Genomic DNA, 70,541 nt, shown 5'->3' with positions numbered 1-70,541 from the left:
TTTGGAGTGGATTGAGCCGAGAGAACCAGAACATCAGAGAAATCAAAAACCTCATTAACCAGAAGATGTTAAGATTGATGACCTTGTATATACCCCACATGCTCCCTTTAATTAATGTATATATTTTGATTTACATTAATGTCTCTGGTCCATTCATCAATAGGCTGCTGGTTTTTGGTTTTTTTCTCACTTGGCAGACTATTCCATAAGTCCATTATATTGATTATTTCATTTTTGTATTGATCCTAAATCAATGCCACGAGGCATAAAATTGATTTGTGAGACTTTTGTTCATTTTTGTTCACTCCTTAGCAATTAGTGGTGCTTTAGATGCTGCCACGAAGATGCATGGGTGAAATAATATAAGACGTATAGACTATTTGTCTCATCTTGATCCACATCATCCTATACATGTCCTCAAGTTGGAGTTGGAAATATCCATACCCAATTTGGAGATCGACCTTATAAAATATGTATCTAAAACTTCATATTTAAGTCATAAAATCAATAATAAAATGTTCAAAATTTGTCACCAATGACATTATATACTGTATAGAAAGAAAGAATTTCTGAAATCATCATTGGAAGTTATTTCTCTACTATTAAAAACGATTGTATATGTTTAAATAAATGAAATAAGTGTAATTCAAACTTCTCTTGAAAGAGGAGTATTTCCTGAAAAAAGAAAATATTAAGGAAGGGGGAAATTATTATTAATTAAAGTGATATTAATAGTTATTTTACAATGATGAAATTTGAACTCTGTTCTTTGATGTTACAATGTCAAACTCTTAGTATTGCGCTAGTATCTCGTGAACAAAAGAGATGAGTCTAAGGGCTTGTTTGGCCTATTTTTTCAGAACTTATGCAAATAACTTATACAATTTTTATATATTATTATAAGTTTGTCAAGGTAGTTTATGATAAAATAGCTTATAAAATTTCAATTTTCACTAGTGTGAACTTATAAAATAGCATAAAACCTAATTTATATTGCATAAGCTATTTGCATAAGCTCTAAAAAAAGCTGGGCCAAGCGGACCCTAATTTACCCAAAACTTCAAATAATATTAAAATAAGTTTGACACGATTTCTTTATTAGACAACATGCAAAGTTGCTTCTAGTAAATAGTTTAGTGATGAATGGTGTTTACAGTATTATATTGTTAACAATTTTAAGCATGCTGAGCCATGAATATGCTGCAATTGAACCCTTGCCATATATGTATTGATCAAAGTGTCACTGCTATTGTTTTTTCATAAAAGGAGCAACATAACTTGCAATATAATATTTTGTCATCCCAAGAGGAAACCTAGCATAGCTCACAGCACAGAGTTGAACACTTGAACTCAAAACTTATATATTGTATATATGAAAGTACAATTGCCTAAATCTGGTGTATATTGAAATGTAGACCAAGATTTTCTTGCCTTTTTTCTATACTGTTAATAATAATCTTACAAACATAATTTCCTAGCCAAGAAGGAAGGAATTTTCAGCATAGACAAATTTGTGTCAATACTGTTACTATGGTATAACCAAAATATCAAAAATACAAGGACAAAAATATACATACATATGGTTATTTAGTATTTACTTGCTTAGGTAAGTGAACTAAATTGGTCGTCACGTCTCCTTTTCTTACTCTTCTGCCTAAGTATCTCCTTGATTTCTCTTTCTCTCTTATCCACAAATTCAAACAACTCTTTGAAGCTTTTTGAAGATCGAAAACTTCTTCTACGCCTATTTGACGGATTTTCCTGGTCAACTTCCTCCTCACTCTCTGGGATGAATTTCATGTATTGACAGAACACTCTAACAAAGAATACAGTCATAGCAATGAGACATGCAATGCCACATATAAGAAAGAGACCCCAGAAGCTACTAAGAGATAGTTCATTTGAATCAACGTCATCAACTTTTGCAGCACAATTTTGTTTTGAAAGCCATTTGTCATGGATCTTTTGCAGGTCACCATTTTCTGAGAGTTGAAGTATGGCAGTTGACATATCGACAGCAAGGGGCGAGTCCCTCTGGAATCCCTGTGATCAAGGGGAGAATAATATATTGTTGTGTAAGACTTTTGTAACAAGCACAATCATAGAAGAGTTACAAAAGAAACAGCTTCAATATGCATAAACTTAGCTCTTAAATCCCTTTCTTTAGAAAAATATTAGACGGAAGTGCGATACCAAAATCATCATAAAACAAAATCATTGTTTAGATAAACATATTCATGTAACTGCTTATGTATAAGCTATTTCTATAAGAAAAGCTAAATAAAGTCAAACTGTTTTTGTACAAACTATAGGCTTATTTCATAAGCTAAGAGCTTATAAAATACACTAAAAACAACTTATGGACATGTCGTAAACTGTTTCCATAAGCTCTCATAAAAAGTCTCAGAAGTGCTTATGTCAGTAGATAAGCTCAAATAACTAATAAGTCAATCCAACCAAGTCCGAAACTCAGCTATCGATGAAATTACAAGCCTGTCTGCAATCAAAATTGTAGCATAACTCTATCTTGAAAAGTATATGAATAAAGTTTAGGAATCAAAACCACGGAGGCGCAAATAAAGATACTTACAAATCCCCAACCACTTTTAGTGAACTCCTGTCCAACAGTTCTGAACTTGCAGTTGGTACTAGACATAAAGATTTCAATATAAGGAAGCTCATCAACAATAGCCACAACTCCTCCGCCTTTTGGTCCACGCGTAAGGGCATCGACATACGCCTTTGGATTTTTCAATGAAACTATCCTAGATGGTTGTATATTGAGTTCATCTATCAGATACCTCCTTGCAAATGACCCGTCTTGAATTCCAATTGGTTGAGTACCTGATATCAAGCTATCAATTCCTTCAATTTGTGAGGATAGTTGCTGCACTGTGAGGATGGATGTTAAGCTTGCCGTGTAGCTTGAATTGATAATCAATACTACAAAAAGCCATATGATTAGCACGAATCGCCCAAGACCGCTCACAGTGTTCTCTCCTGTGCAAAATCATAGCAACAAAGAAAATCAGAAATTTATACCATGTAGCAAAATTTGAAAGTATGTGAATGAGAATCTGTAGAGCACATACTGTGTGAGAAAAACATTGTTGAGAAAGTAAACCTGCAAAAGATTAAACTAATCTCAGAAAGATTAAGCTAAAAGATAAACTAAAATAGGTTTTGAAATGGTTAAAAATACTAACCAAAAGATTGTCATAAGTTGCTTCTTCGGTGGACCTCGGAACTCAGGATTGTGTCTGTGCTCAAGAATCCATACAACAGCTCCGACAAAAAGAAAAAAGGCGCCAGTAACACACCACATTTGAGCAGTGAATGGCTTGAGAAAAGCCCAAGGGCTTGATTTGATTTCTTTGACAGGAACAACAACTACAAGCCCGGACTCCATAAAAGGTTGAGTGAAATCCAAAAGCCTTGTTCTGTTTGGGACAATTGTAACATCTCCAACAGCTGCATCGAAGTTCTGAAGAACGAAAAAAATTAAATCAACACAACTATTTGAAGACAACTTAAACTCCCTTGAAACCAAAAATTTAATTCTAGATACAACATTTAAAAATCCGCCTTGCTTTAGAACCTAGAGGTCTAAATTGAGCTATACATGTCTAATTAACTCCATATTTTGCTGTCGAATATATCCGTTTATCTACAACATGATTTCATATCATCGCCTCATTTTTGTATTAACTCTCCGGTTCCCAGGAGAAGGGAGCCCTGGTAATCTGAAGTTCGGTCAGGAGGTAATTAAGTCTAGTCAAAGATTGTTCTAACTAGAGTTCGAACTAGGGTTCCCCCGAACAATTTGACCTTAACTGAAGTTGATTAACCAATTGAGCCCAACTAATTGGTTATCTATGTTATTGCTTGTTAAAGTCCATGTTAGGTCACATGATCATTGGATCACTAAATGAGGCTGCAAATTAGGTTTAGAAACTTACATTAAGTGCGACCTGATTGACAAGCTCGCTGTAGCTGGGATTTCTATTACCATCTCCATATAATATATATTTTCGCGGAACAGGATAAGGCAACAAGTTTATGGCTGCTTCAAAGACATCAATGCAATAGCCTCTAACTCCAGGTGGATTCTTGTCCTTAGAAACAAACTCCAAGTAGCTTATTCTATGAGGCACTGCTATTCTCAAAGGCATTCCATTGTTGGGAAAAACCCATCCTTTTGGTATAGCTACAGTTTCTCCGGGCCACAAAACACTGAACAGTTTTTGATTGCTTGTTGAAGTGTTAGGTGGTTTCTTGTATAAAATTTCAGGAGCTAAAACTGATAAACCAGAGTAATTAGACCAATAACCGACTCTCCGGGAACCAGAATCTCCGATGTTAAGGATATCATATGATGGTTGAATTAGGTCCTTTCCGTTAGCGAACTGAATCTGACCACTCAAACCAGTGAAGTTCATTCTCAAAAGTGTAGGGAGAAACGACGGGCCACCATCGAAAACACGAAGCGAAGACAAATGCAACATACTTCCTTTTGTGTCAACTAACTTAGGATCAGATGAGAAAGATATGTTTCCACCTTCTTTGAAAAAAGTATCAAGAGCATAAGCCGCTAACCAGACAGAATCATATGCATATAAAGCATAAGAGTTGAAGCTTGAAGTTTTCGTGCCGTTTGCGTTCTTCAACCTAGAGAAAAAACTCTTTTTGAGATTAGTATCAGGAGTGTGATGCCTCAAAGCAATAACACCTTGAAGGAGATTTAATGTGTTAGCATCAACTGGCTCCATTGAATCCAACTTTGAAGGAAGCCAATCTGTTGCAATCCACACATAACCACTAGTCATCATTCCGAGATTCTTTGCAATAGAAAAAATAGCCAAACCATAATCAGGATTAACATGGAGAACAAAGACTCTTGATTCCATTAAGTTAACACTATTTAACAAGTCACTGATATCACTCTTGGTCGCTACAGGAGATAATGCCGCTTTGTAAGATATCTTGCCGCGTTTCTTAGCTAGCGCGTCTCCGAGTACTGAAACACCGTTTCTTCCATTATCATCATCTACAAAAATGGCAATTACTTGCCTCCATCTATAATGATCAACAAGGTCTGCAATAGCATACATCTGAAAATAGTCACTGTGCGTGGTTCGGACGAAATACGGAAACTGCAGAGATGATAGAGTTGGATCTGTTGCCCCAAATGAAAGAAGAGGTATATGGAGTTCATTAGCTACATGAGAGATGATATGAGCTATTCCTGAAGATTGTGGACCGATTGCAGCAACCACTTCATTTTCCATCAACTGCAAAGCTACATCATGAAAAAAAATTAATGAAGCCTGTTCACTTCTTTTTCATAAGATAATAAGTTATTCTATTAGAATAGCAATCTCAGTTCAAAAGAATATAAAAAACGATAAACACAGACAAATAACAGACGATGTTTGGTAACGAAGTTCATCCAATTATGCTTACTCTCCGATTGCGGAGCAGCTGCAGTTCCTTATTAATGAAAAATTAGGATTTACCGGTACAACTGGAATATAAATACTACGGTCCAGATTACAATGTTACTCCTAAGTCATACTCAACATCTTCTCAAAATTATGTCCTATATGAGAGGAAGATTATATACTTAGGGCTTATTTAGATTGACTTATTTTTGAGCTTATATGAAGTAGCTTATGCAAATAAATAGGCTTTTGTGTATTATTATATGCTTGTAATAGTAGTTTATGAAAAAACAGCTTATGAAGATACAATTTTCGTTAGTGAGAACTAATGAATTAACATAAAAGCTTATTTATTTGCATAAGCTATTTTCCATAAGCTCAAAAATAAGTTAATTCAAACATACAGTTTAATACTATAAATGAATAGTGGTTAAAGAGCTTCAGGTAAGGTCAAATCAATCGGGAGTATCCAAGTTCGAACCCTCACAGAAACAATCCTAGCTAGATTTTACCTACCTCCCGCCCGAACCTGGATTACCAGGGGTATTTTCCACTGCGATCCGGAGGGTTAGGACCAACAAAAAAAAAAACAGCAATGCCTGAACTCTAAGTAATGAAAAGCTAGGAACCAAAAATCAAAAGAATAAGGAAGTATATAACTTGCTCTTGATAAATAAAGACATCAAACATTGAAAATATACATATATAATGTATACACATGTATGTGTGTATATTCCACCAAAACTAAAATTGAAATGAAAGTTTTTGGCAAATACCTTCCACTGTTCCAAGAAATCCACTGCAATTTGTATCATGTAAAATAACTTCAAGTTTAACACCAGGAAGAATGCTCTTATTAGCATTAACATCTTCAATTGCAGCCATGATTCCAGGTTTAGCTGATCTTCCAATCACAGAATTAACAGTAAACAATGCTCCAATTTTCAAAACACTAGGTCTAGAAGAAACACTAGAGTTTCCAATGGTTGCTGCCATAACTTCATTTGAAATCCACAAACAGAAAACAAAGATGAAAAAACCCTTTATCCCAAACACCTCCATTTTTCAGTAAAATCTCAAAAATCTGCAATTTTTGCAGCAAAAATTTTCTTCTAGCTTAAACCAACATCAAAACTCAAAACCTGTCATAAAAAACAACCTTTTCAACATCAACACAAAGACACAAACAAAGATAACACCTCATTTTTTTCAAACTTTTTGTAGAAAATGAAAAAACCCTCTTAAATAAATATTAAATCACATAACAAAACAAAAATCATAGAATGAAAATTTGGATTTGAATATTTAGATACCGACATACTTAAATATATATATAAAAAATAAGCCATGAGCAAGAATCAAGACTTTTTATAAATTATGATGATAAGTCATATATGAACCAATCAAGTTAAGATATTACAAAGTGAAGACAAAAGATGAAACAATATAAATAATTAGGTGAGTTAGAGAAGTGAAGACCCACATGTGTATTAAATTCACAATATAAGAAAAAAATAATAAATAAATTGTAAACTAAAAAAGGATAGAGTATCTAAGATTACCTCAAAGCTAAACTTGCAGGTATAAAAAGGTTTCAAGTTGCAAAGATTCTAAAACATTAATTATGAATATGAAAGCTGAAAGCATGTGATTTAAGAAGCAAAGTATATGAATATCATATAGTAGAGAGTTACTTTTCAAGAATGAACAAGTATTGTCTTCCCACGTTATTCTTGCTGGAGATGCTTTCATATTCATGTGTCTTTACTCTATTACATACATGAATGTCACACATATTTATTTTATTTTTTTTATCAAAAAAGGAAGCAATGATTTATATTTATTTTTGTATGTGATGGTGACTGCATGTAGTTAGATAGATATACCGAATGTTTTTATGTGGTAACAATGATTTTATTGTCACGTGTTTAAAAAGGGATATGTTATTCTTTGCAAACTTGTGAGTTTGTTTTGGGAACAAGATTTCATGCCGTTGAAATACACATTTTTGGATTAAGATTTTCTCATCTACATATGTGGTTGAGATTGTTTATAACGACTTTATAACTGCACTAATTTGAACCGTCTGATCTATTGGTTTATTTATGGAAGTCTAAACTCAACCCAAATTGGTTAAACGTGTAGTTAAGACTTAAGAATATAAATTGTTATGGTACATCAAAATAATCTCGCATTGTTTAATAAACGAAATTAAGAATAGTTTATAAACAATATTTACACTCTTCGATTTAACAATACACTTTTATAGAAAGGACAAATTTTGTGAGAATTCACACGAAGTTCAAAGAAGACATTACATTAAAAACACGGTGTTTTGAACTTAAGATCCGAACATAAAAAAAATAATAATAAAGAAAGACACTAAGAACTTGAATAAGTAGATACTTGTTAGTTGCAAGAAAAATCATGGTTAAATTGCACTTTTGATCCATAAATTTTACAAACTTGCAATTTTGTTTTCATACCTTTCATAATAGTACTTTTGACCCGTAACTTTAGCCTCTTTTGTAAAATGGTGGCCTCTACTAATTTTGACCAAGTCAACGCACAGTGGCAAGTGACTCACATGCCACATCAGCATGTCTTGTCATATGGACAATGACTCACATGTCACATGTGCGTTGACATGGTCAAAATCAATACTGGTCATTCTTTTGCAAAATGGTCTAAAGTTAGGTGGCCAAAAATACTATTATAAAAATTAGGAAATCAAAATCGTAGATTTGTAAAAGTTAGAGGTGAAAAGGGTGATTTAGCCAAAAAAATCATTTGACAGGATAATAGTAAATATTGTGTTCATAGGTTGAAAGCGGTTTCAAAGGGATGAGTCAAACTCAAATACTCAACTACTCCCTCCGTTTCATTTTAAATGACCTTTTTTTGACTTTGATTTGTCCCAAAATAAATGACTTATACAACTTTCAAAGCCATTTTTTCCAATTTTACCCTTTATGTGGGCCCCTGTTTATGTGTGGCATACTCAACCAATTTAATCATTACTACTAGTAATGAAAAAGGTAAGGACAGTTTAGTAATTGTACAACTCTCTCTTTTATTTATGCATTTTTCTTAAAGCGTGTGAAATAATCAAACGGGTCATTTAAAATGGGACGGAGGAAGTATATAATACTCTCTGTGTCCCAAAATATAAGTAAAAATTGCTCAACAAAAGTGAATATATTTGATCCAGATTTAATCAAATACATCCAGTTTTTTTGACTTATTTTTACTTATATTTTGGGACAGATGAAGTGTGGTTTGTTGGATGTGGTGGCTCAAAATATACTTGTTACCGTTAGCATTTAATTTGGTGGTTGTTTATCCTATCTTTGCTCGTAGTTGACCAAAGTAATACCAATCAAGTCAATGCTCGTTTCCAACGGACAATATTAGAGCAATAGATATAGGGTCTTGCTAATGAGTGCCCCCGGGATACTCTTTAAGCATTCCATTTAAAGAAACTTTTTATTCAAAAAGTTAAACACTACAATTTCCAATGCGTTGACTTTACGCATTTCGATAAAAATTCTATAAAAAACTTACTATTTAATGGCTTAAAGAGTGCCCCGGGAACACTATTTAGCATTTGCCATAGATATATATAGCCCTTTCACTTTCACCAACCAGGCTTACAGTTACAATAATAAATTTCTGAGTTAAAATTCATTTTTTTTCTGAGTTAAAATTCATTTTAATATCTTAAAACAAATTGCGAGAACAAATTTAATTCTTGAGGAAAATAAAAATAATTTTTAGTCTTTGAAAAAATAATCGAAACAGCTTTGTTTCTGTTTCTTTTATATTTTATTTGATTGATGAAATGAATAAATTGAGTCTCATAGTGTATTTTAGTGACTTTCTTTTTTCTTTTCTTAAGATTTGATATTTTGAGGGTCATCAATCACACTATCTACTAAATATTTAGAGGAGCAAATTTCAAAATTACAAGTCTTCACCTCCAGACTAATATATGTGGATTTTATTTTGTCTAAGTAGTTTAGTGGCTAGAAATTTCACCTTAAAGATGAAAAATGTAATGTTCGGAGTTTGAACTCCCACTTCTGCATAATATATTATATATGATGTTCATATCAACTGAGCTAAACTCACGGAGTGGATTTTAATGACTAAAATATTAATCATGATAATCACGTTTGCCAGCAAAGATTCATATAATTTCCTCAAGATATTGTGATTGTAGGCCAGACATTGACCAATTCTTTTTTCCTTTTCGTAATAATTATAGTAATTGAATGACCGCTGAATTAGTGCCTTTGTTTTTTCCCATAAAACTTCATCTCACAAAAAATGATAATGTCATTATCATTATGTAAAATGCTTTTAAGGAGCTTTCTGGAATGCTAGTAACATTCAATTTCAAATCATAATACTACTATGGTAAACAAAATATATCATAAGGTATGCAGCTGCTGTTTTGTGTTTTTGGAAGAAAGCCATTTGTGCAATTTATCTTTCAACCACATATTGGGGGAAGAAAGGTGAGACCTACAACTTTTTTTGGGTACATAGGTCGGACCTACACTACATTTTAATAATTTGGAGTATTTATCCAACAATCAATTAGAATAAATCACATAATAGTACTACTAGAAAACTCGATTTTAGCGTCCGATTTAGAGACCGATTAAATCCATTAGCGACCGATTTTGTGACCATCTAAAATCAGTCTCAACGACCCTGGTCGCTACTCCCTTGTGACCAATGCAGCGACCGATTTGGTAGCGACCGAATTAGTGACCGATTTGAGAGATGGAAATAGTGACCGAACTTAGAGACTGGCTATAGCGACTGATTTGTGACTGATTTTGGCGACCGATTTAGTGACCGATTTGATACCACTGTTCAACCCTTCGTCGAACCATCGGCTCTGAAAGTGTGGTGTCCAACTCACTTGTGAAGTTGTTCTTGAGCCCAATGTGGATGATCTCCCTGGCCGATCCTCGTGACGACCCAACAGTGGTATCAGAGCCGATGGTTCGGCGAAGGGTTGAACTGGCTCCTTGTATCGAAAGTCTGCTTCCTGACAAAGGTGGTTGGGCGGCGAGTCCTGTGGAGCAGTGTGACTAACGGCGGTACAAGTGTAGGATGAAAAAACTTCTGCTTGAGGGGAAGCATATCCTAGAGTGGATGGACTCACACTTGAGGGAGAGATTGTTGTGGCAAGTGTGAGTGGTTAAGTCTCACATTGCTTAAAAAAGTGGAGGTTGAACACTTTATAAGTGAGATGACCCATAAACCTAACACCTTAAGGTATTGGGTTAAAGTGTGGTGTCCAACTCACTTGTGAAGTTGTTCTTGAGCCCAATGTGGATGATCCCCTTGGCTGCCCCCTCGTGACGACCCAACGGTGTTGTGAATTCGTCTTAAAATCACACCAATAAAGAACTTGATGTGTGGAGCAATAGAACGACAACCAATAATTAAGCGGAATAAACAATAATAATAACCGATAAACAAGATAAAGGAGAAAAAGAACGCGATAGTTTGTTTACACAGTTCGGTCCAATAATGACCTAGTCTAGGGGAGAGAGCAGCCCCTCCGTTTCACTATATCAAATAAGTAACTTTACAAAGAGTTCCAATACAAGAATTAATTCTAATTCTACCCAAAACCCGAATCTCTTCCCGTGGCCAAGAGACTCAATTTGATAAGTGTTTCCCAAGGTGTACCACAAAGATAGTTCGCCCACCCTAGAGTTGTACCAAGAGAAAACTCTTCTTCCTCTCTAAAACCCTAGCCCTTGTGTGGTGACAAACCCTAATCCTTGCCTTTACATCTCTACTCTCTTATTTTTCTATGAATAAAACACTTCCTATTTATAGAAAAATATATGCCAAAAAATTAGTAACAAATCTGTTTTAAAATAAAAACAAATCCAAGTCAGAGTGTCTTCCAAGAAAAAGTTTTTTTTTCCCAAAAAATCTCCAAAACAGAAGATGCAAAAAGATTCAACAAAGATTTTTCTGACTTGTAACTGAGATTTCAAGGCATATCCAATAGAAACGGTGGTAATTAATAATACTCATCACCAACTTGGAGAGACAGTGCTAAAAATACTCAAATAAGAGTGTAGAGTCAAGTGGTTGAGCTCTCTCTACAACGAGACGTTCGAAAGAACCCGAGTTCGATGTCTAGTAAAAACAATTTTTAGTCAAATTTTATTTACCTCGTAGTCGAACTCTGAATTAGCAGAAACTCTTTCCATAGAAACCAAAGGATTAAAAAAAAGAAACTTTTTTGAGCTGCTAAAGATTGAGAGTTGAGACAAATTGTCTAATACAAGTGCAGCTATGACATACAGCTACAGCTTCTGCAATTAATGTATGAAAATAAATTCACCGATGTTTCCATTTATTTGTATGAAGTACACTAAACTTAGCCACACATTCATCAAAATAAATATAATTTACTTACTTAAAAAATATACATAGTTTAATTTATTTTCTTTTATTTTTCTGTGCTTATTTAAATCTTTATAATTGAAGCCACTAAATTTTTAGTTAGAAATTTAAGTAGTATATATGAAATTCTAAGTTCGATTTTCACTGATTACATCGTAAATAAATAAAAAAATCATTTTCATTTGTGTTGTGCTCTATTTGTATTGGTGGATTTGCTGAAACTAAACAGACATGTAGACCCAGTGGTCCAAGATTTGACTAAGATGGATTGCAATATGATCATACATCTATCTTCATTCATTAAAATGGTGTGGGTCATTATCATTTCACCAAGGGACAAATTACAATCAAGTTTTTGTCATTTTTCCACTAAAAGATGGGGACTCCTAAATGTATGGTTGTTAGTGAGCATTCTTATTTCTTTTTAATCAGATAAGAATAAAATATTTTCTACTGTTGTTGTTACGGGAGTTAAAATTAATTTTCAGTCACCGAAGAAGTTACTGAATTGAGTCGCAGGTCGGTATACTTTCTTTAAGACGTTTCGTGGCACAGCTCAAAATACACATTCGTGAATGGTACTACGATACCACTCGAATTTATACTACGATATCAATCTAGGAATTAGTGGTACAACGATACCATCCGTATTGATACCATGATATCAATCAATAAAGGCCCTGAGGTCATTCTAATATGGTACTAAAATCATTGTCATATTGTCATATGGTACCTAAGACCATTCAATTCAAAGGGATTATGGTGTTATGATCATTCTCAAACTAAGTTAATTTTTGAAGGGATTATGGAACCCTTGACACTTTGGTCCCCTTAAACTAAATTAATTTTTGAAGCAACTGTGACTCTTGATCACCCTTAAAACAAATTAATATACTAATACTAATATTAGTATCTCACAGCACATTAAGAACAAAACCTAATATAAATTTTCATAATTCGAATAACCAAATAAAGAAATCAAGCGATGTGTCTAGTTTATGACAATGGTAATCTCAATAACATGTGAGTAATAGCCAAAATCCTCATACCTGAAACATGCTTTGAAATCTATTAATCAAGTCAATAGCCAAAAGTGCCAAACCTTGTTGTTTTGCAGATGCCATATGATTCTCTAATAACTTAAATTTATAGGTCACACATCAGGCAGGGATCACAAATCTGAGGATCGCTCTTAGGATGAGAAAACCTCTAACTATGTTATATTTTTCAGCAGCTATAGTGTAGTGTTCTTATTTATTAGGTTTTTTCTCAAAAGGCTCAACATTTATTGAGTTTCTTCTATTAAATAGTAACTTTCAATGTGTATCAGAATGTGCTAATAATATGTAGAGTCTATCTTTTAACTTATATATTTTTTAAAATAGAAATACTAATATGCTCTACTACCCGATGAGACTCAAAAATTTTATTTCAATAATGTGCTCAATGTTCCAGCATCTACTCACTTCACCCTTCTCACTGAGTGCTGTTAATATTAGGAGTGAAATAAAAATTTTGATTTATAAATCAACAAAATTAAATTGATGTGTTTTACAAACTAAATAAATTTGACTTCAACCAAACCGAAATTAAATTCATGTACGTGTTTTTTGACTTTTTAAGCAAGTGTTCACGAATTCAGTAATTCTTCCTTATGAAAAAATTAAGTTGAAATGAGAGTCCACTTTGTTTGTCTCTCAAGTCTTTCAACAAAAAGTTTTTTTTTTTTTTTTAACTAATTTCAACAAAAAGTTATCATTAAACGGTCATAAAAACTTAGTACATATATCATAATTAAATTATTTTTTTTTAAAAAAACAATTACTTAGGACGGATGTCACTTTTAAGTTCAAATAAACTATTAAAACATTCTAAAATGATTCCAAAAATACTTTAACATATTGAAATTAAATTTATGATTCTAAAATTCACTTTTCTTTTTTTTTTTATTTCATTAAATACAATCAAACATGTAATCCAAGATTTTCAATTTCATAAAATTGTCTAATATATATGGCTTGATGGACTAAATGTTTGGAATTCTTTGAACTTCTTTTTGGGGGTGATATTCATTAACTATAATTTCACATGTTACATTCGATTATAGTAATGTAGCAAACCATTTTAACATGAGGACATTACAAGATGAATATTTGTGCTTCTAAAAATAGTATATACATGATTATCATTATTGTCACTATAAAAATTCTCAGGTGGGGGGGTTATGAGGATTGTCACATTGAGTAAACATTTTCTTGATAGCTTCTTCCTTTTTATCGATGAAGTTAAAGAAGTTAACAACAACCCGGGAACAATGACTTTTCGATTGTTCCGAGGATGGCGCGACAATGTCCTTTTGTCTTTGTTTGAAGCCAACATATTGGCTAATCATTCGCAGCAGAAACAAAACAAGTGCGACGACAGAGATGACAGCGCACGAGAGATATAGACCCCAAAAGCTGATCAGATGAAGTTGGTCTGGTTTAGGGTTGCTTTTCCTTTCGCCGGGACAACCCATCTTGCAAAACCATCTCTCGTGTATCTTTTGAAGCTCTCCACTCTCGGCTAGTTTCAATATTGCAGTTGACATGTCAAGTGCAAGAGGCGAGTCTCTTTGAAAAGCCTGATATATCATTGTTGCAGAATAAGTCAGGAAATGCCACAAATAATGTATATGTCATTGAAGCATATTAAGCCCTTTTTTAATCATGTGCATAATTACTTCGAAGAACTAGTTAGAAAGCACTTACGAATCCCCAACTGCTTCTGGTAAATGGCTGACCGATAATACCGAATTCAGTTTCTTTTGACAGAAACAATTCAACATACGGAAGCTCATCGACGATAGCTGCTACACCACCACCAGACGGACCATTCCGAAGTGCTACCGCATATTCCTCAGGGGAGCCTAAGGAAACAAGTCTTGATTTTGATACATAAAGATTATCTGTCAGATAGCTGTAAGCAAACGACCCTACTTGGTATCCAATAGGCCAGTTACTTGCAATCAAGCTATCGATTCCTGTGATCGGCGATGAAAGTTGTTCCACTGTGAGAATTGACGTCAAGCTTGCTGTATAGCTAGCTGTTATCACCATCAGTAGGAAAAGCCATACTATCAACACCATTTTAGAAAGCGAGCTTACGGTATTATCTGATTTCAAAACAATGCGAGAGTTTGTTAGATTGATGCATAAGAAACAAATTTAGCATAGTTAAATAGGATTATATGTACATAATGTAAGTAAAAGATGCCAGTTGACTAGAGGTCTGTTTGGATTGACTTATTTGAGCTTATCTACTGATATAAGCACTTGTGAAACAGTTTGGAAGAGTTTATGGAAACAGCATATGATATGTTCATAAGCGGTTTTCAACTTATTTCCAGAATTCTCCAGGATAGCTTATGAAAATTGTTTGACTTTATTGTATCTTATGTTTTAGAAATAGCCTATACATAAGCACTTAGGGCCCGTTTGGATTTGGCTTATTTTTGAGCTTATGAAAATAGCTTATACAAATAAATAAACTTTTATGTTAATTCATAAGTTTTCACTAACAAAAATTGTATCTTTATAAGTTGTTTTCTCATAAACTACCTTGAAAAACTTATAATAATACATAAAAGCTTATTTATTTACTTAAGTTGTTTCGCATAAGCTCAAATATAAGTCAATCCAAACAGGCCTACAAGTGTTCAATTAAACTGTTTATCCAAATAGGAGCGGCAATGTTGCATTGACTACTGTAAATGAAGCATCTATGTAGATATTGAAAATGTACTAATTCAAGTACAAATATATGATAAAAATCTAAAAGAAAGGAAAAAAGGCAACAAAAGAAATTACAAGAGCTTGGAGCTTTTTCTTACTATTTGTCTTAAAAAGTGTTGAGAGACTGAACCTGAAAATCCAAATAAAATGCATTGGAGTTAGAATCTTAAACACGAGATAATCAAATAAATTATATTATATAGGAAAATTGTAAGAATTTACGAAAAAAAGCTTACATAAATATTGTGACAACTTGTCTCTTAGGAGGACCACGGAATTCATCGTTGACTCGGTGTTCAAGAATCCATATAACAACTCCAATCATGAGAAATGATGCACCAATGATACACCACATATCTGCTGAGAATGGTTTGAGGAATACCCAGGCATTTGATTTTGAACTGTTGATAGGAGCCACTATAACAAGGCTAGATGATGCAAAAGGTTGAGAAAAGTCCGCAATCTTTGTTCGGTTCGTCACAATCGCAATGTCTCCAACAACTGCATCATATACCTGTGTACCAAACTTTCAGAAAATCATTGTTGTTTAACACATAAAAGCATGATTGCACAAACGATTAATATCTAATAAATCATTGATTAGCGAATTTTGTGACTACTTTTTTTCATGGTGAGTTTTCACTTACATTTTGGTCAATCTTTTTGACGAGTGCATCATAATTTGGATTTGCTTTACCATTCCCAACAGGCTTGAATACAAAAGGAATTTCATATGGAATAAATTCCAAGGCTTTCATGAAGATATCGATACAATACCCTTGAATCTTATGACTATCTTGCAGTTCAGTTACAAATTCAACGAAACTCGCTCTCCTCGGCACTCCAATTCTCAGTGGCTTTGCATTATCCGCAATCACCCAGCCGCGCGGTCTTTCTGTTTTCCCACCTAGCCAAGTAATATTTTCAAGCTTCTGATCTACGGATACCCTTGGATGTTTCTTCTTCGCAAGAACTTCGGGGGGAACAACTGAAAATCCTGAATGATTAGACCAATAACCAACCCTCTTAATTTTCATCTGATTGATATTGATAACATCATAACCACTACTAATGACATTTCTGTCGGAACTAAACTGAATTTGACCACTCACGCCGCTAAAATTTGATAGTGATAATATGTTAACAAAATCAGATCCATTGGCAAAGATTTTGAGCTTCTCAAGCTGAATACCGATTCCTTCTGTATGAGGTACCATATTGTTGTCACGAAGCGAAAAGGTAATATTGTCATGCACTTTCAGAAATTTATCAATTGAATGTGCAACTGCCCAAACTGTATCATAAGCAAAAAATCCATAGGAATTCAAACTAGTATTAGCTACACCTTCTTTTTGCATTTTTTTCCATCGAAAAACAAAATCTCTTTTTTTTCTAGAATCCGGGATGTGTTGACGAAGACCAACAACTCCTTCGACAACGCTAAGAGATTTCTGATTCGCTGGCGAAAATGAATGTAGGGTAGCAGCGAGCCAATCTGTGACAAGCCAAACATATTCACTAGTCATCATTTGAAGTTTGTGAGCAATGGAAAAAATCCTCAATCTAGGATCAGGGTTGATATGAACAACAAAAACACGAGGGTTAAATACTTTGGTTTGATTGAGCAACTTAGTGATTTCATCTAGGTCGAAATGAATACTCAAAGCTAGTTTGTGAGCTATTTTCAATCTCCTATTTTCGAGTTCATCACTCAAAGCAGATACTCCATTTCTTCCATAGTCGTCATCCAAGAAGACAACAATGACTTCTTTCCATCCATTAAAGTCAATTAAATTGGCCATTGCAACCATTTGCTCTGAGTCACTTTGTACGGTGCGAAAAAAGAGAGGAAACTGAAGGGATGATAGGGTTGGATCAGTTGCAGCATATGAAATAAGGGGAACTTTGACAGCATCGGCTATTTGAGAAATCGAATGAGCTATGGCTGATGACTGTGGCCCAATTATGGCTGCAACCCCTTGCTCAAGTACCAGAAAAGCTGTATTTAGAAAATGTTCAAATTAGACAGTAGAAATTATACAAACTGCAAGTTTGAAATCGGAAATTTTGCATCCAAAGAGCAATGGTTTTAAAGTGAAATATTAGAGTAATAATGAAACAATGGAAAACTGTAACCTAAGAAAGCAATAAGCTGTCACTTGATATTCAAAATATAGTATACTTAGGATAAAATATATATCAGATCGTAGTTTTTTTTAAACAGCAAATGTTTGGTATTATGTAGTGGGTGGAGATCGAACTTGCGACCTCCTTATCACCAAGCACGATTCAAAGCAGTTTGAGTAATAAACAAAAATTATCAGAAAGACATAAACAACAAGCACAATTCAAAGCAATTTGAGTAATAAACTATGTAGCACTGACGCTTCAGATGAAGCCATTTTCGGTGTCCAACACATGTTAGTGTCTGCCACCTATACGACACTGACACATGTAGTTACATTCAAATATTTCACTTTCTTCAATTATAACTGGTGTCAACATATCAGTATGTGTCCAGGACTAAACAAATTTAGATATCGGTCGAGATTATGAGCCAACAAGTCAACAACATAGGAAACTAGCAAAATTGAAGCTTAAACTTAGAAATGACAAAAAAGGTCATGGATTTCTTGTTCCACCACATCTTCCAACTACAACTCCAATAAATAAGAAATGAAAAATAAAAACATAAATGAGACTAAATCCTAAAAGTGGCATAATCTAATCATCCAAAACATTGTATCTAACATAACTTGCCATACATAACCAAACTTCACATTCATTCTTTTTTTGGCATATACTAAAAAATTAGTTTTCTCAATATATAATTTAAATTTAAAAACCAATAGAGAGACTAAGAAAAGTGTTAAGATTGAAGCTTAGTACCTCCAGTTGATCCCAGAAAAGCATTACACATACCATCTTTCATTATCAAGTTGAGCTTAGTCTCATTAAGAATTGTTGGGTCAGAATTGACATCAGAAACAGCCATTTCCATAGCTGCTTTTGCAACTCTACCTATGACAGAATCAAAAGTGAAAACTGCTCCAATATTCACACTTTCAGGCTTTTCACTATAAACAATAGCAGAAAAGAAAATTACCCAAATCCAAATCATAAGATACAAAACCATGAACTGCTTCATTTTTTTTTACTCAAATTTCAAGCAACCCAACAATTTTTTTACAATAAAGATCAAAACTTGTTCATACCCAGAATCTGAAAGCACCAAAAAGTCATTGAAATAGAAGAAAGATTACATTTTGATTGGTACCCAGATGAGGAAAAGTGGTGTTACAAAACCCAGCAAGAGCATAAAGGTGTTTGAGTGAAGAACATATTCCAACACAGTAAATAACTAATATCATCAACATCAAGTGGTTGAAGAAAATAAAGTAGTCATTGAATCCAATTCAAGTGAATTAATGGTGACCAGTGACTACTTTGTTTTTTCTTGTTTACTGTGGATAATAGTAGAGACAGACACACATGCGCGTGAAAAAAAAAAATTGTAAACCAAAGTATGCTACGCGCAACTGCATAGAGTAACTGAAATCCATTTAAATTTCGTTCGATTGAATTTTATACATATAATAAAGAGGTTTGAGATCGAACACCAAACATTTTATTTATTAAAAAAAATTTAGCAATTAAATTATTTGATAAAAAAAAATAGAGATGCCTATTTAATTAGTGTACAAGTTTTTCTTTAAAAAAAGTAAAATAAGGTTTGTTTAATTAAATATTTTTAGTAGTGTTATACTTCTAAAATATAGGCATGTAATTAGATTGGATCAAATTTTGGTAAATAAGTGTTTGAACCGATGAACTATCTATCAGTTCAGTTCTTTGTGTTTTAAAAAAATAGAACCAAGCCAAACTAATCAGTTTGGTTCATTTGATTGGTTTACAATGCTTTTTTTTTCCTAAATATTATATTCATTTGTGTATTTTGTGCTCTAATTTTTTTTCTGTTATTATTTTTTTAAACAATACATTTCAAAGTTTTAACAAGATGAAACTTCAAACATTTCATTTGTAGATGCTAGTTGTGAGACATCGGCTAGGTTTACAATCACATCCCCCAATCCGAATTTAATGTTATTGTATCGATTAATTGAGTGAGGCATCAGAAGTTAATATATACGATAAATTTCTCATTGTTTACCAAACACATAAATGTATGATGAGCGATAGATGAAAGTATAATTGAAAAACTACAAGTATATAATCGATCGAGCAGATACGTTAGAATAATAGTTAACGAAGTCTAATCCCGACAATATACGTTAGAAGGATGCATTAGAAGAATAGTTAAATGAAAAAGATTCTTTATTCTTGGTGTTTTACGGATCTGAATTATCTTTTGCGCATTCTCTCATGTTGCTCGTTCTGCCATTATATCTCTATTTTCACTATTTTTTCTATTTGTTTGTTTAATGATAGTTGCAAAGATGAAGAAGAAATGGAACATGTCATCATGAGGGAAAAATTTCAAAAAAAAAAAAAATTGCACATTGACCTAATCTGATCTACCAAACCAACTTAATGATTGATTATCAACAATTTTGGCCGAGTCTCGCCAATTTTATTATGTAATCAATCCATTACATAACTCAACCCGAGCATACAAATGATTTCTGATCCTAACAGGTCACTCCGATACAGTTTTTAAAACATTAATAAATAATAAATTCTATGAATTAATCAATAACTTCAATTTTAAAAATATTTTATTATGTTTTTACTTTCTAAACCATTACATAAAACTAATCCAGTTTTTTTTTTTTAGTTTAGCAGGGGCTCCCTTCTGTCCTCCAATTTGTTCAACCTGTTGGCTGCTTCTTCCACCTACAAAGAACAAAGTTTTTCATTAGACAAGTTTTTCATAGTGACCTCATGGAAAAACAATATATTGCATGTTATCTTTTACCTCTTTATTCCAATCCGTTCTAAATGTGACCCAAATTAGAATAATTGTCTGCATAAGTGTTCCACCAATCATTCCTAGCCATATTCCCTATCACAAAAATCCCATGTTGGTAAAAATATCATGTATGTATGTATGTATTAGGCAAAATGAAAGAATATCCAAAATATTATTCCGTTAGTAAATACATCAACTTTTTTTGACTAAACATATATAACATACCTTAGCGCCAAAATTGAAATAAAATCCGAGAACTGCGCCCAATGGTATACCAACTATATAATAGCAGCCTACATTCACATAAGCAACAAAAGCTTGCCATCCACAGCCAACAGCAACCCCTTCATTCATTCATATTTAATTAATTACTAATTAACAGGGTAATAAACAAAATTAATCGGTAATTAAGTAATGAAATTACCAGATAAGACAGGCTGAATGCCATTGAGGACAAGAGTAAGACAGAGGAGTGGACAAAGATCTGAGACAGCAGCAGCAACAACTTCACCTTCTGTGAAGACATAGCTAATAACATCTCTCAATGCAAACACAACCACTGCTAGTATTACTGATATTACAAATGATATCAATGTCACCACCACAACTGAAAATGATGCTGATTTTGGATTTCTTGCTCCTAGTTCATTGCTCACTCTTACACTGCATGTTAATTAATTAATTTGTCACACACACCAATACTTGCTCATTATAACAAGTTAATTTAATTCAATTCAATAATATCTATATGTTGTTGGATAACTATGAATGAAGCACGAACGCAAACATGGACATTAGACATGACACATCATCTATATGTCGGAACCAATAATAATTTTACAAATATAAGTAATTGTATGCAATTATAAGTGTCGTGTTAGTTGTCACTATCGGATATTGATGCGTATCAGACTCTCACACATATTTTCGGAGCAGGATATCCTGCAATTACAATTACTGCATCACGCAATAACTGATCGATCTAAGCCGTCCGATGTAAAATCGGTGGCTGAGATTATTTTAATGCATAAAACTGTGTAACATCAAAACCGCACGATCTTAAATTCTAGGAGTATTTTATTTTGTTATTTTCACAACTCTTCGGTAGAGTTTTTAAGGAAGAAAACTCATGTAGTGGCTCTGATAGGGGTGACTACATATATTGCTATTTTCCAATATTATGATGATGTTCCGATATGTATTACGAATTTGATTATTAATGAATTTGTTTAGTTTTGCTTTTGTAAAAAAAGGAAAAAAGTTTAGTCAAAATTTGTAACTTCAATTATATAACTAGAATTTAACCTTGCAGCTGCGTTGAATCCAACAGAGATCATGAAAACCCATCCTGAAATTGTGGTACTGCAATAAAAAATAATAAACAAACAAATGAAAACTTGTTTAATAAGTTTCAATGCATCCAAAGTAACAAAAACAAGAAGAAGAAAAAAAAGTTATTAGATACTTTACCAAATAGAAAGAGAATCAAGAGCCACCTCAGGGTTAGGAAGAAGCCCAGCAAGCAAAACAAGAATCTGAAGATACCAAGTTTCAAGACACAACATAACCGCCGATGCAGCCGACAGTTTAAAAAACTGCGGCAACCCCGAAAATGCCTCCAAAGTAAACCCATTCCATGTCCTCTTACACTTTTCACTCTTCAAAATATAAACAAATTGAGCAATAACAATAATCCACCAAGAAAAACTCAAAACCAATGAAGCACCCAATAAGCCTAAACCAATCTTATAGATAGCAACCCAACTCAATATTATATGAACAACTAAAGTTGCTGCTGAAATATAAGCACTTGGTAGAACAATGCTTTGTGCTTGAAGGAATTTTTGGATTGGAAAATTGATTGCATAAGCAAATATTTGTGGGATAAGTCCGTAGACAAAAAGTGCGGCTGCAGAAGCGATTCTTGGTGATTGTCCGATTAAGATAAGAATTTGTTCGCTAAAGATGTAAATAACGGTTAGAAAAAAACCAGTTATTGTTAGAAGAATGGTTGATCTTTGTAAATATAATCCTAGCATGTCAAATTTTTCTGCTCCAAATGCTTGTCCACACAGTGTCTCAACTGCACTTCCCATACCCAACTGTAACAACAATAAATTAAATTAGTTTTAATAACAATAATAATAAAATTGTCAAATGTTAATAATAAATTACTTTTTTTACTAGATAAAAATCATGATATTGATAATAAATGGTCCATAATATAATTAATATGTTATTTTATAAAAATATGTGGGTAGAAAAAATATAGTGGATAGTATACAAAAAATATTGGCAAACTTTTATTATTAAAAAATAAATAAATTTTGAGTAAAAATAAATTATTAAAAAAGTTTTCAAACCTTTACCAACGAAAAATGGCTGTTGGTAATACTTGGGTGTAGCTCTCATACTTTTCCCAACGACATAAAATACTGTAGCTATAGGCTATTAGGAGGAATTTCTGTTGATATAGCCAAATAAAGACGACGGAACAAAATGCTCTTTACAATAACCAGTTGAGATAGATACTTACCATGAGACCATAAGCAAAGATTTGGATACCGGTGTTACCGAGAGACGCCGCAGCAAGTTCAAGAGTCCCAAGGTGGCCGGATAAGATTTGAGTGGACATAGACATAACATAGTTAATGAGATAAACAAAAACAGCAGGGGCAGCTATGATGAACAATAGTTTAAGCTCAATCCAGGAGGCGGAGCCGACACGGTTGAAGTATGGCACGGTTGTGTCAGATAGTATTCTCTCTAGCTCGCCGTCGGATTATACTATGAGAGAATAAAAGTGGTTCCTCAGCGACATTTTTGTTGGATGAATCCATTAAATATTAATTATCTGAATGAATTATTGTTATCAAAATCAAACAGTTGTTTGAGAGACCTTAGAAATTAATTGGAAAGTTGATTATATAATCTCATATTTGATGGACCAGAGGCTGCTTTCTCACATCAACTTGCATATCTCACACACACACACCCTATAGCTATAATCAGTATAGTACCGTACGTTAAATATACCGTTTATTCTTGTTCAAAACATAATATTTGTTTATTCCTTTCCAAAAAACAAACAACATATATATATTGTTTTACACCGTGGACGAGTAATTAAATTGTTCTGAATTTATCGAAAATAAATTGATCTAAGTGGTAAAAGTTTTGGTCCTTTTAAGTATGTGATTACATGTTTGATTTCTGGCTCATATGTAAGGAGAAAATTCAGTTGGGAGGTAAGAACTCACCTTGTGTGTTCCACAGATTCCCAAATAAAGATTAATCAATACTAACAGCGGTGAAAACTATGCACCAATTTCATGGAAACCTTTTTTTTTGAAATTATGACATTTTTTAGTTTTCATGACTAAAATAATGACTTACATCAGTTCAATATGATTTTACATTTTAATTATTCGTCGTTTTAATCAAATTGGTATCAGTTAAGTCATTTTTTAAATCATATATTTATACTTTTAAAAAACAACATATGTCCTCATTAAAATTTTAAATTATTTTTTAAATATGGATCAACTATTTGTTAGAAGTGATCTACTTTAAAATTTTCCTTATGGCTATTGATTATATAATTTGATATTCTTGTTTGATTGAGCCAACTGTGCACGTGCTTTCTCACCAACCTCCATTCCATGTCACACCCTATAATCAATAGCAGCACTCCTCCATTTCAAAATATAAATAAAAATAAGTTAAAGAAATTTGATGTATTTGGATTAAAATTGAAAAAATATATTCCGAAGTTATTTTTTAAAGCAAAAAAATTTGAAAAAAACATTCGGAAATATTTATTCAAAGACAAAAATAAAAAACCAATAAAATTCTTTGTTGAAACCAAAGTGTTTGAGAAATATGGCCTAGACCAAGACATGTAGACACACGGTGTAAACAAAAAAAATGTAGACACTAGGGCCCAAGATTTGACTTATCATGATGTTTTCTTTCTAGGCCTCCCGTGTATTTTTTATACCCCAAATATTTAAATTTTGTCCTTGATAAAAATTTCGGTTCGCAGAAACCGAAGTTTTTTCTAGTTCAAATTCAAGGAAAATCTGGTTAACAGAAACCGAAATTTTTTTCAAGGCAAAAAAAATTCGATTCGTAGCAACCAAATTTTTTATTGAAGTGCAAAAAAGTAAAATCCGAGGGGGAAAAGAACAATGGGAGGCCTAAAGAGAAAACATTCAACAAACCACAAATCAAAAGAAAATATGGGGACTCATGTATGGTTGTGATCATCCTTATATCTTAGTCAGATAAGAATAAGATGTTCTCTACTCACTTCACCCTTCTACTTCTGAGTGATGTTAATATTTTGGAGTTGGACCGAGCATAGATCGGTTTTGATTCAAAAAATCGTTAAATCGGAAGAAGAAAATGAATTGAACATGTCATTATGAGAAAAAAAAATTAAGAAAAAATGATGTGGATTGACCCAATCCGATTTACCAAACCAGCCGAATCACATATTTTCACCAATTTTGACCGAATTTCGCCAATTTTATTGTATAATAACCAATTCATTATGCAAATCAACTCGATCATACAACTGATTTTTGATCCAACTAATCACTCGGAATTGGTTTTTAAAACATCGTAAATAGTAAACCCGGCGAATTAATCATTCTCATTTGCTTCAATTTAAAAAATAGTCTAGTTTGTTTTTACTTTCTAACAACTACATAAAACTAATCCAATTTTTTAGTTTAGTAGGGGCTCCTTTCTCTCCTCCCATTTGTTCAACCTCTTGGCTGCTTCTTCAACCTAAAAAACAACAAAGTTTTTCATTAGAAAAGTTACAACAACTCTCCCATTTAATTTAAAGCCACCATAGTGACCTTAGCAAGTTGTCTTTTACCTCTTTATTCCAATCTGTTCTAAATGTGACCCACATTAAAATAATTGTCTGCATAGTTGTTCCACCAAGCATTCCAAGCCATATTCCCTATCACAAAGATCCCATTTTAGTAAAAATATTATGTAGTATTTGTTTCTAATTTTTTTAAAAAGGAAAAATGAAAGAATATTCAAAAACACTATTCCAAAATACTACTCGGTGTTCAAATACATAGATCAATTTTCTTTGACTAATTTTTATTTATATTTGAGATCAGATGTGTATCTTGTAAATTATGAAACATATATATCATACCTTAGCGCCAAAATTGAAATAAAATCCGAGAACCGCACCCAATGGTATGCCAACTATATAATAGCAACCCACATTCACATAAGCAACAAATGCTTGCCATCCACAGCCAACAGCAACCCCTTCATTTATTCATGTAAAATTAATATATGTATATTATATGTAATTAGTTACTAATTAACAAAATTAATCAGTAATTAAGTAATGAATTTAATTACCAGATAAAACAGGTTGAATGCCATTGAGGACAAGAGAAAGAGAGAGGAGTGGACAAAGATCTGAGACAGCAGCAGCAACAACTTCACCCTCTGTGAAAACATAGCTAATAACATCTCTCAATGCAAGCACAACCAATGCTGCTATTACTGATATTACAAATGATATCATTGTCACCACCACAACTGAAAATGATGCTGATTTTGGATTTTTTGCTCCTAGTTCATTGCTCACTCTCACACTGCATGTTAATAATTAATTTGTCAGGTTAATTAAATAACTATGAAGCAGTGACGCAAACATGAACATTAGACATGACACCAACATCAATATCAATATGTAGGAACCAATAATAATTTTATAAATATAAATAATTGTATGCAATTATAAATGTCATGTCACATATTAGACTCTCGGACATACTTTTAATCTAAAGTGACAGTGTTGCTAGATAGTTAATTAAATAATAAACAAGTTAGTAAGAATTTGTAAATAAATTAAATAACTAGAATCTAACCTTGCAGCTGCATTGAATCCAACTGAGATCATGAACACCCATCCAGAAATTGTGGTACTGCAATCATAAACAATATTATTAAACAAACAAATTGACAGTAAGCAGTTGGCAGAGCAAATTGGACCACAATAGAAATGTTCATATTTTTTTGTTTGCCTAGGACAAATTAATGCCACTAAATAAAGGATCTCACTAACAAATGTTTCTTTGGAGACACTTGTTAAGGAACAAAAATGAAAAAAAATGTGGTGAAAAATCTAAAATTTTTATTTTTATAATGTTTAATGTACAACTTTTTTAAAAAATATTTTTATATTTTATTTCTTATCTAATGCCTCAGAACACTTGTTTGCATTTACCTAATTATTATTATTAAACCTTCAAATCTAAGAATCTACTCATGTGACATTAGAAAATCTAAGACTCTCAGTGGCATGTGAAAATAGTACAGTATAAATAGACAAATCAATATTCCAATGGCTCCATGCCCCCATAACTTAATAATAATAGGACAAGTTTGATAATTTGTGTCCCAATTGATGTTCTGGAAATAGATAAATTATATATCAACAAAAAATGTCATAACATAGAATGTGAAATTTTGAGGTGTAAGCCTTTTTTCCTTATCTTCTTTGTTTTTTTCCTATTTGATCTTAGCCTATGCTAATGATAATGATATGGATAAGGATTGTGTGACAGTACTGCAGGAAGATTTATATATAAGTAACAAAAAATAATGTTAGCTATTCTTGTCCATATAGAATAAAGGACAAGAAGTTATATATAAGTAACAAAAAATTTATGTGGCACACTCAAGAAAAGGCTTAAAAAAATTTACATAAGGGTGCTAATTAAGCTCTTCAAGTAACAATAGCATTTTGATTCTTTGAATGATAAGTTTCCTTCTTTAGAGCTTATTAAAGCTTTCAAAAATTTATGGCGCCACCAACCAACTACCTTAATTTCATTATCTCACATACAACTCAAACATTAGTAGTGTTATCGACACTTATTTTAACACGACTCATTCTCTTATTAGGACTTATTTTTAAAGTGGAGGAACCCAAATCGATCGCATCCAATAAAAAAGTGAGTGTTAAAAATAGAGTATCAGAGTGACTATTGTACCAAAAAAGCAAAAATTTATAAGATAAAATAGTTAAACTCTCAATTAATGACGGATTAACTTAAAAGAAAAGTAACAAAAACAAGAAGAAAAATATAATTGAGAAACTTTACCAGATAGAAAGAGAATCAAGAGCGATCTCAGGGTTAGGAAGAAGCCCAGCAAGCAAAACAAGAATCTGAAAATACCAAGATTCAAGACACAACATAACCGCCGATGCCGCGGACAGTTTAAAAAACTCGGGCAACCCGGAAAAGGCCTCCAAACTAAATCCTTTCCATGTCCTCTTACACTTTTCACTCTTCAAAATATAAACAAACTGAGCAACAACAATAATCCACCAAGACAAACTCAAAACCAATGAAGCACCCAATAAGCCTAAACCAATCTTAAACACAACAACCCAACTTAGTATCAAATGAACAACTAAAGTTGCTGCTGAAATATAAGCACTTGGTAGAACAATGCTTTGTGCTTGAAGGAATTTTTGGATTGGAAAATTGACTGCATAAGCGAATATTTGTGGGATAAGTCCGTAGACAAAAAGCGCGGCTGCAGAAGCGATTCTTGGTGATTGTCCGATGAATACTAGGATTGGTTCACTTAAGACATAAATAACGGTCAGAAAAAAACCGGTAATTGTTAGAAGAATTGTTGATCTTTGTAAATATATTCCTAGCATGTCGAATTTTTCTGCTCCAAATGCTTGTCCGCATAGTGTTTCAACTGCACTTCCCATACCCAACTGGAACAACAATAGATTAAATTAATAATAATCAAATTATCTGTTTCAAAAAATAATAATGAAATTGCCAAATGTTAATAATAAATAAATTGTTTTTTTTAAGACAATAAATAAATGAATTGTTGTACAAGATAAAAAATTTCCATAATCCAAAATGTGACATTAAAATGTGTGTTTGATTTTAGAGTATGTTTGTAGAAATTGCGGTGATTTTACAAAAGATAGATTGCGTAGGTTTTGTAAAATAAAGCTTAATTTCAATACACAGTAATATCAAACATACAGAAAGTAACAAAGTAATTTCCAAAATTATATAATAATGGAAAAAATATAAACAATAGAAAATGGAAAGTGTTTGTATAAATAATATATATCATCATTGAATTTTTAATATTTTTATTTAATAAGCACTTGACCTCTCTAATGTATTATATTAGTTATCGCTAACGACAATGAAACTTTTGTACCAATATATCATAGTAACTGAAAAAAATTGACTTTGACCGTATTAATTCACCAATTTATTTACAATAATTTTCTATATAATTTTAAAATTTTCTATATAATTTTTTAAAATAGATTTTTTATATTTTATATTTATTATTATTTATTTTAATTAAAATTGGAAAATAAACAAACTTTATGAAACAAAAAATAATAAAAAAAAGTTGAATTCTACTAGAATTTGGTCAAACAATCGACTCTATAGCATTATATTCCAACAAAATTTATTTATTTTAATATATAATTTATTAAGATTGATCAAAAAATAATATATTAAGTGGAGCGTGAAAATGATGGGTGTTTTAATAGTCAAAATTCTCTATATAAGCACCTAATGTTTTTCCTTCACAATGACGTGCCTATTTTGTAAACTAGTGGAATATTCGCCGCTAAATAATTTGACAAAAAAAACAATTTACAACTGCAAATATTTTAAGAATTATAGTGATTAAAAATCAAGATTTCAAGCTATTATGTTTGGTATAGTTGTGAGGAGTTTGGATAATACGCTATAGATTCTGGGATCGATCCCCAGCTCATCGATCCTCAGCTCATCGTAAAACAAAAAAAAATCAAGATTTCAATTAATGGTTTGCAAATCGCAATTTTATTTTTCGTTCATAGATAAATTGACAAACACTAAAAATTATACAGACAATTGCGAGATTCTTAATTCAAATCAAAATAAAAGTTGCTGGTATAACAACTTCATCGTTACCACTTGAGCAAGAGCAAGTACTTATAAAATACTTCATTTGTTTCATATTATACACAAAATTCACTTCTTTCTTGTCACGTAACGTCGTAACTTAGTGGTTAGAAAATTCATCTAAATGTGAATAAATGAAGTGTCCCAAGTTTAAACTCCAACTCTGCATATATGTGATGTCCTTACTGGTTGAACTAAACTCACGAGACAAAAAAATTCACTTTTTAAATTCATCGAATAATCGATACATCTAATCGACATTCATATCTTCAAGTTCATTGAATAATTATTATAAATCATAAACACCAATTATTCAATGAACAATTTTACTTATACTTTAATCAGCAAATCGGGATTGTAATGGTGACATAATGATTTTATATTATGAAAATATCAAAACAATAATCTCCCTGTTCTCGACAACATGAAAGAATCTGGATGCAATCGTTACAGTGATTAATTATATATAAATAAGCTGAGAGATAGATACTTACCATGAGACCATAAGCAAAGATTTGAATACCGGTGTTTCCAAGAGACGCCGCGGCGAGTTCAAGATTTCCAAGATGACCGGAGAAAATTTGAGTGGACATAGACATAACATAATTAATAAGATAAACAAAAACAGCAGGAGCAGCTAAGAAGAACAATAGTTTAAGCTCAATCCATGAAGCGGAGCTGATACGGTTGAAGAATGGTACGGTGGTGTCTGATAGAATTCTCTCAAGTTCGCCGTTGGATTCGTGGGGTTTCAACGACGGCGTATCGCTGTGAGTGAACAAAAGTGGTTCCTCAGCAGCGTTACTATTCTTCAGTGAAGCCATTATTATGTGAATGAATGAAAGTAACGTTCGTTTGGAACCTTAGAAATGAAATGATTATTTATATAATAATCTGATTTGATTTGGTGGAGATGAGGCTGCTGTTTTCTCACCTACTTCTAATCTTACAGACCCAATCAGTGGTACTATTAAATACTACCGATTTTTTTGTCGTACTTCTGTAATTTTTGTACCTACGTAATTATTTACCCCATATGATTGTATCAATCAATATCATTATAAATAACAAATAAAACATGGTATCTTTTACCGACAGATACAAATGGTAGATACTTGAATCCATTAACCATTTGGTTCTGGGTTCGTTCCTCGGCTGTGCGGACGGAGAAGCATTTATTGGGAGAGGTTAACCCCTTAAATGAATCTCAGTTACCTTGAGGGAATTAGTCTCTGCAATTACATGTGGAGGATATATACCTAGAAAATAACATGGCATCTTTTCATCCCTCGAAAAAAAATTTGGAAAAAGATTGCCTACCGTAATCGTCCGATTTAATTGAATGGCCAAGATCATTTTGATTCATATTTATCATAGCCTTACGATGTGAAATCAATAGATTAGATTAATTACTGCGTATTACTTTGTCATTCCTAGACTGCGGTAAATCCTGGTCCCAAAAATTTACCATATGTATAATATAAACTCAACTTGCTTGAACATAAAAGGGTTAGAATATTGACATTAAAATGAACACAAATGCAAGAAGTACAAGGAGACTCAACTCATAAACAAGAGGACTGGTATCAGAAATAGCTGCCTTAGTTAGACTATAAACAACCATATTCGCTTGTCATCAGATAAATTTCACATGCTTCTAGTATTAGAGACTATAAACAAGAATTTAATTATTAATTACTTTTTCTTTTTGTCAAATACTCTAATGGTTAAAACTAAATAGATGGATAATGTTTAAATTGGAAAAACTAATTTCGTCAAAACAAAAACCCAAAACTCTCAGTCATGTAGTTAGTTAGTTCTTGCTTCATGAATCGTCGTCTTCAATCTCTTTCCCTACCAATTTCTGTTGCTTCAGCTTCTGTAAGCCAATGGCGTCAATGGTCTCTCTCTCAAACGCAATCGGATTCTCTCACACCACAAAACACAATACCCTTTTTTCAACTTCTCTCTGTAACTCTCTCTCTCTCTCTCTCTCTCTCTCTGTATGTTTACTTTAACAATTTTATTAGTCAATTTCAATATCATAAGTTTGTTCACCAAAGTAAATCCATGTTTTCTTTAGTTTACCAAGCTTTTAGTATTTCAAAAAAATGCTTTTTTTTTTATATTTATATTTGGTCTATTGTTTTGTTTTAATCCTTGCAAAATTTATTCATATTGAAATTGGTCTGGCAATAATGTAGAAGATTTCATTTTAAAATTGGTATATTTGCATAGACTAAAAAGTAAAACATTAATTTCATAGGGACTGAAAGTTTATTTAAACCTGTTTATTATATAGGTAAACTAAACTACAGTTCAAATATGGTTGAAATGAAGACATTTTCGCAGCAAGGTTGTCGAAAAATTGGACATGATCGTAGATGTTTTCGAGTATATGGCCTTTACGGAGGGAGAAAGGAAAATAATGAGAAAAGTGATGATGCAACTTCTAAGGTTAGCTAACTTTGTTTTCTCTTGACTCAATTTTATGTGTAAAATCAATTAGTCATAGGATTATAAATTTTCTTTTGTATCCATCTTTCTCGTAGGATTAATTTGTCATTCACATACAAGGTAATGATTAATTAACATAATTGAGCTTCTTAAAATCTTTATTGGAATAAAACATTAGTCTATGAAATGAATGTTTACAGACACGCCATTTTGGTGTTACGTGTTTGTGTGTCCTACACTGCATAGTCTCTCATGTGACACACTCACGCAACACTCAGATACACCAGTTTGTGTTTTAGCAATGCAAACCCACGTTGTAGAGGGTCCATGTTAGGAAGAAAAAGGGGAAGCTAGCCGAGAATGATGAGGTGGTAGTAGAGAGGAGAATAAGAACGAGCTTTAGTGCGAGGAAACCTTGTTATACGAGGTAAGGTAGTATGAGGAGATAGTGGGCTATGATGAGAATCATCACTGTTAGTCACGGCTAGGGAACTGCATTTTCTCTGTTGGAGCTCAGGCTCAGCTCTGTGGACAGTAGGCCTATAAACCCTTTGGTTTTTTCCTTCTATTTCCACAATACACTATAGCTTGCATATTGGTTCATTTATATCTGCAATCTCTTACTGTTAGTTTTCTGGTTTTTAACAATATCAATTGACAAGCTGATCCTTAGAGCAAAGGGAATTTTGATGATGTAAGAGAGGATTTTTTTTATTTGATTGTAATGACATCTGACTTCTATATACTTTATCCTCGTAAAAAGAAATTGGATTGAAGGACAGAGAGGTAAATAGTCGACTAGTTATACAGACACTAGTCCCATGAGGCTGACACAGAACTGAATCTTTCAAAGCAAATAATTTAGCCACAAGAGGGTAGATGTATATGTTTGTGATGCCTAGCATGATCTTTGTGATGTATATGTTTGTGCCCTTTTATGTTTTTCCAAGCAGAATTAGATGTGGTGTGATTCTTAGCATGATCTTTGTTATGTGAGTGTTTGGGCTCTTTTTATGTTTTTCCAAGCAGAATTGGTTAGCCTTTGGTGTTTTGTTAAGCGTATGTTTGGATGGAGGATTTCGGTGGGGAGCGGAGGACTTATTTTTCTTTTCTAAATTAACGAAGATATATAATGTTTCTAAAAGCAAACTATTTGTGAATGAAATGTTATATGATCATCTAACATGTAATTCTTTAATTTTTCTTTAAATCTCAAATATATAACAAAATATAGACTTAGCCCACCAAAATATAGATTTTTCTTTAAATCTCAAATGTTATATGATGGAGAATTGTGTCACTGGTGAGTTGTACTTTAATGTGAAAATGTTCTTCAACTCCTTGGTATTTCTATATCTATTCATTAATCATTATTCGGATTCGGTGAATTACATTATCAATATCAGTATATTAGTAATTGGTAATTGCGGTGTTGTTTGTTATTAACTTTTAATAAAGTATGATTCTTAGGTAACTCTGTCTGGAAACCAGCAACCCATACGAACAGAAATCACTAAGGCAGCCAAGGAATTGAGACCAGAAGTAAGTAAACAATTAAACTGATCCTGTGATACTGATTATTTATACAGATAGCGCAAACTATGTGGTTGAAAGGGATTGTATGCTTAAAATAATAAACAAATATTCACTTATTCAGAGATACCAGATACAAACTGCTTAACCTAGCATTTTGACCTTTATAAATCGGACCAACTTTTCATTGGGTTTTTTTCATTTGGCCTAAAATGAAAATTGCTTCATTTCATACACATTAACAAAGTGCTTTGTTAAATTGGTTGTCTTTCATAACAAGACAAACCATAATGGACTGACTATTCGATTTTCTTTCGCACCGGTAAAAATCTTGTGCAATAATACTGCAGATGTAGGAAAAAAAATGATGAAAAATAGAAATGTCAAATTCTATCATGTGTCATTAGAGGCATACTTATTTTACAGAATAGATAGATAGAAAGCAAAGTTCTGTTGTTGTGACTCCTTGTGTTTTATTTTGTTATTAGAGAGCAATTCTTTTGCGACCAAACTTCTTATCAACACAACCGATTAAAAGCAAATTAAAATCATTTCATTTCAGCAAGGGCTTTGTGGTATTTTCTTGTTGTTAATTTAATGTATCTCTGAGTTAGCTTTCAATTCGTCATGCCTTTAGAATTTTGGCGTTGTGCCCATGCTAGAATTAGCCTTCTAGAATGGATACAATTTGGCTAGAATTAGATTCAATTCATGAACTCCCATGTATATAACTGTTTGTTTTTTTCCTTTTCCTTCATCTCATCTTTTTAAGCAGCACAGTGGCGGTAAGAATACAAACGAAGTGCCTCAAAATGCTGATTTTCCTCGCCAATATTCAAGAAAGGAGAAAAAGCCTTTTCCGGTTCCCATTGTAGAACTGCGACGGGCAGCTAGAGAGAGGATAAAGAAGATGAAAGATGTGCCAAAGAAAAAACCAATGCCGGCGCCAAAGAATGGATTGCTAGTGAAGAACCTTATACCATATGCATATGATGTGTATAATGCTAGGATCACTTTGATTAATAATTTGAAGAAGCTGCTCAAAGTAGTGCCCGTGCATGCTTGTGGGTAATTATATTATTCCTTCGTATCATCTAGCATACTACTACAAAATTTGATCAAGTAACGGCGGTAATACAGACCGCTGTTGTTTCTGGCTTCATAAGATATTCCAGATACTTAACATAATCAACAAAATTCTTAGACCTGCCAATAAATTTTCTGCATTTCATTTGACTCTTGTACATTATTTTCACTGAATAAACGTAGTTTAATGTCTCGTACTCAAAAACGTGCTTTGATGTCCTTACTCAAGTTGGAAAAATTATGTAGGTGGTGCAGTGAAATCCATGTAGGCCCTGTTGGACATCCATTCAAGTCATGTAAAGGTACACAGGCGAACCGCCGCAACGGCCTTCATGAATGGACAAATGCACATGTAGAAGACATATTAATACCAGTTGACACCTTTCACCTCTATGATCGTCTTGGAAAGCGGATTCCTCATGAAAAGAGATTCTCCATCCCTCGTATTCCAGCAGTGGTTGAGCTCTGCATTCAAGCTGGCGTTGAAATTCCAGAGTTTCCCACAAAAAGGAGAAGAAAGCCAATAATCCGTATTGGGAAGAAGGAATTTGTGGATGCTGATGAAAGTGAACTACCAGATAAAGTCCCAGATAACCCTACAACACCGTTACTAGCTGAAATACCAGATTCCGAAATAGTTGCTCCAGTGAACAAGGAGGAAGTTGTCCACCTTGCCGAGGAAACACTCCAAGCATGGGAACAAATGAGGAGAGGTACCAAGAAACTAATGAGGATGTACCAGGTGAGAGTCTGTGGATATTGCCCTGAAATTCATGTCGGCCCCAGCGGACACAAAGCTCAAAACTGCGGGGCACACAAACATCAACAACGCAATGGGCAGCATGGTTGGCAAGCTGCAGTCATCGATGACTTGATACCGCCGAGATTTGTGTGGCATGTTCCTGATGTAAACGGACCACCACTGGAACGAGAGCTCAGGAATTTCTACGGACAGGCTCCGGCCGTAGTGGAAATGTGCATTCAGGCTGGTGCTGCTTTACCAGAACAATATAAATCAACCATGCGCCTTGATATCGGGATCCCTTCAACTCTTAAAGAAGCAGAAATGGTAGTTTGAGATTATTAAAGTATAAATTGCATGTTGTATGTAGATGGTCAAATTGAATAATGCAGTTGGAAGGGTTTGGAGGGAACCTGTCTGGAAATTTTGTACTTGCTAGACATTGTAAAAATGATTGTTATGCTAAGATTAACCTCAGTTATGAAAAGGCTAGTACTTCGAAATTGTAATGCTTCAAGATCCATGTGTTGTAAAAGTATGACATGGCTTTAATCTAATTTCTAGGTAAAGGTAAATCTTGTAACATTCTTTGAGGATTTTCAAAAATAAAAACCACCAATCTAAGGAATAAAACATAACTTTTTTCATTTGACATGCTCTATGTTAGGCTCGTTTGAAACTATAGAAAGAACATTAAGGGCCTGTTTGTTTCGGCTTTAAAAAAATGAATTTTTTTTGTATTTTTGAAAATAGATTTTTTAAAGCCGATTTTCAAAATATTATAGGTTTTTTTATATTCGTTTTTTCTAAATTGAAACACTAATTTTGACATCATATAACATAAACACACATTATTGAAAATCAAAACATAGTCAAAATCACAATTTTTTCAAAAAATTGTATTTCAAAAATGATTTTTATGAAAATCTATTTGAAATAGCTTCAAAATTAAATGATTTTTCGAAATTTTGATATCCAAAAAAAATTTCAATAAAATGATCAAATACCTAAAATAACATTTTAAGAATAACTATACAAACCAAATTTTCATTTGAAATTTTTATAAAAAGTTTCTTTGTAATTTTTTTTTACACAAAATTATGTAACACTAAAAGAATCTATTTTAAAAAAATCTATAACAAACAGGGTCTTAAGTTATCTAAGGAATAAAACATAACTTTTTTTCATTTTCATTAATTGATTCTAAAGTGTGTCAAAACACTGCATATATAATAGTCGTAATGAATAATAATAACTTAAATGAGCCTAAAGAGTAAAGACCATAAAGTTGAATCTAAACAAACAACGAATAAAATAAAAGTTCAACTCGTAGATTATATATCTGAATTACTTAAATCTATGTTTGGATTGATGGTACATAATGACACGGAGCGGAATGGAATGGAGCGAGACGAAATGGAACATAAACTTCATTCCATTGTTTGGACAATTTTATAAACTTCATTCCATCTCATACACCCCAAATTAGAGGGGAAGAAAAATGAGAGAAAATGATGGAATGAAATACCATCATATACCACTCAATTCCACTCAATTTTAAAGAATTCAAATAATGGAACTTCTTTCCATACTACTATATATCACTTCATTCCATTTTATTCCGCTAATCCAATCAAAGCCTAAGTCTAATTCCATACTCTATCACTCTATCGGATAGTTAATAAAATAACTAAAATAATTGACATAAACTTTCAAAAAATTGACATCTTTTAATTTTAAAGATGTTTTTGTCTATTTGTAAATCTTTACAATTTCGGTGATCAAATTGTTGATATTGTTTCTATAAACATTATGATAGTATTTGCATGATCATGGAAAATGCAATTGGTTTATTCTTATTCTTGTTAACGGATTTGTAATTGCTTAGGACAACCATTTTTTTCTTCTGTTTATGCCTTTATGATGATCAAGTTGAAATAGTAACTTGCAAGTTGCAATTTCTTCAAACGTTATGCAACCATTGTTGTCAAATGTTGACCCAATTAAAGGGATTGACCAATTATATAAAGTGTCACCTTATTTACATATTTAATGTTGTCTTGTCGTGCTTGCCAACTTCCATGTTGAGGGAGATGTACCACTTTCTAAGCAGTGATTAAGGGGCATCGACTTCGAGTTTAAAGACAAAATAACATTCATTCATTCTTTAAACTTTACTTTGAAACATTATTACTCTTTCTCTTGATAAGGTGCATGTATGAATGAAATCCATACATTCTAAAATTGTGAACCGAATAACTCAACTTCAATAGGTAATTAATGAATTCTCTCTAATGACGAGTAGTTCAAGAAAACTCAAATTTTATTTTTTATGAAAATAATTTTTTATTAGATGTTATTTATCTTGATGAACCATACTTATAAGTGGTATTTTTATAGATGATTGTAGTAAGAAAGAAGAGTCTCACTCAAGTATAATAAGACAAAACTATCAAATTTTATGAATGGTGATTGTAATAAGAAATAAGAGTCTCACTCAGTTAGTTAAGTACTCAATCTCCATTTTTTAAAGTAACGGAGACTTGATTCATTTCACACTTGCCACAACATTCTTCCCCATAAGTGTGAATCATTCAATTATTTATGTTCTCTCAAGAAAAAGTTTTTTCAGCCACTCACCGTCTGACCACCCTTTTGTCATAAAAACTTTCGATATAATGAGCCGCTCAAACCTTTCTTCGAAGGGTCGACTCGACCCTGATACCACTGTTGGTGATTAACACATTGGGCGTTGAATATGACTTTGACACCACACTTTCAACCAAAACTTCAAGACATTAGGTTTATAGGTCTTTCACTTATAAAATGTTCAACCTTAACTCTTTCAGCCAATATGGAACTTAACACACTTAACACACACTTGATAGATTTCAACATCTCCCTTCAAATTTGAGTCTCTCTATATTCACAATTCATCACCACTCACTTATTACTCCCTGAACCGAGCTCTAATACCAAAAATTGAAAAAACAATTAGAAAAAATCTCCACACAATAACCAAAAATAAACATAATCTTTCAAACAATAAAATAATCCAAGCTTATAAAAATTCAAAACATTGCAATTTGCAACTAATTAACAGACGGCTTTGAAATAAAATATTCATATAGTAAAAGACAAATAAGTATCCAAAAGCATAATTCATTATAATGTCGGTTTAAAGCAAGAATCAAATCATAATTCTCTATTTAATTATTTCAATTAACCGGCGTAAGAACCGGATATTCATGTGCTTTTTCTTCTTTGCATTTGTATATATATAGTTTACTTTGGTCACACTATGCATTTATATTGAACCTATTGAATTAAATCCTTGATTATTAACATGGGAAATTGTCTTAAAAAAAACCAAATATCATCATCACAAGATCATGAGAATGAAGAAATTACTAAGAGAGTTGAGAAGATGAAGAAAACAAGGAGAGAAGATAACTTGAAGAAGAAGGTAAGGTTCAAAGTACAAGATGATAATAAAAGTGATTATGATGGTAATTCTTCTACAAGTGGCATATTGAGGATTAGGCTTGTAGTGAGTAAGGAAGAGTTGAAAAGGGTGTTGAGTAATAAGAGTATTGAGAATGGTGTTAAGAATACTACTTTGGAGGAGTTGCTAAAAGATATGAAGTTGAAAGATAAAAATGTGTCTAAGATTGAAGAAGTTGATGGGGGATTAAATTCTTGGAGGCCAGATTTAGATAGTATTCCAGAAGATTATTCTATGAAGTAGGTGGTTTTCAATTGTTTTTGGCTAATCCTATATGTAAATAAAGACAATGATTTTATTTATATTATAGTGCATTGAATTCTATATGAACTATAAGTAGGTTCTATTTGACTAGTGCAATAGAAATGTAAAATTGAATGAAGCTTTTGAGCTTGTGATTGTAGTATTTAGTATTATGATCTTATGAAATGAAAATGATTATATTACGATCTCTAAAATCTCATAGGCAAGGGCATAGTTTTAAAAACCGGACCGGCCGGTCTGACCGGTCGGACCGGGAACCGGTGGGGTGGTCGGCTCGGTTAACATGCAAAACCGGTTCTGCTTTAAAACCGTCGAAAACCGCTGTGACCCGGCCGGGTTTATGGTTGAACCGGGAACCGGGTTAACCCACATGCGTGAACCGAACCGGTTTGAAGAGTAAATCAATTATTTCAAAAAAATTCTAAATATGTTGCATATGGAAGTTGAACTCAAGTCACTTAGATACAACAGCATCACTACTACCACTAGGCCACTCACATTTATGTGTTATTCTAAATAACTGAAATATATTTAATACTAGTATATTAGTTATAAAACATCATGGCATGTATTAATAAATACATTGATATTTTTTTCCTTATTATTTTTAATTTAATATATATTCACTGTTTTATTTTAATAAAATATATTAAATTATGTTTTTTTTTTTGGACTTATAAATTATGTTGTTCTACTTAAAAATTATGATATAATAATATTTTTATTGACTAAATTATAATATTATACGGTTAGATATGTGAATCAAAATATAAATAATGATGAAATGAAAAGCTTTTGAGTTTTTTCTTTTAAATATATGAAATTTTATTGAAAAAAGTTTGAAGAAATTTTTTTTAATTAAATTTTATTGTTATGAAATTCAAGTTAATATATTTAAATTTTTTATATAAGTCGGGTCAATAGTCATGCGGTCTGACCAGTGACCCACTGGTTTACCAACCAGTGAACCAGTGACTCAGTGCCTTGACCGGGTCGATCACCGGTCCGGGTTTTAAAATTGCCTTGTATAAAATCTATGGTAGCTAAGGAATCCGACTCAAATTTAGAGAGAGATAGACACAAATTATGTGTTGGATAATAAACAAGATTTTGTCTGTTTGATTAATCCAGTGTTAGGCCAAATTTACTAATAAGCTAGTAAGTCCAAAGAAAGTTCTAGAGATGTGTAGATGTAGTTTTGTAGCTAAAAAAATAGAAAATCATGATGACATATGTCTCGTGTGCGACTTACTTGAATCATTTTAATAACAAATTAAAGTGAGAAAGGGACACCTCTAAAATCCTTATTCAATTTTTTCATAAGAAAAGAATTAAGTAAAGGACAGAGAGGAGTATTGTAAGACTATAATACCAAAGGAAAAGGTGCCAAATGGCTCATCTTACCGAAGCGTATCCACGTAGGAGTTTGCCTCAAAAAAGCAATGGCAAATGGAAGCATTCCAATGAGTCGTTAAGGAGCTTTAGAACCTTTCTCAATAGAGGCAACAGTTGACAAATGGATGTGAGCTTATGAAGGACAGTAAATAAAACCAAAGGTGCAATCTATTTCATCTTCATATGATGATGATGATGATGATGATGATGATGATGACATGCAGAAGACTCCAGCTACGACCAATATAATATAATAGGGGTGTACGTGGGCCGGATTGGGTTGAGTTTGGCCAAAACCAAAACTCAAACCACATATGGTACTCCGGGTTGGGTTTAGTAAAATAACCACCCGTTATAACATTGGGCCGGGTTGGGTAAATCCACTAATTTCCAGGTTTGATTGGGTTGGGTTGTGGGTTACCCAAATTATTTTTCTATTTTTTTTATTAAATATCTAAATATTGAATCATCATAGTGGGTTAGTGAGTTTTTTGGGTTGGGTCCGATTTTACCCGAAACCCGATTTTTTTAATGGGTTTTTCATTTTTAAAATTCATATCCACCCACTTGTCCGACCCAACCCACTTTTTTGGGTTGGGTGAATTTGACCGGGTCGACCGGATTCGCCCAGCCATGTACACCCCTATAATATAATGCAGAAGAGACCTCATATGAGTGCACTGAGATTATGTTTGAAATTATTACGGAAAAAACATAATGAAACTCGTCTGAAATATCATATTTCTTACTTAATCTCAAGAGAAACTTTTGTAAAATAAAATTGTTATACTTTATTCATTTCTAACAAGAATTGTTAGATACTCCCACTTAAAATGTCATAAAAAACTTGATTTCTTTTAAAGAACCTTTGATTATAAAAATAGTATTATAACTTTGTAAAAGTTAACAAATTTAAATTATTATTACAAGGACAAAAATTTCTTGTTCGTTAAGGGAGTAACACTTGCTTAGGCACCAAATAATAGGTATTGGGCATACATACATACTTTAAAAAATTAAAGATAAAGTATGAATTAATATTAAATAATGTGACTAATTTATTAAATATTTACTTTTTCTGTTTTATGTGTGTGACTAAGAAATACTTATTTAGGTTTGTGCCTATATAAGTATTTTTCTAGTCCATGTTAGGGGTGTAACGGTTTGGTTCTTTACAATAAGTTCTTAGCAAATATATCCCTGATTTTACTTTCCTACTGGTATCTTATTGATTTTACATCGGTGCCGGGTCTTGAACCGAGAATCTCAAGGTTGAAGAGTGGAATCCCTATTGATTCCACATCTCCACTCATCCATAGTAGCAACAAAATTAAGTGAAAATATTAATTAATAAAAAAATAAAAAGTTCCTAAAGTGTGCATGTATTTTGAGGCTGGGAGTAGGGAGGATTAGCGACGTATATGAAAAGAATATCCACTGCCTCAGGCGGGGCAGGGATCAAATCAGCTTGTTAAAAAATACAATTGATCCCATTATTCAATGGGCACACTGTTCTCATTATAAGAAATCTAAAATTAATGCACTCAATGTTTACTTACAGGCCTAATATAAACACCTGGAAGTGCCAAAAAATTGCCCTCCTTAAGAAGGGATTATTTCCTACTTAAAGGAAATTATTCTCGTTTGTCACATTTTATTACCACTTGAAAGGTGAACTCGTAGTGGCAATGGCCTTTAATATTTCGCGTCAACAATGACTTCACTGCTTATTAATGAGGTTCCTGATGACATAGGGAAGGATGCCTCCATGGTTAAAGTACTCCAATTCCACCTGAAAATAGAAGGGTGTTAACAAACTGACCCAACGGAAGATATAAATTTCTGAGACAAGTTTTTCGAAACACTGAATATAAATGGCGAAATCCCCAGAAATCCCAATGATGGATCACATTATGATATAGTAAATTGTTGCATCAGCAAAACACACACAATAATCAATGACATGCATCAATTACCTCAGTATCAAAGCGAGCTGTGCAGGTGAAAGATTTTCCGTTATCGGTTGTGACAGTGACGTCTTGGCCAGGCTTTATCTCGCTGATTTTATTTGGAAGGTCAATGGTATAACGTTCGTGACCAGTCAATCCCAAGGTGTCAGCATCCTCGCCAGATTTGAAGCAAAGGGGAATAATACCCATTCCCACCAAATTACTGCGATGAATCCTCTCAAAACTTTTGGATATCACAGCTTTGACTCCCTGTCAAAAAAAATGTAAACATAGTGTCAGGAATGTTGGTATCCCAGATATGCTAAGAAAACCTTATAGACAATCAAATTACAGATATAACAAATGGAGGGACTCACCAATAACATGGGACCCTTGGCAGCCCAATCCCTGGAACTTCCACTGCCGTATTCAGCTCCAGCCAGCACAATGGTGGCATGCCCTGCAGCCTTGTATCTCTAACAAAGGAGAATAAATGCAGGTGATCAGAAACTTAACAGCACTAAAATCAAATGTATGAGAAAAATAAATAGAAATTGCACTGTATGCATTGAAGAACCCAAAATTATAAACTAACGTCCTCAAAGGAATAAGTTCCACTAAACCAAAAGATACAGTTCACAGACCCATATCAGAAAATTAAGCCATGCAACCATTGCAATAATTTGTGAATTGGGATTATTGATTAACTACTTGAATAAGCAAGAACTAATAGTTTATACGTTCACAGACACAAGAAATCACAACTTAATGTGCATTTTTCTTCAAATGAAAAGTTGCATCATAAGATTAAACTTTGGAAAGCAATTTAGGAAAGGCCATTGAAACATATGGAAAGAAAAAAAAACTATGTACAAAATCAGTAATAAAAAGCATGCCCTGGTTGTTTAGTGCATAACTCACCTCTGCTGCATCAAAAACAAAAAGCTTCTCCCCTGTTGGAACGTGAACCGTTTTTGGGCCCACTTCCCCATTCAAGAGCTTGTTTACAATACGTATGTTGGCAAACGTTCCCCTGGACATAACTTCATCGTTGCCACGACGGCTTCCATAAGAGTTGAAGTCTTTCCTTTCCACCCCGCGCTGGACAAGGTATTGTGCAGCAGGACTGTCCTTGTTAATGTTTCCAGCAGGAGAAATGTGATCAGTTGTTATGCTGTCACCAAAGTTCAGCAGGCAATAGGCATCTTTCACACCATGAGGTCCAGGAGGATCCATGGTCATGTCCTTGAAGTATGGAGGCTCGTGAATATATGTTGAGTTGGGGTCCCATGAGTACAGCTTCTCAGCAGGAACTTGTAGTTCGTTCCACATAGGATTACCCTTGGTAATAGATTCATATGTTTTTCGGAACATGTCAGGTAACACACTGGATTGGACAGTCTACGAATCAAACAAACCAAAGTTAATTTTGCTGTGCACATGGCCAAATCTCAACAAGTAATTTAACATGATTGTAAAAGCAGGCATTATTCACCTGTGCAATTTCTTCTGTGGATGGCCAAATATCCCTCAAGTAGACATTCTTGCCGTCCTTACCTGTCCCCAATGGCTCCTTTTCAAAGTCAATGTCAACCTGGAAAGTTGACCAAAAGGTAAGAGGTGAAGGTTAAAATTAAAAAGCACTTGGAGAAGAAAAATTTATCTTAGATATATTCTCAATCTAAATTTCATCAGCTTATTTTAAAAAAAGAAAGAAAAAAAATCAACCTTAAATGGAATAGTAAATATAGTTTTTAGTCAGGCGAATATTCAAGCAATTTTTTATTCAAAAACAGGGAGAAATGTTCAAGCAACTGGGACTAAGGTAATATTTGAAGGAGAGAATTTTAAAAATTAATAAAAAGAAATGTAGATGTGTCGAATGCATTGAATTCAGCTCAAGTCCAAATACATTACAGCATGAAGCTGAACACATAAAAGAACAGGGTGGGCATAAAATAACTAACAATAACAATATCAATGCTTGTGATTAGCCTCCAATAATTTTAACACATGTCAGTTTTGTTTTATCTTACCAAGTCCTTCACTCCGTGGCAATAATAATCTTTGAAGCAGTAATAGAAATAAGGGGAAAAAAAGAATATGGAAGAAACAAAAACTTAAAACCTGTAATGTATTATATATTATACACATTTTAAATATGAATTAGGCATACATACCGTGCCAGCAAGAGCATAAGCAACAACCAAAGGAGGTGAGGCGAGATAGTTAGCACGGGTCAAGGGATGCACTCGGCCCTCAAAATTACGGTTCCCTGACAGCACAGCAGACGCTACTATGTCTGCATAAAACCATACAATAATTCAATCAACACAGCAATGTTAAAGTAGAATATAATTAGCGGGTTATATACAACTTGCAAACAAGGGGGGAAAAAACGAGTAAGACATGCATAAAAATTGGCTTTGGATATAGACATTATATTTCATATGATCTTTAAGATACCATTTTCTGAGATAGCAGCAGAAACTGATTGGTCTAGATCCCCTGAATTGCCGATACATGTGGTACAACCAAATCCAACAATATTGAAACCCTGTTCATTTAGATACTTTTGTAGGCCACTGCAAAAATTAAATAAACAAATCCAAATTTAGTATACATCTTTGCAAAATTGTGGAGACTGCAAAGGTAAATTACATTATAAATAAGTTTATACAATACAAATTACATGATTAATGATCTAATTTTAATAAGTGTGAAATACCTCTGAATTAGGTATTTGGTAACAACTCCTGAACCAGGAGCAAGACTTGTTTTTACCCAAGGCTTAACCTGATAAACAGTGAAAACATATACAATTACAATCAAGATGAGGACAGCATAAAAGGAATACAATTTGTCTTTTTTTATTAGTGGCAGGAAAAGAGGAGCAGATCAAAGGAAAGATGTGTTGAAAAACAGCAGCAACTTTAGTACATGATTATATCAGTGACTAACCTTCAACCCTAAGTCATGAGCCTTCTTTGCAACAAGACCAGCCCCAAGCATAACACTTGGGTTTGATGTATTTGTACAACTTGTGATTGCAGCAATCACAACGCTGCCATGTTTAAGCTCAGCTGGCTGCCCATGGAAATCAAATTTTGCAACTTTGCCTTGTGCTTCTTTTGGTATAGCAAATCCCTGTATTCAAAGCAAACATTAAAGATGATTACATTGATGCATGTTTTGTGCTTTCAAATGAGTGATCTATCCTCAAGTTGGAGGTCAATAACTTGAAACAATCAGAAGTACTAGTATTAGAAAAGGGATGTGTTTATTGCACTCAAATTATTATAATGCTTTCTTAAATCCTGGGACAGTGATCATAGAAAGTGAGAAAGATACCAGAGATAGAACTAATCTTCTGGAAATTGGACTGACTTACAGACCGGAAGTCAGTCACTTTATATCCCATTTGATAGAAGGTAATTTCTTTTCACTTGACATAATGTTGTTTTGATTATTCAAGTTTACAGAAAGGAAAAAAAAAACACTTTTACTTTTCCGAACAGTGAACCAAAGATACCAGAGATAGAACTAATCTTCTGGAAATTGGACTGACTTCAAGACCGGAAGTCAGTCACTTTATATCCCATTTGATAGAAGGTAATTTCTTTTCACTTGACATAATGTTGTTTTGATTATTCAAGTTTGCAGAAAGGAAAGAAAAGAAAAAGCACTTTTACTTTTCCGAAAAGTGAACCAAAGATACAAAAAATTTAACGTGGCTTTGTGATGATCATCTCAGATATATTAGTATGCTCGTCAGTGCAGACAAACACATACAAAACCATGCGAAAGTTATCCTGTTTAGCATATTCTCACAAAAACAACCATGTCATATGGGCAGACAATATTGTTTTTGCTTATTGAGAACTAACATAAGATATGATAATCAAGAATTAAAACATCTTTTCTTGACATGAAAAAAAGAAGTTTGAATATCATGTCATTACTGACCTTAAATCCCACTTTGTTATCAAGACAAGCACGCCAATCGGCCTTCATTTCTTTCAAAGGCACACGATCATGAGGTCTGGCATGAGTATCATTTAGCAATGAATTATTACATGGATGATAAAATAGAAACTTCAAAAGTCAAATTAAACTATAAGGAAGTGTACAAGAGGGCAGTGTCTTACCTCTTTGGTCCAGAGATACATGGTTCGACTTCATCGAGATTCAATTCAAGATAGGATGAATAAGCTCTGTCTTGTTGAGGCTGAATTAATGGAATACAAATCAGCATTCCCCTAATATATACATGTTTGTTTTGTACAAATGGAGTGTATATTCAACTAGTATTACCTCATTATAGTCGACAAACAACTTGTTTGCCCTGAGATAGGACTCTATCATTTCCACCTACATTCGAACAAAGTTGAATGTCAAGTGGTCATATAAGCATTTCACACTATTGGAAAACAATAATGAGCTGATACTCACAGTCTCGTCACTTCTTCCGGTTAGTTTGAGGTATTGTAATGTTACATGATCTACGGGGAAGAAACCCATGGTTGCTCCATATTCAGGAGACATATTGGCAATGGTAGCCCTGTCAGCTAATGATAATTCACCCATACCATTGCCTAGATAAAAGAATCCGTGAAACCAGGTAAATAGACAAGTACAGGCTAAAAATAAGGAGGAAATGAAATACAAGAGAACTTGATTACCATAAAATTCAACGAATTTCCCTACAACACCATGTTTCCTAAGAATTTGTGTGACGGTTAGAACCAAGTCAGTTGCTGTAACACCATTGCGCAATTTCCCAGACAACTTGAACCCAACAACACCAGGTAATACCATGCTCATAGGCTGTCATTATCATATAGCACACAATATTAGTATCACTGCTGTAACTAAACTACAGCACGTGCTGCTTTTGCACAAACTATACAAACATGTAATTCTAATGAATGATCTGTAAGCATTCATTATCAAAATTCATAAGCAAATTTACCTGGCCAAGCATCGCTGCCTCTGCTTCAATACCTCCAACACCCCATCCAGCAACTCCAAGCCCATCGATCATAGTTGTATGTGAATCGGTCCCAACCACACTGTCAGGATAGAGTAACCCCTCATTGTTGAAAACAACTCGTCCAAGATATTCGAGATTGACCTAGAATTCAAGACATCATAAGTTCCAGTACCAATGAACAAAAAAAATGGTGATGAAAAAAATTTCTGTGGCATAATCTATATGCCTGATTCTGAACTTACCTGGTGTACTATACCAGAACCAGGAGGAACAACTAGCATATTACGGAAAGCAGTTGATCCCCATTTAAGAAAAGAAAATCTCTCCTTGTTTCTCTGGAACTCAAGCTCCATATTAGCCTGAACTGCATTCTCTGACCTTGCTACATCAACTTGAACTGAATGATCAACGACAAGATCAACGGGAACCTAGCAACAAGTATTGACAGTCTCAGAGCCACTTATACTAAAGAAAAAGCAAATATAACATGTAATGGAAAATAAGGCCTTGCTTATTTCCTCCATTATATGATAACTGGATACAGCGGATTTTAAGTTTAAACCTATGTTTTTCAATTACAAAAACTTAGAAGAAATAGGTCTAATATGATTTATCTTTAAGTGAAAATAAGTTCAAACATGTACTATACAGTTTCATCAAAAAGAAAAATCCTACACAGATAATTCCAATCTGATTTATAAGAGTGTCGGTATCAGTCTCATCTTATCTCTCTTATTTAATAATTTCAGAATCAACTCCAGAAACAATATTTCACCTTGGAATAAGTTCGAAATCAAATTCTATACATAACCAAATACCAATTTGACCTAACAAACATTGAATCAAGAATTGGTTTTAACTTGAACACTTCTGAACCATTTTCTTCCTTAGCAAACTCCACCAAAAACTGTTTTGATAGTAAATTAGCACAGCTAAATATTTTGGCAAATAGTCTTTAGATAACATGTTTATCAATCACCGTTCTTGTCTCTATCAATTTCAGAACCTTACAGTGGCAAAGCAAACTTTTGTGGGACAATTAGTAATACATGATTCATGAAACTCAACTTTAGATGCATAAAATATATAACTGTCACAGACAGAAGTAACAAATAACTATCATTTAAAGGAATGAGTCAGTCAATAATGCTATTAATGCATAACTAAACTTTTGAAATCACTTTGGTGATTACCATAAAAAGAAGTCCAATATAACAAAAGCACGAGAAGGAAATAAAATGATGTATACCAAAGGATTGATTTTATTAGAATCACTGCCAAGCTTATTCATAGCATCACGCATGACAGCCAGATCAACTACAGCTGGGACTCCAGTAAAATCCTGGGAACAGGAATAAGAACAGGTTAAAGTTAGAATGTCTATTACTTAATATCACACATCACACATTAAAGAATCGTGATAACAACTCCTTCGCTGCACCAACAATTGAACTCGGTACCTGCAGGAGAACACGAGCAGGCTTGAAAGGGATCTCAACTTGCTTTACAGCAGTTTTTTCCCAGTCAAGAATCTTTTCAACATCTTCTTTAGTAACTTGGAAATTGTCACAATTACGAATTGCAGATTCAAGGAGAATTCTGATAGAGTAAGGTAACCTATCTGCATACACCACAAAGTTAACAGTAACAACATCAGCAACTGAAGTAGAAACAACAAAAATGTGCTATACTACTATTAGAAAGGATAAAGGACAGACTAGTCCTTCATCAGGACGATAATAATTTATCAAAATCAACAATATCACACATTTCAACCAAAATTCTTGTAAATAATAACAACAGCTCAATTCAAACAACAAAACAAAAGCCAAACTAAGCTTGAAAATTACCAATTCTCGGGTCTTTGAGAGAAGGAAGACTATAGAACTTTCCAAATTCACCGCCGCCAGGCTTGGGGAGACTTGTCAAGTTTCCTTTGAAAGGATTTTCACCAGCTACAACAACAAATACAGTATATATATTAAACAACCACTCAAAACACGAAATTCACCACCAAATATTATTAATCACAAATCAAACAACAAATCACAAAACTATACAAATCCGAATAAAATTTAAATCAAACTTCACGAATCCACGATCCTCTCATATCAACCAAAATCTCTGCATAAGCATAACGTTAACGTCCTAATCATTCTTTCTCTATTCCTAATTGCATAATCGATACTAAAATATAAGATTCCAAAAATTTAATTAAAAAAAAAAACAGAAATGAACGATTCAGCGATGATTCAATTAGATCAATCAAAACGAATCAGTACCGGAGGTGGCGATTTTGCGGTGAAACTGTTCGATGAAAGGAGCGACGGCTCTGATCTGAGGACGGAGAGAGAAAGGAGATCTCCAAAGGACGCCATGGCTCCAACGGTTGACGGTGGAACGGGCGGCGTTAGCGGCGGCGGATGAGGAAAAAGCAGGAGATCGAACGGGAGAAGAACGAGCGAGAGGTGAAGAGAAGGTTCTAGAAAGAGGGAATAGTTTGGACCTTGTTGCTCTGAGAGAAGCCATGATGATGGCGCAATCAGAAATGCATACGAGAGAGAGTGTGTTTGTGTGATGTGTTTTTGAAGAGAAAAAATGAAAGTGGCGTGTGGTGAATGAGCGTGAAACTAGGGCTGCGTGCTTTTTTTATTTATGTACTTATATGGTTCTAGAAAAGAAAGAAAAAAAATAGTACACAATTTGGTTTTTGCATTTGAGTGGCTGCGTTAAGACTGGGATTGGAAAGAATGGTAGTGGTTTTTTATTGGTACCGTTTACCCCGTGGCCCGTGGATGTTTCTATTTTCTGACCACTTGATTAACAAACTAATACTAAAATATTACTCATCACCAATCATTGCAAACACAAATTGTGCAAAAAAAAATATTTGTATTATTTTCCATAAGTTCCACTTCTAGCTCAATCTCAATCGGTCAATATTGTTAGTTTGAATATCTTGGTTCGATTTCGGTATTTCATGTTTATAATTCAGTTGGTAGGAACATAATACGTAAGTAGTGGGGTTCGAACTTGATACTCTCATTTATTCAGATTAAAATAAGAAATTCTAATTACACCAAATGAAATAGAGGAAAAATTACACCAAAAAAAAAATAAAATAAAATAAGAAATTCTAATTATTTAACTATTTGGCTAAAAAAATTATAAGCAAAATTGAATCGATCTATTTGGTTCAAAATTTAGATCAAAACATAACTTTTGTAGAACAATTGACTTTATCATAGTTGGGTTTTTAGGTGTTTGTCAAAATGAAAATTTGAATTTAATCTTTGAGGGCTGACTTTTTGTATGAGAAATAAAATGTTTGTCCCACGCCCAAATGCCTCTGTGACATCAAGATATATAAAGAAAATAAAAAGAAAGAATGATATTATAAAAGTTATATGTTGGTGAAACTTGGAAAAAAAAAAGATAGAGACCAACGAGTGTATGAATGAAATTTAGTAGTGTCCAAACATATAAGAGTTGTTATTGAAATTGAGTTTTTTTTTTTTTTTTCTCAAGTAATTTATTTGTTAGAATTTCATTCAAAGTAAAGGGAAAGAATTCTCTCCAGTGGATAATCCATTAGATTTTCTTCAGTTTCAATCTTAACCACTAAATCCTCTTCTCTCTTCTTTTTATATTTTTTAATTTTTTTATTGGATGGCCTAGATCCCACTAGAGGGACTACTCACGGGAGACAATCCACTCCCTAAAGTAAATAAGTGGATGTATGAGATTCGAATCTCGAGTCTTGACTCCTACGTATAAAATATGACATCTTTATCAACTAAGTTGAGTTTATGCATGTTGAGTTTTATCACCCTAGAATGTTTTATTTATTTTTTATGAGAAAAATAATTAATTAGATCAGGTGACAAATAGGCTAATGGGGGATATCATCTTTATTTCAAATTTAAAATGGAATTTACGTATAACATAACAATTACGAATAAATTAAGTCACAATATTAGTACTAATATATTGTTAAGTATCGAAATGTCGATATGTAAATTTATTAAAACTTTACTTTTTTTTTTTTTTTTTGAGAATTATTAAAACTTTACTAGTATTAGTATATTAGTAATTCATACGAGTACATCATAATATTCTTTACAAAATATTGATTAATTATTGCAATATAATATAATATTGATAATTATATAATCAACTTTATCAACTTCAAAAGAGAATATAGTTTTGCCATTTCAAAGAAAAAGATAATATAGTTTTTACAAAGAACAAAACATATTGTTATTTTCAAGTGGTGTCCATGTGATCAAGTTGTATATATAGTTTAATTATTTTCCATCCCCTAACAAAGAAACTTCTCATGGTGAGCTGCAACTATATCATTGCTCAAGTGCACATTCTCTATTAGCTTCATTCCACGTTTACACTTATCATAATATTCAACGCAAGGAATAATTCTTTTTTATTTATATTTTTGTATTATTCGTGTATTTATTCAGTTTATAGTAATGACATTGAGAGTGAGAATCGCAAGAGAAGCACTAGATGTGGCTCATGTCGAGTGTCACCCACCACATCTGTGCGGAAACCATGCATCATACGTTAACCGTTGAAAGTAAAATAGGAGTGAAGGGAATTGGATTTCATGCTGTAAAATTTCACACAGTTTTGACGATGTAATTGATCACAGTCATCCGATTAAAATTGAGTGATTGAGATTTTAAACTGTGGAAAATTATAGAATCCGTGTTGCATGATTGAAACCGTCCGATTACAGATCAACGGTCCAGATTTAAAACAGCGGCTAACTGCGTAATTTTATTACTGTAGGAAATCCATATCCGGAATGAAGCACCTTGGTTGCACTGTATAATATTTTAGTTTCTTTTTGTTTGTCTGAAAAGGTTTTTGAAAAGAACCAAATAAATATTCGGCCACCGAAGGAGACGGATAATATTCCATGGTAGGTGTAGACACCACACATAAACATGGATGATTCCCAATAGTTTCAGAATTTTTATTTTCAAGAAAAGTATGTGGTAAACACCTCATTTTATGTACTGTACACACCACACTTTACATAATTGGTAGGATTAAGCAATTACTTATATGGAAAAAATTGAGGAATTGAAGACATTTAAAAGTATCTTTGAATTTTTATATGATTCACAAAAGTTAAAGTCATTGGAACCAAACCACACCAATAAATTGAATAGAAACTTTAAAAAGATGCAAAAAGGCTTCTCGCAAAGGAACCAAACAACGCCAAGTATCTAGCCAAGTATTAGAGATTTTCTGCAGTCAAAATGTGATCCAATCGGTTCAACAATATCTCTAATACTCTTGTGGTTCAAGCCGTTCTTGGCACATGCAAATACTTGGGTCTGTCATTGTTGATTGGAAGAAGCAAACAAATCAACTTTCAATTTTATAAAGGATGGAATCTGGAAGAAGATCAATTCATGGATCAGCAAAATGTCTTTCAACAACATGACGTGAAGTTCTCATAAAATATGTTCTCCAGTCTATTCCGACTTATTTTATGAGCATTTTCACGTTGCCGATCTCTTTGTGTGATGAGATTGAGAAGATGATGAATGCATTTTGGTGGGGTCACTCCGGAGTTCAAAATAAAGGTATACACTGGCTCTCTTGAGACAAAATGTCTATGCACAAAAGTTATGGCGGCATGGGTTTTGAAAATCTCTCTACCTTTAATTTAGCTATGCTAGGTAAACAAGGTTGGCACATCCCAACCAATCCTGATTTACTAATTGCTGAGTTATATAAGACAAAATACTTTCCTAATTGTGATTTTTTGGAGTCTAATCTTGGACACATTCTGAGCTTTGTTTGGAGAAGCATATGCAATTCCAAGTTCATTCTCACATCAGGGTGTAGATGGAGAACACGAGATGGAAACAATATTCCATCATAGAATGAAATATGGCTTGCCGATACATCACCTCTTGTTCCTAATAATAACAATGATATGATATATGTCGGTTTTAATGTCTCTGGTTTCCTGGAAAATGATGCTAAAGAGTGGAACGTTTGTCGAGTTTTGTCTATGTTCGACCATGCCACAGCATCGAGAATTCTTGCTACTCCACTTTATCCTATGGATGATAGAAGAATTTGGCGTGGTGAAAGCAATGGGGATTATTCTGTTAAAAGTTCGTACCATATATGTGTTAATGAGTTAATTGACATTTCTCATCTACATGTTAATGGTAGTTGCAATTTAATTTGGGCACTACAAATCCAACCAAAGGTCAAAAACTTAATTTGGCGTATTTGCCGACGTTGTGTTCCAACCCGTGTTCGGTTGCGAGATAAAGGTGTTGATTACCTACAAACATGTGCCCTATGCAATAATGATGAGGATGATAACATGGTGTTCACATGTGCTTCCACCATCCATCTTCGGATACTATCATACGTAAGGGTGCTCAAGGCTCTGCGGTATTCATGCTCAACTTCAAAAAGATTTCTGGTAGGACAATCAGCAGACATGTTTGGTTGATGCGTAGTCGAGAAGGCAAACATTTCACCATCTTGAATCTAAATGAAAAAAAAAAAACAAATGGTTAAACAAATATCGAATCAAACACATCGTATTTTCTCTTTCTTCATTTCTCAAATCATTTCACCATCTTGAATCTAAATTTTAAAAAAATAATAATAATAAAATGGTTAAGCAAATATCGAATCAAACACGTCATATTTCCTCTTTGTTCATTTCTCAAATCAAAGAGGAAATATGGTGAGTTTCGTATATCTAATATGTAACTTTGTTTGTAAGCTGCATTTTCTATGTCCAACTTGTTTATTTTTTTGTTGAGTTTCGCATATCTAATATGTAACTTTGTAAGTTGGTACAACTTGTATAAGTCTTGTCCAAATTTCTTTTTCTCTTATCTACCCGCATCACGCATTTAGCGCATTTGGATCAACGGTCCAAACATATTGTAGAGATCTGGATCGAAAAGATCTTGATTGAGGAGTGCTTGAAGATCCTGAACCTGGTTTTGAAGATTCTAACCTGGTTTTACGGTTGCTGGATTTCAATGTTGAGATTTGCAACCCGTTGTGTAAGTTGTGTATTCTCACCATTGAGATTTGCAACTTCCAAGTTAAGTTGATTTACAGTCTGCTCCAATTGTTGGAACGCTGCATGTAATCCCCACTAGGTCCAGAAACCTATGTTTGCCCTCTCACTTTATGGCTTCAGCACAACGTTCTCCTTCCATGTTGACATGTGCTTCCACCATCCATTTTCGGATATTATCATAAGTAAACGTGCCCAATGCTCTGCAGTATTCATGTTCAAGTTTAAAGAGATTTTTCATAGGACAGGTTTGGTTTCTGCATGCGTAGTCCACAAGGCAAAAGCACTTCACCATATTTCCTCTTGAATCAAAATGTAAAGAAAAAATAAATGGTTAAACAAATATCGAATCAAACACATCATTCATAAGCAAACTGGTTTCGCTAACAGAAGAAGCCAAGGAAATTGTAATCGAAAAATCAAATGGTTCAGTAAACTGGTTACATCAACTGGTTACATCAGTTTGATCAAAACAAAGCAGGATGGTTCACTAACACTACAAGAAAACCATGTTTTACAAACAGAATTTAAAATCAGTTAGTGACGGACTATTTCCCTCAATAAGTTAGTGGCAGAAAATTTTGCCAGTAAAACATAAATTCCGCCAGTACATTTACCAAGACTTAAAAAAAAGAAAATAAAACTTAGAGGCAGAATATTCCGCCACTAAGTTTATGGACGAAATCTCGGGACAAACATTGTGGCAGAATATTCCGCCACTAATTCGAAATCAAACGGTTACTACTTTGTGGCAGATATTTCCGCCACTATGTTGTCTATCTGGCATAGCCACTTTGTGGCGGAATATTCCGCCAGTAATTGGTGAGAATATCCAACGGTCAAATTAATATTTCCGCCGCTAAATCCGTATTTTCCACCGGTAACTTAAGAGCATGCACAACTAATTTGGAAGATGGTCAAGAGGACGATGAAGATATATCAGATTGGGATGACAATTAATTAATATTAATTTTAAATGTTTTTTTTTGTCAATAAAAAGTCATTTTTTTGCTTAGTCCCATTTTTTTTTATTAGTTCCATTATGAATGTATTTTGAATGTACCATTAAGCTCCAAATGAAAAATTGAGCGCTAGTTGAAAAATATTTAAGCGGCAATATTAAAATTTTGAGATATAGATTTTTTTGACAGTTTAGTAAGAAACTCCATGTATGTTTGTGATTTGGGTGCTTTTGACCTCTATTATATATGATACTAATTTTTTTTTTTTTATGCAACAAATTTAATTATATATAGGAAAAATTTACTACATCAAAATTATCTAACATCCTTAGTTTTTTTATTAAAAGATTGACTTAGCAGAAAAGTACAATGGCAATATGAAAATGGACCTCCATCCCAATGACAAAACGAGAGAGAAAAGGACATCTTACAAACATATCTAATGGCTTTTAAATCTAGAGTTACTTAAAACTGTGTGATCTTTAATAGAATGCTTTTCAAGATTTGGTAGAAGCAGGACCGGCTGAGAGTCTTTGGCTCCTTGCTTTATCAGTTTTTTCAGCTTTTTCCAAGTAATCTTGATGAGATTGGTGTTTTGATCCTTTATTCATAAGAAACCAAGGAACAGAAAAAATGGCAGTGATGAGAACTAAGCCAGCGAAAACATGCTTCTTATCGCCGCTATAAAGAACATGATCAATCTTTGATCGGAATCCACCACCTCCGATTTTGGTACCATCGTTCTTCATTTTCGATTTTGCTTCGTTGCTCATTTTTCTTTCTTTCTCTTTCTGTGATTTAATTTTTCCTTCTGCCAATGATACTAATTAATCTCATTGAGCAAAAGGAAAATGTATATCTTTTTAGAGATGTTGTTATAGTTTTTGCTAGCTTTCCATTCAATGTTTGTGTTAGTTTTGATGATATATTCAATGTTTCTGCAAAGATGATTTTTAGCTTTATTATTGGGTGGAGTTGGCTTGGTGCTTCAATTTGGGAGTGCTTCAATTTGAAAGATCACATGCTGTCATTAGCTTGGTCTGATATATGTACACTAGCTCTTATTGTTTTGAGTATTGCATTTTCTAACTTGTAACTTTGGTGCTTGGATCCTGGTAGCATAGCTTAGTATTTCCTATAGATTGGTGTAGTTTTATGTTGAATTGGAGAACTATATTGTTTGGTACTAGTTCCTGACTTCTTGGCTCCTGCTATGTAACCTACTATGTAACATACTTTGGTTTTGAGTAGTGAAACAAATTAGATTTTAATTTTATATTTTGTCGGATCTGATTTATATTTGATGTGGTAATATTTCTTAATTATTTTTATGTTGAATTTACTTTTTTGTTTTTAATTAATATGTTTATAAAAATTGAGATAAAAAAATATAATTATTATAAAGAAACAAAATGTAATTATTAACCACTCATTTTCTGTAAAAAAAAAAATCACTCATTTAGTGGTGGAATATTCAGCCACAGCATATATTTTATTTGTTTTTTATTTTTTCAACCGTGATAGTGTACTGGCGGATTATTCCGCCACAAAATATTAAAAAGCAACTGGCAGACTTTGTGGCAGACATTTTCGCCACTAAATCTACTTTACTAACACCTACTTACTGGCGGATTATTCGGCCACTAAATTTAAGGAAATTGCCACTTTAATGACACAACCTTTGTAACGCATTTAGTGGCGGATTTGTTCGGCACAAAATTTAGTGACGTGCGTTTTAGTGGCAGACCTGTTCCGCCACTAAATTCTCAGTTAGTGAGGGAATAATGCACATAGTGAGGGAATAATTCCGCCAAAAAAAAAGGTTTTTCTTGTAGTGGAACTAGTGGTGATGGAAATCACAGCTCTATGGAATTTGTATGATGTATCATTCTTTATATCATATTTAATATGTAAAAAACAAGCACTATCAAATCAGGGTATATTTCGATGTTAGTTTTGTATAAACCACACTTAGAAAAAAGAGTTATAATTAAACGATATTTCTGGTAGATGTGTATCCTATGGTGCATAACATAGTTGTCTTTTGCATTTTGATTTACGAGGAATTACATTCCAGTTGATAGTAAGTGACTAAATAAAAAAATTAATTTAACAAATTCACAAAATAAAAAATTGGAACATACACTTGGGCGGGATTATGTTTGCATTGGCGCTAATTGAGATTCACATTGGCGCTAATAAAGGATTTTGATAAATGATATTATAATAAAAAATATTTATAAATTGGGTATGATCGTATGAATATTCGGGTATGCCCATTGGCCGGATGTGGATTGTATGCAGTCAGCAGATGTGACTGCATGCAGTCGGAGCCATCAAAGCCATGTGATCTTGATCGACTGTCCCAAATATAAAAGATGAAATTTTTATATTTCATAAAATCAAAACAGCATTAAATTCTATGTTACATGATTCTGATCAAATTAACGGTTACGATCAGTTGACGGAAGCTTAACTGCACCTACAATAACTTCGTTGAATCCATTTCTGCATGGGCCATGTATAAGAAATACACAACCCTAAATTCCGCCTCTTGACATATTCTCGATAACAAGAAAATAAACAAAAAATTGAAATCTTAGCAAACTGAATCATGGCGTCGTGGAGGCTCCTTTTGAACATCTAGAGGCATCGGCTATACGGTATGATCTTGTATATAAATTTTAATTTTGATTGTTGATTACTATTGAAATCAGCTCCTTTTTTTTATTATTGATTGTAATCACTTTTTGATCATTTTTCGATTTCAGGAAGGCGAATAGGAATGGTCTTCTCCTCATTCTTCGTTCTTGGAGAAGGAATGACGGGGAAGGAAACTAGTACCTTGCATGAAACGGAACAAGATACTGGTGAAGGAATGGCGGGGAAGGAAACTGATACCTTATATGCAAGAGAACAAGATAGTGAAGTTATTATATTTTTTATTATATTTTGTTGGCATAATTTAATTATTATATTGTTTTTGTTATATTTTGTTGGTACCTTATATGGAAGAGAACAAGATGATGAAGTTATTATATTGTTTTATTCACGTGAATTTTTTTATTTTTTTGGGTCAAGTAGCCTAGTGGCTAAACAATTCACCTTTAAAGATGAATAAGTGGAGTGTCACAGGTTCAAACCCGGGCTCCTGCACATATAGTGCGATGTCCTACCAACTGAGCTAAACTCACAGGGACAATCTTCACGTGAAAATATTAATAGGTCTCTTTCACTCTCATGTATGTTTGTAGTAATTTTCTAATTAAATTTTCATAACAGATTGTATTTTGGATTACATTTTTGATTAAATTTTGGATTATATTTTCAAGAAGTCGGATTTCCTTCCCCTATCATGATAATGCTCCAGAAGATCCCGATTCTGATGATGATAGCAAAAACGATGATACTTAAGATAATGAATTCCTTGATAATGAATTCATCGAAGATTTTGAAAAGTAACCCACACTTGATAATCCTTCTTCCCTAGTTAAGTACATAAAAACACTGATCAAATTGAAAAGACTAGAGAAAAGTGTTTTTTACAAAAAAAACTTTTTGAAAGGTTTTGAAGCTGCCCAGAAAAATTAGCCTGAACCTGTCATAGAGGAAATTGAGCTCTCAAGGTCTTTACAAGATAGTCCATTTGTTGTAACGAAAAAAGACGTTGCCAAGAATTAAATTTCCTGTAGTGATCAATATATTCGAGCCGTAGTAAAGCTCGATAAGCTTGAAGAAAGCCAATTCATGCTAGAAACATTACTTCTTGCAGGTTGGTTACTATGTAGACGATGATACTGAAGACGATGATAATGAATTCCTTGATAATGAATTCATCGAAGAATTTGAAAAGCAAACCATACTTGATAATCCTTCTTCCCTAGTGAAGCACATAAAAACACTGATCAAACTGAAATGACTAGAGAAAAGTGTTTTTTTACAAAAAAAAAAACTTTTTGAAAGGTTTTGAAGCTGCCCAGAAAAATGATCCTGAACCTGTCATAGAGGAATTTGAGCTCTCAAAGTCTTTACAAGATAGTCCATTTGTTGTTTATCTACTACAAGAAATTTGATTTTTGCAGCACTTTTTTTCGTTAGAAGTCGTTGGCAAAACTACTAAAAGAAATTGATTTTTGCAGTGCCCTTTTTCGTTAGAAGTCGCTAACAAAACTACTTATCATCTCCATCTCTCTGAAACGGTTCTCTTACAAAAAAAAAAAAAAAACGGTTCTTCATCCAGTAGCGGAGCTAGGGGGTGGCCAAGCAGGGCCATGGCCCACCCCCAAAAATTGGAAATTACTTAAATACCCATATACATATGTAAAATTATAAGGATACGCTATATATATTAATAAACGCGACAAAGTATCATGAAAGTGTAGTTGGCCGAGTGGTTAAAGCTGGTGATTTTAGGAGTGAAGCTCGGGTTCAAGTCCTACTGACTCCATTTTTTAATTTATCTGTTTTGTTTTTTAAAAAAATCATTTTCATTGTTTTTTTTTTAAATATGCAAAATCATTTTCATTGTGTTTTCATGCAAGTATTAGTTCAAACTTAATTATTTTGAGTCACATGGTATACTAAATTATTTTAAGATATGCACTTTAATTTTTGAATGACCAACTTTTTTTAAGGGAGCCAAACTTATGGCATTTTCTCTCGAGTGATCAACTTTATATGTTATAATTTTTTAGCGACCCACCCAAAAAAAAAATCCTGGCTCCGCCACTGTCTTCATCTCCCTCTCTCTCAAACCTACGGTTCCCTCTTTTAATAAAACTTCATTATGATATAATCAAACTTCTAATGTAAATATTTTCATTATTTTTTTTCTCACATCATTATCAACATATAATATTAAATATTTTTATAAATTATGAAACTATATAAAAGAAAATATAAATATATGATAAATTACTAAATTCGATTAAAAAACTATTATATATTAAATTTATATTCTAAAATAATAAAATTTTCAATGAAAGAAAAATTAATTTCTTCAATCATGGTTTAAAGTTAATTATTATCACAAAAATGTTTATTTATGTTAAAATAGACTAATGTCTATTTTAACATAAGAGAGGAGGAGAGTGTAATTTAAGTTTATTTTAAGGGAAGTGAGTGTAATTTACTTAAATAAATATAAACTGTTTGAATTTAAGTTGTTATTTTTGTTACTAAAATTAAGAAAAGGAAAATGATTAGTCACACGAAGCACCTTTCAACGAAATATGCAAATGCCTATGAAGACAAATCGTTCTCACTTTTTTATTTTTTAAACCGACATTCTAAATAAACTGTGACTCACTTGGTGCACTTCCTCAGTTTCATCTTTATCTTACGAATGAATCATCCACTCTTTAAGGTAGGTAGAAGGCTTGTGGTAGTGCGAGCATCCATCAGCTGGAATGAAAACATTTTAAGCGTATTTTTTTTTTTACATAAGTTAGACACAGGCTGACGCAGACGCGGCTACGTCTGCCTAGCCTGTCAGTAATATATAAGTTATTTAATGAATTTGAGATTTTTTTTTATCAAGTAGTATACTAGTAATGACTAGAAAATTTATCTTAAAAGTGAATAAATACCGGCTCATGCACATACGTTGCGACTTATTTTTTTAATATGAAAAAAACTGTTACGAGCCAAAAACAATAAAAGAGGTCAAGATCCCGCCTCCATCACAGTTTTGTTTTGTTTTGAAACCCTCACCCAAAATACTCACAACCCCGCTCTTATCTTTTTCCCGCCTCTCTCTTCTCCCTTAAATTCCCTCTTTCCCCCATTCCCAATTCCTCACTCTCTCTCTCTCTCTCTCTCTCTCTCTCTCTCTCTCTCTCTCTCAAACCTCTATCTCCCTCAATTCTCTCTCTCATCGCCATGAAGCACAGAACAAGACCTACCTTACCTAACAACTTCCACAAATTCCTTAAACCCGGCGCACTCGCACGGATCCGCGACTCAAAAATAACCGCCAGATCTCACCGTCTCAATTCCCTCTCTCAGATCTCAAACTACCGTTTACAATCCACACCGCCGCCGTCATCTTCAACCGATCAGACTCAAACCACCGCATCCGACGGTTTTCCTTTCTTCGTCTCCGGGATCTACGGTCCTCGTTGTCCACAGAGAAAGAAACTCGTCGCTGCTAAGTCAGTTTTCTTTGTTCCTGGTAGTCCTGCCGCTGATTCCGCCGATCTTGTTGTGGACTCTTTCGGCGGCGGAGGCGATATTATCGCTGCTAATTAATTCTTGTTTGTTTAAATATGGATATTATAGATTATAGATGTTGTTAGATTTGTAGATTTAGCGTGATTTTTGTTTTTCTTGCTTCAATTATGTGAAGAAATTTCTCTCATAGAACATGGAATAATAAAGTGCATTCAATTTCATTATTTCGTTTCTGTTTTTGCGGTTTTAATTGTTGCTGCGTTAATTTGGCAGTGATTTTTGTTAGATTTGAATGCTGGTTAGATTCTATTATAAAACCCTAAACATTTACTTCTGTGTTTGGTTAATTAAATGTTTTTAATTAATTGATATTGAATGTTTTAAAATTGAATTGGTCAGACATCTGAGTTACGATTCAATCGCTTTAAATTATATGAATTATTATGAATTATGAACTAAGGTTAATTTTGTGACTGAATTTTTAGATAGTGTTGGTTTATGGTTTAATTGGTTGAATTATTTGATATGAAGTGCAAACAATCTTCAACTCTTCAGATTAGACGTGTGTAGGCATGATGCTGACATTTATGATTATATTGAGTTACATTTATGATTATATTGAATTATGTCATTTTTTAAAATTATTATTTGTGTCGATGAGTTGGTGTCTGTGTCTTGACTGATATAGGTGTCTATGTTCGTCCTTCATAGATTATTTGGTTTGATTTTAAAAACCAAATTGAATATGTCTTGAATTGTAGATAGTGTTGTTTGAAATGTCTATAGTATTTGAACCTTGATTATCTGCATTGTGAAAATTTAGTGCCTTCCACTCGATCCAACCCTTTTGGTTACTTTTAATGTTCTATTAATTGATTAATTGACTAATTGACTAGGCGTTTGTTAGTGTGGAGTTGTTAACCTAATAGTAATGACATTATTTTTAATGGTTTATTTGAAGATTTGTGTCTATGTTTCATTATGTAGTAACATATTTGTGGTGAATTTATTATGATTTTATTTCAATTGGTAACTTCTGTGTTGATTTATTGATCTGAATTTGTGATGTTGGTGAGTTACTGTACTTATTTATGCATGTTTAATGCCTGCAACAAATTGATTCTATGGTTTCACATTATGTAGTAAGTTTGTTTTTCCAAATTATCTCCAGTTTGAGTGTGAATTTGATATGTGATACTATTAAATATTTTTCTGAACATGATGTTACCTGGCATAAGTACCATAGTTAATGAAGAAATTAAATGTTGGTGGAGGTTTCTTACAATATACTAGTAAATAGTTTATATTTGATTTGATAGGAAAATATCATTGCAGAAAGTCTAAGTTACAGATGCTCATAAAAGCCAATGTGTCATTCATTTAATGACATTTGAAAATTAGTTTTGCTAATCAAATGGGTGAAGATGATCTATTAGTTTTGTATTTGTAGTGTGTTTTAGTTAAATACTCTGCTTAGCAGAACAGAGCACTTATTTATGCTATGAAGTAAACAATTGATTTGACATTACTACTTTTCCTGCATATGTGATTGAACTTTGGTTAATAGGTTAGGTTGTCTTCTGATGCATCTTATGTGTTAAGTTTTTAATGCATCTATCAAAGGAATGCACATATATCCTTCCATATATTGATCAAACACTTTTCAGCAAGCTAGAACATAAGTTGTTATAGAAATCATTATTTTGAGTACACAATACTTTACACAGTCTATCTAATGGAATTAATTCTGTTTCTAGAATGAACAGAGTCATTAAGTTTCTTCTGACTGACAGGTTTTGCATCTGATTGTATAATTGCATTATGAGTTTATGCTATTGTCCTGTGCTGTATTTTGTCAGTATAAGGTCTGTGGTTTTTGGCTCCTTTTGTCTTGTTTTAACAAATGGATGAATAAGAAAATTGAACTCTGTAATTTAGGTGTGTTTGTCATGGACTTACTGTTGGTAATTAGTCCATTGCATGGTTGTAATTGCTAATACATTTGTCTTTTAGAAGATGACCCATTGAACTCAAATTTCTGCGACAAATTAGTCTACAATATTAATAAATTGATGTTAATTTTGGATCTACGTGCACCGAGACTATTTATTTGAATGACACTATAGTACACTCCTATAGAACAAATCATGTTCAAGTAAGATCATATGTGTTATGTTCATAGAAGTGCTGTATTTGTGTTTTTTGTTTATAATAACAGACTCTGTTTTGTCAAAAAAAGAAAAGAAAAACAGACTCTGTTGGGCATTGGCTACTTAATACTGAATGGAAATAGCAGGGTTTAAAGTCATGAAAAAGTTAAAATAAAATAAAAATTGTAGGGTTTAAGACACATGATGATGTAAATCAATGCTGTACATATCAGATTATTAAACTGCCACTGTCCAACCAAACTGTTTGATAATCTATTGGTTTTTTTTTTCTTTTACTGTACTGTAAGATAGATATTCTTCATTCCAGCACCTCATATTTTTATATAATAATGAGGGAGTGTTTAACTTTAAATGGGTCATATTTATATATTATTTTTTTCTAATGTTTTACATGCTTAATCTTTTGCACCCAATGTTGTCATAAATTTTACTAAATTGACTCTAATAGTGACACCATAACACAAACTTATGCATTTTCAAAGTTTCAAGTTCCAACTCAATTTTCGGTGGCGGGATTGAGTGGCACAGTGATAACACAACATTAGTCCAACAAATTTGGGCCTTAGGCCCAAGTTTAACTCGTATATTTTTTTTTGATGTATTATCTGACAACTGCTTTTTCAGCTAAAAAAATTAAAATTAAAATAAATAAACTATCATAGTGAGTGGTTGTTTGCTAATGAAAAATTTATCCTTTTATAAAAAATGTTTAACTTCGATTATAATTAATTTTGAAGTTATATGTATCAGTGATTGTGATTTGTTGAAGTTATTTTTTGATTTTAAAAATCGGTTTTTAAAAATTATGCTTGAAAGGTTTGAGTTGTGACTATGTTGTTCTCTTTAAGATGTTTGGCAGCATATAAAATTGTACAAGACAGACGATCAAACACGGTGTCTTCAGAATAAAACAACTCAATTCTAACTGTTACAATCGACTACTGTAGAAAATCAGTCGAGAGTTACACCCTCTACAATACGGGTAAGTCAACCACTCAAATATGACACTATGACCACTTGAATATGGCACTGTCGCCACTCTTAAAACAAAAAAATAAAAATTATAGATGAAGTGAGAAGAGAATGATTTTGAAAATTCAGAAATCTAGTATAATTTGAAGATTGAGTGGAGGCCTCTATTTATAGAGGGACTCCGAAACTGAAAAGGAGAGAAACGAGAGAAGTGTATTTGAACGTGTTATAGTTCAACTCGAAGCTCAAACAGTCGTGCGTTATGCAATATGGAAAAAACTGACGTAGCAACTATGCACGCGTTAAACCTGAATGAATATATACACTTAAGGAACTAGCGAAACCGTCTAGGAACTCAATCTATGCGCAAGGAAAACATGCACGAATTAAAATAGAATAGGAACACATTTAATTATTTTCAATTATGGGTACTAAAAAGTTAATACACCTCATAAGTAGGCCTAAACTTGAACTGAGCTAGCCAGAAGGTGCCGCACTGTGTTGTGTAAACTCAAATTTCAAGAAGATACATTCTTTCTTATAAACCCTACTAAAATATGTAGTTTCTCTAATGTGAAACTTATGCAAAGTATTCAAATCACGCATTAACACATTAGTTGAATCTTGTTGTGGTTCCAACCAAACTTTCCATACAATTTCCAACAATTGATAGTATAATTTTACTTTTTACAAATTTAAACTATATTTACATATTTGTTGCTGTTTATGTTTCCAAAACTAATTTCATTCCTGTGCAAAACATCTGGTATGTTAGGCCAACATAGGTGAAATTCGTGTGGCTAAAATGATGCAATATGATTATTATGACATATATGCACGTTTTTTTCTTCCATGGACGACTGATATCAGTTCCATGCAGGGACGGAGGCACATACATGAGCCTGGGGGCACAAGCCTTTATAGTATATGTATGTGTTACACCTTTACTAGGCACTGGCTAGGATGAGAAATGATCCTCTCAATTTTTCCCCCTCAATTTTTATATCTTAACCATTGACCAACTTTACTTTAATTTTGTCTAATTAAAATATTATCACATGTTTTTGATCCAATGGTCTAAATACAAGCATTATTTCCTCAATTTTATTTCTAATGGAGAGAATCCATTCTCAGCTAGGATCATATCCATTTATCATCCAATAGAAAAGTTGCTTAGTCTAAAATTTGTACTCCACTCACTACACACAAGCAAAGCCGCTTATAAAAAAAAAAGGCTTAAATGCACTTTTGGTCCCCCTATTTTCAAAAAAATGAAGTTTTGGTCCCCCTATTTTAAAAACCAATTTTTTAGTCCCCCTATTTTCATTTTTTTTTAGTTTTGATCCCCATCCTATTTTAGGGTTAATTTAGTTGATGTGAACTTGTAACTAATGATATGGCAACATTCATGTGGACAAATTTAATATCCATGTCATTATTATATATTTTTAAATTCAATAAAACTTTATTTATAAAATATTTTAATTGTTAGAATTATATATTCAACTAAAATAATAATTGTTAAATCTTATAAAATATGAAATTTGAAACCCTAATTATCAAACCTTCAACTACTAGAATTTTATTCACCGTCGAAGAGAATCATTCTTTATGGATTTCACTAATCCTATGGTTTTCGTTCAAACTCAACAATTTTTGGATTTTTAAAAACGAAAAGAAATTAGAGATGATTTTGTGTTTCAATAGAAATTACTCATACTCTTTAAACTATCTATGACTTTGGATGAGTTTGAATGAAAACCCAAAAATTGTTTTAAGTTTGAAGTTTAATTCTAGATTGGTTTTATATAAAGTTGGATGATGATGAAAGTTGAAGGTTCTTGAAACACAAAACTTGCTTTCAATATGCAATTGTTTGATATGAATCAAAGAGGATCATGTCCATGTTGTGATTGTCTGTTTTTTCTTAGGTTTAATAAATTAGAGGTTGTGAATTTTTGGATTTTTTATTTTAATGAACTTTCTTAGGTTTAATTAAATTATTTTATAAAATAAGTTTTATTGAATTAAAAACAAATAATGACATGGATATTAAATTTGTCCACGTGGACGCTGATATGCATTAGTGACAATGCCACATAAACAAAATTAGCCTTAAAATGGAATGGGGGATCAAAACTCAAAAAAAATTAAAATTGGGGGACTAAAAAGTTGGTTTTTAAAATAGGGGGACCAAAACTTCATTTTTTTGAAAATAGGGGGATCAAAAGTGAATCTAAGCCAAAAAAAAAAAACGCACAAGCAAAGCCGATCCTAAGATTTTGGGTGTCCTATACAAGTTATAATTTTGGTGTCCCATTTATTTTATAAGTTATATAAAAATATATAACGTGCAAGAAAAGTTAAAAGTTATATTTTCAATTGTTAAAATTTCTCTGATAATTAACTTTTAATTCTTTAAATAAATTTTACTATCAAGATCGTAAGAGTCTAAGTTTATTTTAAAATTTAGTTTAATAATTATCTAATTTATTTATTTTAACACACGGGCGCACATAAACACACACTAAGTTGAAAAAAAATTGGTGCCCCTAAAATTGTGGCGCCCTGTGAGGTCGCTCCTCTCGAATACCCTTTAGAACCCTTCTGATCTTCGTCACTCTTTTTCCTCTTAGAAGATGAACGATCAAGTGAAGAACTAGAAAACATAGTAGCCTTCTTGCTATGAGTTCCGCTTGAAACACCAACCATCATCACAAACAAGACATCACAAACAAGACATGAAAAATGAAGAAACAAGAAGAACAAGAAAAATAGAAACATGTTTGTGAAGGGATGAAGTGATGATATACTAAAAAAAGAATGTAATATAAAAAGAAGAGTGTGTTGTTGTCTATGTGAAAAGAGGAAAAAGAGAGAAAAGGAAAATCAATGGCGCCAAACTGGAACACCAAACTATTCATCACAACTTCCTCCGATCTCATAACTTTTCACTTCCTTTTTAACACCAACATCACCCTCAAACATCTTCTCATCACAATGCTCCGACCCATCTTCATCATAATCATCATTCTCATTTCTCAATGAAAATAACCTCATCATCATTCTCAGGAAATACAAGTTTCATTTTTTACCCTTCTTTTAGACCCAGAAACAGATTCAAAACTCACAACATCTTCATCAGAGTCGTCCCTGAGATTTTGGGTGTCCTATACAAGTTATAATTTTGGTGTCTCATTTATTTTGCAAGTCATATAAAATTATATAAAGCGAAAAAAAAGTTAAAGATTATATTTTCAATTGTTAAAATATCTCTGATAATATTTAATTCTTCAAATAAATTTTACTATCAAGATCATAAGAGTATAAGTTTATTTTAAAATTTAGTTTAATAATTATTTTATTTATTTATTTTAACACACGAGCGCATTGTAACAAAAAAAAAAAAAACAGACGAGCGCACGCACACACATAAACATACACTAAGTGGGAAACAAATTGGTGCCCCTAAAATTGTGGTGCCGACCTGTGATTGTTGGCCGCTCTTTTTTTTTTTTTGAAACATGTTGACCGCTCTTTCTATATTACTTTCAAGTTGGATTTTTGCAATAAATGTTGAAAAATATATACTTGCCTCATCACTCTACCCTTGTTGTTACGTTCAGTATGACTTGTTGGTCTCTAATCTCATTTCAATGTACCATGTTAATTTCAAATTATAAAGATATTGTTTTACTAAATGTTTTTATATATTTAAGCATTGATTAATTAATTGTAACATCAATAATTGGCCCGGTTTATATCATAGTCGTAACCACTTTTGTCAAACGAATGCGGATTCTTGGCAACTTGGTTCTACTTAGCACAATTGACTAAGAATTGTTCCTAGAAATAATCAAAGTTATCGTGAAGAGGTTGTGGGTATTTTGTTATGGGATCATATGAGATGTGTTAAATATGTTTGGATCTCATTCTCAAAAGCTAGTTTAAAGAGTGATGTTGTCCTCACCTCACATATTTATACACTTAACCGTCCGGGAATCTAAGCAATGTGAGACTTCAAACAAACTCCAACATCACAACTAACACATTCAACACCCACCCTCACGCCTAGCGTGGTCCTGGGTCAAATGCCCACATTGCAGTCCTTAACCCAACTTTGATACCATGTTAAATATGCTTGAATCTCATCCCAAAAGCTAGCTCAAAGGGTGCGGTTGCCCTCACATATTTATACACTTAACCGCCCGGGAACCTAAACAATGTGAGACTTCAAACAAACTCCAACATCACAACTAACACGTTCAACAAGATGAAATTGAATTTGAAGGATCTTGTGGAATATTAGGAATCATAGAACCATGAATGACAATGAACTTGGAAGCCCGTGAGACCTTCAAAAAGGATTTAACTAACCAACTAATTATAAAATGATTATTAACTTAGAAAAATGTTAAAGAGTGTCTTTAACGTATAAATTAAGAAAATAAATATAAAAAATTTATGTTGGAAATTGTATATTCAATTTTTATTTATTTTTTTAAAATCAACTAATATGGGAATAGAAATAACTCTTCCTTTTAGATAAAAAAAAACTTTCTTGAATGATAACATGTAAAATAATACTTTATTTTCAACAAATTTAATACTATTATTATCAATTATTTTTAATTTTTTTTCTTCATAAAATTAGAAATTAATATTCGAGCTAAACATATTACATATACAGTGAGTGGTAGAACTGTAGAAGAATCATTGCATGTGGCTAAAAATGACATTATTTTGGTGAAGTCTCTGTTACTAAAATGGGAAATGATGACGAGTATGCGTTTGTCAATTATGGATTATAAAATGCCACTAATTATGTGTTTGTTCAATTGTTCCCCACGAATTAAAAAAGTTTAGATATTTCTTCTTCAACGAATGAAGCTTATTGGAGTATTAAGCTTTACTAATTAGTGAAAGCAAAAATGTCTTAGTTGTAGTATGTCGGCACACCACACATATATACATCTCCAAAATGAGATTGTGAAAGAAAGCAAAAGACTTTGAGGCTTGGGATATGATGCATAAGACAAAAGTATTATATATAAATAAAAATAATTAATTGTTTGGAAGTACCAAAGTCTTTTAAACGCAACATAACACCAGAGCAGATAATAATAGATTAGTTTTATTTTATATTGAGATAGAGATGTTTGAAAATACGGTTAATTAGATCAAATAGTCAAAAAATATTTTAAACTAAACTATTTGATATAGTTTCAAACTTGTTATTATCTATGATCCACTTATTAAATTCTTTTAACGTCGCTTCTTCAAAAAAAAAAATCTTTTAATGTTGTTTCGTTTGATTTTGGATGATTAATTTATAAAATTCGATTTAGAAATCCAGTTGAGGAGTATGGAGGAGTAGGGATAAGGCGGTTGAAAGAGTTTAACGTTACTCTTCTAGGTAAATGGTGTTGGAGGTTGTTGGTAAATAGAGGGAGTTTGTGTTTCAGGGTGTTGGTTGCCCGTTATAGGGTAGAGCGATGTCGTTTGAGAGAGGGAGGGAGGAGTGAGTCTTCTTGGTGGAGGGAAATTGGGAAAATTCGGGATGACACAAGAGGTTTAGGGGTCGGTTGGTTCGGGGAGAGTGTGGCGAAAAATGTGGGGATGAGTTGGATCCTTTTTTTTTTTTGGAATGATCCGTGGTTAGGTGTG

General features: G+C 32.9%; 9 protein-coding genes across 18 annotated transcripts; 4 read left to right on the top strand and 5 right to left on the bottom strand.

Annotated features, from left to right (window-relative positions):
- Nucleotides 1-1,336: 1,336 nt before the first annotated feature.
- On the bottom strand, nt 1,337-7,342 carry LOC123894884 (glutamate receptor 3.4-like). 7 transcript variants are annotated; one of them, XM_045944981.1, is made up of 7 exons: nt 7,136-7,342; nt 6,218-6,583; nt 3,960-5,299; nt 3,207-3,484; nt 3,093-3,124; nt 2,591-3,000; nt 1,337-2,043 (listed from the first exon to the last, which is right to left on the bottom strand). In XM_045944981.1, exons 2-7 carry the CDS (start codon nt 6,501-6,503, stop codon nt 1,603-1,605), a joined length of 2,787 nt encoding a protein of 928 aa, XP_045800937.1. In that variant the 5' UTR covers nt 6,504-6,583; nt 7,136-7,342; the 3' UTR covers nt 1,337-1,602. The 7 variants fall into 7 exon arrangements, with proteins under 7 accessions (XP_045800937.1, XP_045800935.1, XP_045800940.1 ...); XM_045944979.1 differs by having other exon boundaries at nt 7,004-7,245; XM_045944984.1 differs by having other exon boundaries at nt 3,960-5,291; nt 7,136-7,245.
- A 6,644-nt stretch (nt 7,343-13,986) lies between these two features.
- On the bottom strand, nt 13,987-19,260 carry LOC123897288 (glutamate receptor 3.7-like). Its single transcript, XM_045947872.1, has 6 exons — nt 18,548-19,260; nt 16,306-17,657; nt 15,895-16,172; nt 15,757-15,788; nt 14,636-15,039; nt 13,987-14,508 (listed from the first exon to the last, which is right to left on the bottom strand). The coding sequence occupies exons 1-6, from the start codon at nt 18,804-18,806 to the stop codon at nt 14,095-14,097; spliced, it is 2,739 nt and encodes a 912-aa protein (XP_045803828.1). The 5' UTR covers nt 18,807-19,260; the 3' UTR covers nt 13,987-14,094.
- Nucleotides 19,261-20,213: 953 nt separating this feature from the next.
- LOC123897322 (protein DETOXIFICATION 40-like) lies at nt 20,214-23,657 on the bottom strand. Its single transcript, XM_045947912.1, has 7 exons — nt 23,125-23,657; nt 22,059-22,690; nt 21,894-21,950; nt 21,013-21,251; nt 20,814-20,932; nt 20,595-20,681; nt 20,214-20,512 (listed from the first exon to the last, which is right to left on the bottom strand). Exons 1-7 carry the CDS (start codon nt 23,227-23,229, stop codon nt 20,450-20,452), a joined length of 1,302 nt encoding a protein of 433 aa, XP_045803868.1. The 5' UTR covers nt 23,230-23,657; the 3' UTR covers nt 20,214-20,449.
- A 1,565-nt stretch (nt 23,658-25,222) lies between these two features.
- Nucleotides 25,223-30,585, bottom strand: LOC123897321 (protein DETOXIFICATION 40-like). The gene is made up of 7 exons (XM_045947911.1): nt 30,079-30,585; nt 27,740-28,371; nt 26,501-26,557; nt 25,986-26,224; nt 25,771-25,889; nt 25,477-25,563; nt 25,223-25,382 (listed from the first exon to the last, which is right to left on the bottom strand). Exons 1-7 carry the CDS (start codon nt 30,406-30,408, stop codon nt 25,320-25,322), a joined length of 1,527 nt encoding a protein of 508 aa, XP_045803867.1. The 5' UTR covers nt 30,409-30,585; the 3' UTR covers nt 25,223-25,319.
- Nucleotides 30,586-31,329: 744 nt separating this feature from the next.
- LOC123898878 (APO protein 2, chloroplastic-like) lies at nt 31,330-35,959 on the top strand. 3 transcript variants are annotated; one of them, XM_045949902.1, is made up of 5 exons: nt 31,330-31,555; nt 31,887-32,041; nt 33,512-33,583; nt 34,350-34,642; nt 34,907-35,959. In XM_045949902.1, the coding sequence occupies exons 1-5, from the start codon at nt 31,474-31,476 to the stop codon at nt 35,736-35,738; spliced, it is 1,434 nt and encodes a 477-aa protein (XP_045805858.1). In that variant the 5' UTR covers nt 31,330-31,473; the 3' UTR covers nt 35,739-35,959. The 3 variants fall into 3 exon arrangements, with proteins under 3 accessions (XP_045805858.1, XP_045805857.1, XP_045805859.1); XM_045949901.1 differs by having other exon boundaries at nt 34,347-34,642; XM_045949903.1 differs by lacking the exon at nt 33,512-33,583.
- A 2,732-nt stretch (nt 35,960-38,691) lies between these two features.
- LOC123899003 lies at nt 38,692-39,346 on the top strand. Its single transcript, XM_045950058.1, has one exon. The coding sequence runs from the start codon at nt 38,749-38,751 to the stop codon at nt 39,148-39,150; it is 402 nt and encodes a 133-aa protein (XP_045806014.1). The 5' UTR covers nt 38,692-38,748; the 3' UTR covers nt 39,151-39,346.
- Nucleotides 39,347-41,988: 2,642 nt separating this feature from the next.
- On the bottom strand, nt 41,989-50,311 carry LOC123897509 (aconitate hydratase, cytoplasmic-like). Of its 2 annotated transcripts, XM_045948184.1 has the most exons (20): nt 49,791-50,311; nt 49,359-49,463; nt 48,969-49,129; nt 48,758-48,850; nt 47,751-47,936; nt 47,488-47,649; nt 47,198-47,342; nt 46,968-47,110; nt 46,830-46,886; nt 46,664-46,743; nt 46,482-46,557; nt 45,477-45,662; nt 45,244-45,311; nt 44,982-45,100; nt 44,696-44,817; nt 44,011-44,109; nt 43,437-43,916; nt 42,893-42,991; nt 42,543-42,785; nt 41,989-42,358 (listed from the first exon to the last, which is right to left on the bottom strand). In XM_045948184.1, exons 1-20 carry the CDS (start codon nt 50,035-50,037, stop codon nt 42,287-42,289), a joined length of 2,943 nt encoding a protein of 980 aa, XP_045804140.1. In that variant the 5' UTR covers nt 50,038-50,311; the 3' UTR covers nt 41,989-42,286. The 2 variants fall into 2 exon arrangements, with proteins under 2 accessions (XP_045804140.1, XP_045804139.1); XM_045948183.1 differs by having other exon boundaries at nt 46,968-47,342; nt 49,791-50,212.
- A 3,168-nt stretch (nt 50,312-53,479) lies between these two features.
- On the top strand, nt 53,480-54,013 carry LOC123896579. The gene has a single exon (XM_045946951.1). The coding sequence runs from the start codon at nt 53,480-53,482 to the stop codon at nt 54,011-54,013; it is 534 nt and encodes a 177-aa protein (XP_045802907.1).
- Nucleotides 54,014-61,263: 7,250 nt separating this feature from the next.
- Nucleotides 61,264-61,955, top strand: LOC123898420. The gene has a single exon (XM_045949365.1). The coding sequence runs from the start codon at nt 61,441-61,443 to the stop codon at nt 61,807-61,809; it is 369 nt and encodes a 122-aa protein (XP_045805321.1). The 5' UTR covers nt 61,264-61,440; the 3' UTR covers nt 61,810-61,955.
- The last annotated feature ends 8,586 nt before the right edge of the window (nt 61,956-70,541 follow it).

This window comes from Trifolium pratense, linkage group LG7 (assembly GCF_020283565.1).
Source record: "Trifolium pratense cultivar HEN17-A07 linkage group LG7, ARS_RC_1.1, whole genome shotgun sequence".
NCBI classification, from domain to species: domain Eukaryota; kingdom Viridiplantae; phylum Streptophyta; class Magnoliopsida; order Fabales; family Fabaceae; genus Trifolium; species Trifolium pratense.
This window is presented reverse-complemented; position numbering and strand designations above follow the sequence as displayed.

Coding starts and splice junctions, on each gene's coding strand:
- LOC123894884 (XM_045944981.1), bottom strand. CDS start 6,503: ATGGAGGTGTTTGGGATAAAGGGTTTTTTCATCTTTGTTTTCTGTTTG. Junction 3,001..3,092: donor AACAATGTTTTTCTCACACA/GTATGTGCTCTA, acceptor GATTTTGCACAG/GAGAGAACACTGTGAGCGGT. Junction 2,044..2,590: donor CTAAAAGTGGTTGGGGATTT/GTAAGTATCTTT, acceptor CCTTGATCACAG/GGATTCCAGAGGGACTCGCC.
- LOC123897288 (XM_045947872.1), bottom strand. CDS start 18,806: ATGAAGCAGTTCATGGTTTTGTATCTTATGATTTGGATTTGGGTAATT. Junction 17,658..18,547: donor TTTTCTGGGATCAACTGGAG/GTACTAAGCTTC, acceptor TTCTAAATACAG/CTTTTCTGGTACTTGAGCAA. Junction 16,173..16,305: donor TCAAAAAGATTGACCAAAAT/GTAAGTGAAAAC, acceptor TTTGGTACACAG/GTATATGATGCAGTTGTTGG.
- LOC123897322 (XM_045947912.1), bottom strand. CDS start 23,229: ATGTCTATGTCCACTCAAATCTTATCCGGCCACCTTGGGACTCTTGAA. Junction 21,252..21,893: donor GGATTCAACGCAGCTGCAAG/GTTAAATTCTAG, acceptor ATTAACATGCAG/TGTAAGAGTGAGCAATGAAC. Junction 20,933..21,012: donor CATTCAGCCTGTCTTATCTG/GTAATTTCATTA, acceptor GAATGAATGAAG/GGGTTGCTGTTGGCTGTGGA.
- LOC123897321 (XM_045947911.1), bottom strand. CDS start 30,408: ATGGCTTCACTGAAGAATAGTAACGCTGCTGAGGAACCACTTTTGTTC. Junction 28,372..30,078: donor TCTTTGCTTATGGTCTCATG/GTAAGTATCTAT, acceptor TTGTTGTTCCAG/TTGGGTATGGGAAGTGCAGT. Junction 26,558..27,739: donor CTTGATTCTCTTTCTATCTG/GTAAAGTTTCTC, acceptor TTATGATTGCAG/TACCACAATTTCTGGATGGG.
- LOC123898878 (XM_045949901.1), top strand. CDS start 31,474: ATGGCGTCAATGGTCTCTCTCTCAAACGCAATCGGATTCTCTCACACC. Junction 33,584..34,346: donor CCAAGGAATTGAGACCAGAA/GTAAGTAAACAA, acceptor CATCTTTTTAAG/CAGCACAGTGGCGGTAAGAA. Junction 34,643..34,906: donor GTGCCCGTGCATGCTTGTGG/GTAATTATATTA, acceptor AAAATTATGTAG/GTGGTGCAGTGAAATCCATG.
- LOC123899003 (XM_045950058.1), top strand. CDS start 38,749: ATGGGAAATTGTCTTAAAAAAAACCAAATATCATCATCACAAGATCAT.
- LOC123897509 (XM_045948183.1), bottom strand. CDS start 50,037: ATGGCTTCTCTCAGAGCAACAAGGTCCAAACTATTCCCTCTTTCTAGA. Junction 49,130..49,358: donor TCTCAAAGACCCGAGAATTG/GTAATTTTCAAG, acceptor TGGTGTATGCAG/ATAGGTTACCTTACTCTATC. Junction 48,851..48,968: donor CTGCTCGTGTTCTCCTGCAG/GTACCGAGTTCA, acceptor TCCTGTTCCCAG/GATTTTACTGGAGTCCCAGC.
- LOC123896579 (XM_045946951.1), top strand. CDS start 53,480: ATGATATATGTCGGTTTTAATGTCTCTGGTTTCCTGGAAAATGATGCT.
- LOC123898420 (XM_045949365.1), top strand. CDS start 61,441: ATGAAGCACAGAACAAGACCTACCTTACCTAACAACTTCCACAAATTC.